Consider the following 60948-nt stretch of genomic DNA (forward strand, 5'->3'; position numbering starts at 1 on the left):
TATTATGGTCCATTGGTTAATGAATATGAATGTTAATGTTCTGTTCTATTGACTGGGAGGTTATTTTCCCGCAGATTCTTAGGAATTTCCATCAGTTCATCTTTGAGTCCGACTGGTCAAACTGGGAAGAAATTCCTCAACAGCAGACTTGAGATACAAAGTGAAGATCTGCAGCTGCACAAAGATCTGTTCACCTGTTTATTCAAAGTTTAGTCATATTCAAAGTTTAACATCAAGACACAGAATTCTTCTTTGTTGTGTGGAGGGATCGAGACGTGTGCGACTCACTTGAGGTGTCGTTGTAGACCGACTGTGCGATGGCGTCCTGCAGGTCGGACAACCTGATCTCCTCTCGGTCCCGACCAGCCTCTCGGTTCTCCACACTCACTTTGTTTATCACCTCCTCTCCTGTGGTGCTGCAGGGGAAACACACAGATTATTATATCAAACTCATATATATATAAGATCTATTTTCTCACAGTGAAGACTCCAGTGATACATGTATAGACTGTGTGTGTGTGTGTGTGTGTGTGTGTGTGTGTGTGTGTGTGTGTGTGTGTGTGTGTATATCGGCTTTGTACCTGATGAAGATGTAGATGGCCTTGCGGTAATTGGTGCGGAACACGACGTGAGAAGGACCGAGGAACGGCTCCAGGACGTCGATGAGGCCTGGAGGCATCTTCTCCATCTCGTCGAAAAGGAAGATGGAGCGCCCGCACTCCGTCAGGTTCCCCTGGACCCAGAGCTTCAACTCCTCCTACAAACCAGAGTGGGGGGACATGTCGTTCAGACCACATCTCCAAACCATGCTAATACCTGGAGAATCTGTCTATCCAGCAAACTGTACTTTCTCCATGTTAGCATATCTTTGGCATATGAGTGAATCCTCGTTTTTAACAGATCTCAACACGTTTCCTGCTGAAGCTTTCACACTAGGGCTGAACGATTAATTGCATTTGCGATAAAATGGCGATATGATAAAACGCGATTTCCTAATCGCAACGTGCGCGATCATAACAGTGCGAACGAGAGTAGGGCACCGGGCTGCTGTCAACAAAACTCTGCTGATCCACAGGATAGCGGCCTGTGGCCTGTGCATTTCTCCGTTTTTGATTTATAACTTTATTTACTTTGATTTTACAAAATATTTTTAAGTATTTTTAAGTTTTTAAGTATAGTAGAGGCAAATTCTATGTTTCAGTTGTGTGAAATGTTACTGACTTGGGAGCAGTAAGACACCTATAATTTTAAAGAATATTTGACACTAAATGTATCTAATATTGTGTTGGTCATATTTAAATCATTCATTATGTTTTGTTGGGGAAAAAAAAGAGGATGAAATAAAAAAATCGTATATTAAATCGCGATCGCAATATTGGGGGGAAAAATCGCAATTAGATTATTTCCCCAAATCGTTCAGCCCTATTTCACACTTCGTCTGGCTCAGACCTTCAGACTCAGACCTTCAGACTCAGACCTTCAGACTCAGACCTTCAGACTCAGACCTTCAGGCTCAGACCTTCAGACTCAGACCTTCAGGCTCAGACCTTCAGGCTCAGACCTTCAGACTCAGACCTTCAGACTCAGACCTTCAGGCTCAGACCTTCAGGCTCAGACCTTCAGACTCAGACCTTCAGGCTCAGACCTTCAGGCTCAGACCTTCAGGCTCAGACCTTCAGGCTCAGACCTTCAGGCTCAGACCTTCAGACTCAGACCTTCAGGCTCAGACCTTCAGGCTCAGACCTTCAGACTCAGACCTTCAGGCTCAGACCTTCAGGCTCAGACCTTCAGGCTCAGACCTTCAGACTCAGACCTTCAGACTCATCCCTCACTCACCCTGTACTCATTGACCCGCTGAGGCATTGGGAAGTGCAGCGTGGGAACAAACTGGTGGACGAATGGGCTGCTCATAGCTGAGCCGTACAGATGAGTTCCCAGCATGGAGCTGACCAGAGTCTTGCCCGTCCCAGAGGAGCCGTGGAAGGACAGCACCAGGGGGCGGTCTGGGCTTTTATTCTGGAGGAAACTGGCCACCGCCTCCGAGACGATGTCCTGGGCCAGGTGCTGTCCGTAGACATTCTTGTAGAGGTCCCACTCCAAGTCTGGTCGTAGGGGAATAAAAGACACGTGTGAAGTTAATGTTAACACATAATACTCAACAGCTGAGTGGTGACAACACAATGTTAAAATCATTCAAGGAGCAAGGAACAAACACCAACTAAAAACAATGAAGAACTACTCAGATTTCACTCAGTTTCTGGGGCAACATGCGACTATAAAGAAATAAATAATCACATATCTAAATAAATGGAAAAAAAAACAAAGTTTGCTATGGAGAAAGGCTATTTATTTATTTCTAGATGAACTTATTGATTTCTTCTCTTCCTGCAAAGCTCCTGAGTAACTGACCTGATCACCACTGTAAACAAAGAGTTAAACACACCCACCTAATTAACATACAGACACAGAAATATAGAGTTTTTAAATTAATGTAGAAATACAGAAATTAATAAACGAGTAAATGTAGAATTGTGTAAATAAATGTCAAAATTAATAAATATAGATATACACAGATAAATAATGAATGTTTAAATATGTAACTGTAGAGCTACAGAAAAGAATTGTCATTGCAAACTGTATTTACTTCTACATTTACGAATTACTTCACATTCGGGAACCTTGTTTGGTAAGTTTGTTGTTCTAAATATCAGTGACCGCACTTTGGCCAATCAGATTGCAGCTAGGGCAAGTGGACCCGCCCCCGCAGCTAGCATAGCATGTTAGCTGTTGAGTAAGAATCTGTCTCTTTCTGGACTCGGTGACAAACATGTCGGTGAGTGAACTCTTCCTGCGCATGAAACAAACTAATCAGCCACGTTTGAGTTTCTGTTCACTGAACAAACGAACTTTAATCCTGTGTGAGCAGCTAGCAGGCTAACAGGAAGTCATGCAGGCTAGCTAGCAGGCTAACAGGAAGTCATTCGGGTTAGCTAACAGGCTAACAGGAAGTCATGCAGGCTAGCTAGCAGGCTAACAGGAAGTCCGGCAGGCTGCAGGCTAGCTAGCAGGCTAACAGGAAGTCATTTGGGTTAGCTAGCAGGCTAACAGAAAGTCATTCGGGTTAGCTAGCAGGCTAACAGGAAGTCATTCAGGTTAGCTAGCAGGCTAACAGGAAGTCATTCAGGTTAGCTAGCAGGCTAACCGGAAGTCATGCAAGCTAGCTAGCAGGTTAACAGGAAGTCGTTCGGGTTAGCTATCCGGCTCACAGGAAGTCATGCAGGCTAGCTAGCAGGCTAACAGGAAGTCAGTGGGGTTAGCTAGTCGTACCTCTGATTCGCGGTCTGAAGTCGCAGTCGCAGCTTTCTGAAATGGCGCAGTAGAGTTTCTGGAACACTGCGCACACCGGGTTGCAGAGGAACAGAAACAGCGCGCAGCGGACGAGCACCATGTTGGACTTGCCCCAGCGACCACCGCTCAGTTTGTAGTTCCTTCTTCTTCCCGGAAGCCGTGGAGAAACATGGAGCAGTGTGAGGAGGGGGACTACATTTCCCATGAGGCACCTGGAGTCTGGTGCACCGGTTAGGACACGTTGGAGGCTCACAGGTCAGAGTGACGCAGGTTCCGGATGTGGTCGCTCGGTGGCAGACTCGGTCGCTGATTCGTTGTTTTCACAATTAAAAACACTATAAATTGAAGTTATGAACATGAATAAAAACACACCACGAGTTAATATGATGTGTTTACATCAACATCACATTAAGACAACAATATAAATCATATGGGTAAAGAAATAAATATAGCAGTACTATTATCTATAATCATGAACAGGATGATATATTTCATTTATTCCTCCTTAAAAGCAAAGACAATGAACATATTGAATAATTTTATTTTTCAGTATACAAAGGAATCAAAGGAAAATATGGTTATTATAGGAATAATAAACAAAATTACAATGTCTACAATTTCTAGGGCTGTGAAGCAGCACTGAACGGGCCCGAGCACATGCATTTTGAAGCGCTGAACGCGTTTTCTTTGCAGATTGTGAAGCGTGTTTGTAGTGCAATCGTAGCTTGATTCTTAGAGATGATATCGTCTTTCTATGACATGATTTACTCTAGTCCCTGAGAGAGAGCTCTGATATGTTCCCTCTCCATCCTTGGCATCATCCCCCCTGCATCTGCGGACGCTTTCTGTAGCCGATCTAGTTTTTTCAATGCTCGCAAGATCTGGGCTTTCTCCTTATTGAATTCTTCCTTGAGTCTGCCGCGAGCGTCTCTGTCTTTCTGGCTCTGCCTTCGAGCGAGCTGACTCTCATGTAGAGCGTCCTCGAGGTGACCTTTCAACTCATTGTTCTCAGAGGCCAGTTGGCTATTTTCCAGGATCAGATTGTAAGATTCTGTTTCCTTCTGCTGCATGAAGATGGCAGCCTTATCAGAGGACTCTAGAGCATCCTCGAGTTCACCTTGTAGCCTCTTGTTCTCAGAAGCCAATTTGTGATTTTTCTGAGTGAGCTGGTCCAGTTTATCTTTGTCCTTCTTCTGCTTGGAGATACCAGCCTGATGAGCAAGCTCTGTCTCACGTAGAGCCTCCTCAAGTTCACCTTGTAGCGTCTTGTTCTCAGAAGTAAGTTGGTGGTTTTCCTGAGACCTCTGGTCCAGCTTATGGGTGTCATCATGCTGCTTGGAGATGAGAGCCTGATGAGCAAGGTGTTTCTCATGCAGAGCATCCTCAAGTTCACCTTGTAGCGTCTTGTTTTCAGAAGCCAGTTGGAGATTTTTCTGAGTCAGCTGGTCCAGTTTATATGTGTCGTCTTGGTGCTGGGAGATGACAGCCCGATGAGCAAGGTCTTTCCCATGTAGAGCATCCTCAACTACATCTTGTAGCTCTTTGTTCTCATAAGCCAGTTGGTGATTTTCCAGAATCAGCAGGTTCAGTTCCTCCTGCTGCTGGGAGATGGCCTCCTGATGAGCACTGCCATTCTCCCGTAGAGCATCGTAAAGTTCATCTTGTAGCATCTGGATCTCAGAAGCCAAGTGATGGTTGTCCTGAGTCAGCTGGTCCAGTTTATCTTTGTCCTTATGCTGCTGGGAGATGCCAGCCGGATGAGCAAGGTCTTTCTCACGTAGAGCATCGTCAAGTTCACCTCGTAGCTTCTGGTTTTCAAAGGCCAATTTGTGATTCTTCTGAGTCAGCTGGTCCAGTTTATCTGTGACCTGATGCTGCTTGGAGGCCGCCGGATGAGTGCGGCCTTTCTCACGTAGAGCATCCTCCAGTTCATCTTGTAGCTCCTTGTACTCAGAAGCCAGTTGGTGGTTTTCCTGAGTCAGCTGATCCAGTTCCTCCTGCTGCTTGGAGATGACAGCCTGATGAGCAAGGTCCTTCTCACATACAGCAGCCTCAAGTTCATCTTGTAGCGTCTTGCTCTCAAAAGCCAGTTGGTAATTATCTAGAGTCAGATGGTCATAGTCTGTTTCCTTTAGCTGCTGGGAGATGAGAGCCTGATGAGCAAGGTCTTTCTCATGCAGAGCATCCTCAAGTCCATCTTGTAGCTCCTTGTTCTCAGAAGCCAGTTGGTGGTTTCTCAGAGTCAGCTGGTCCAGTTTCTCTGTGCCCTTGTGCTGCAGGGAGATGACGGCCTGATGAGCAAGGTGTAGAGCCTCCTCAAGGTTATCTTGTAGATTTTTCTTCTCAGAAGCTAGTTTTTGATTTTGATCAGTCTTCTGTTTCAGGACGTTGACAGTTTCTTCACCAAACTCTAGAGCATCCTGAAGTTCACCTTTTAGCCTTTTGTTCTCAGAGGCCAGACGTTGGTTTTCCTGAGTTAAGATCAGTTCTTCTCCGTCCATCTGCTGCTGGGAGACTCCAGCCTCATCACCCCTCTGGAGCTTGCAGTTCTTCACCTGCTCCCCTTGTGTCTTCATGTGCTGAATCTCCTCTTGCAGACGGGTTGTTTGAGTTTGTTCTTGCTTCAAGTCCTCCTCCAGTGCAGCTCTGGCTTCTCTTTCTCTCCACTGGGCTTCCTTGAGACCACCTGCACTCGCCTGCTCTGAATCACTTTCCTGTGAAACATAACAATCACTACTTTGTTGTTCATTCATTTTTATTCATGATCATATAATACATTTCAACCAGAATTATTGAAATAGTCAATTATTGAAATGATAATCATACATCAAGCTCTATAATCGTCTCCATTTTCTCCTCTTTGTCTCTCCGGTCTCTTCAACTTCCTCAGTGTCGTCCTCAAATTTCTCTTTTTTCGCTCGTTCATCACTTAATTGAATTGATCCTCAATTTTATGGTTCAATAAACCTTTGATGTTTTGATTGCAACCAACATCAGTTCAAGGAGTTGGATCAAAGTCAAGCTTTGAGTCCTTTAGTTCTTTGATTCCTTTCAAGTTGACGTATTCTAGTGTGTGAGTTTGAGTGTGTGTATGTGAGTGTGTGTGTGAGTGTGTGACTGTGTGTATATGAGTGTGTGAGAGTGTGTGTCAGTTGTTCTTTCAGGGTATTTGTACTATTCAACTTTCCAGTTACACTTGCAGTTGCCTGCAGTTCTTCAGCTGATTTCAGACCTGCGCTGAACTTTGGATAATTCTCCAGACGTTGCCACCGGTCTCCCCCAACAACAGCCAGACCCAAACCACTCAGGTTTCAACATCTTTATTTGCTTGTGATTAGAAAAGGTAAACATTTAAATACCTAAACTAAGATTGTCCAGCAGCTTCCTCTGGCGTGGTGGAGGCTCAGCTTTGTCTTCACTGTCCCTCGTGGCTGCTCTCCTGGTGCCTTTAGTCCAGAGCTCTGCCAACTCCCCCTGGTTCAGCTGGAGATGCTCTCCAAACCCCCTCCTTGCCCACATAGATGTATTATATTCTATATATAGAATATATAGATTAGATGTTAACACTATGTAAGGTAGGAGAATGTTGTGTACCTGTGTGATGTAGTCATTTATTTAGTGTCAGTTTATTTTCAGCTCCTTCATCTCATTCCATTTTAAACAGTTATGATGATGTAAGATAAGAAAAAGGTTAAAAAACATAATCCGATAATGTGAAAATAGTAGAAAAATCTTTATGAACACATAACAGTAGTCAGAATGCAAAAGAATTTAATTTTATAAATGCAGATACAATGTTATTATGTTACTTGGTTTTACAATATAAGATACAGTTGGTGAACATTTGAATTCAGGGGAAGGTCCAGCCTTAAGATCAACAACATTTCTATATATTAACCAATCGACACACGGAGGCTCAGCCTCATCTCAGGAACAAAAGCACCAAACAACATGTTTACACTCATATCTGATATGATAGGTCATATATTAATATTGAGTTCACTGTGGAACAGATGAAGTCCTCTGGTAAGACTCATTAACATATTAATGATGCACCGATGGACCTGGATATGTCTAATAAAATGCAAAGTAGTATATTTCATATACAGATTAGACTTTAACGCTATGTAAGGCAGTACAAACGTTGTGTACCTTTGTGATGTACCATTGTATTCAGGGTCGGTTCATCTCCATCTCCTTCATCTCATTCCATCTTTAACAGTATTCCAGGGAAACAGAGAAATCTTTGTTCTAAAAGAATAACTGATCAGTTGTAAAGTCTTTGAATGATCTTGTTTATCTGGTCTGGTCGTCCATTTATTCAACAACTCTTGAATGCTTCTCCTGAGTCAGACCAGTCGGGCTTGGTTTCAAACACGGTACAAAAACAAAGCATTAAGAATCAGAACCACTTTGAAGCCTGTAGTCGTCCTTCTGAATGAAGTTTCATCAGGAATCTGAATCAAAGAGCGACAGGAAGGTTTGCTTCAGCTTTCAAGTGTCTGACCGACAGAGACGGTGCATTGATAAGAGTCAGAGTTACATGTCCAAAGTCAAACTGCCACTCGTGTGCATTTGTGGCAGGAACCTCCCTGTTTAAAACATCATTGTGCAAACTCTTCCAAAAGCTGCTGAGTAGGTTTCATTGAGAACAGACTCCATGAGGGGGAATGGGACCGGCCACTGGTCCAGGTCTGAGGTCAGTGTGATCTGAGAGGCGGCTCCAGCTTGTTGGACAAGGCCGTCAGCACCTGGTCGAACTTGGTGTATCGCAGAGCCTGGCTCTCCGGGGCTCCCCTGCTACCCCACAGCAACCTGAGCTGGAAGTCTGTCAGGAAGAGCTCCAGGACCTCGGCCTGCTCCTGGAAACCTGCAACATCAGTTTAAAGTGTGAATGTCTTTGCTTGTTTCAGACGGTTTCTCTATCCGGCGCCCACCATGCTGCCCCCACACGGAGCGACACCACGCCACAGCCTGGAGGTTGTCCTCCCCTGACTTTGCTCACCTTGTAGTTTGCTCTGAGCGTTGGATTGGTAAATGCCGCCCAGCTGTGCGATGGTCCTCGCCGCCCCCAGGTGGAACATGACCACGTCCATACCGACCTCCAACGTCTCCCAGGGCTCCGTCCCCTCACCCAACGCCACACTCTTCTCCAGCAGAGACAAGAGGGGGAGGACATGGGGGAAGGTGGTGTTGGACAGAGGACAACTTTCTGAGGGGAGACAGACACACACACAGAGTCAGCTTTAGGTAGAAGAAGAGAGGTGAGAGGGGGAGGGGGGGTGATGTGTAGAAGGGCCTCTACCTCTCCCATCATTGAGGCTCTTCATAAATGGCCTTAGAGTTTTCTCGTAGAGAATAGCGCCCTCTGTGTGTCGCTGCCGTAACGCCGTCCACATCTGCTCCAGACGAGACACCTGAAGGACGGAAAACATGGTTAGATGTCAGAGAGGGAACCAGTAGCTCCACCCACCACTAGCTCCACCCACCACTAGCTCCACCCATAGATTTATATATAAAGACTAGATGTCTCGTCTGCGTTGCCGGCCAACGGAGCCGGACGTCACCACATGGCGGCCATCTTGCTAGGGGGCAGCTCGCTCACCCATAACATTGTGTTGGTAAATAACCATAACTTGCTCAATTTCCAACCGATTTTGAAACGGTCTGGATCGTTATAAACGTCAGAGATGTAGTTATGACACTGCATAAATTATTAATTTTTTTAGAAAATAACATAATTATTCATAAGTATGCAGTGTCATATCTACATCTCTGACGTTTATAACAAACCAGCCAACAAGCCATTTCAAAATCGGTTGAAAATTGAGCAAGTTATGGTTATTTAACACGACCAACACAATGTTATGGGTGAGCGAGCAACCTCTGGCAAGATGGCCGCCATGTGGTGACGTCCGGCTCCGTCGAGAGAGACATCTAGTCTTTATATATATCTATGTCTCCACCCACCACTAGCTCCACCCACCAGTCTGAGTGAAGCCTGCTTACCTGCGGCAGCTCCAGAGCTCTCATGACGGCAGCAAAACCAAACATGTTTCCCATGGTGCTCTTGAGCTCGGCTGCGATTTGGATGATTTTGTAAAGCAGCCCAGCTCGCTCCTCGTTGGTCCCGGTGCAGCCCAACACATCCACCGCCAACATGATGGCCATGGTGTGGAACCTGGAGAGAGAGAGAGGTCGTCAGGAAGTTTTCATTCACTGCACTCAGGGCTTCTTTTCTTTACGTTTTCACAGAGTTCCGGTAACAAAACCACGTTCGTTAAGGGGACTGATATCAATGAGTGTGTGCAACTTGGTGCAGATCATAATATAAATCTAGATCTAGTGGATTTCCTCCTCACCTCTCCAGCAGGTCCAGTCTCAGCTGCTGGCCATGTGGCAACGTGAGCAGCTCTATCCCGGAGCTGACTCCCATCATCCTTTGCACCTCCGGGGTCACCGGCAGAATCCTGGCCACCTGAGAAACAGACGTACACTTATTGGACTGCTCCTGAATGAGGTTAATGCCCAGTAACAAACCAGCAGTGTTTGTATTCTGTTATTTTGTTTAGCAGGTAGCAGTTGTATGATCAGAAAGTTGTGTTATCACCTAACTGTTAGATGTTAGGCAGCGGTAATACGCCAGATGTTTACTTCTCATCTTTCTCGTGGATTAATATAAACTGACCTGGTTGCTAACTCTCAGAATACTTGTCTGATACACTCTCCTGATGGAGGCGTGCTGGGAAACACTTGATTTATGCTTTGGCCTTTGAGGCACTGGCTGGTGGGGGTGTAAAACCACAGGCTGGTAAGTGTAGTTTGTGTATGTAAAGCCAGGAAAGGAATGTGTTTTCTGAGGTCACAGCCACCTCGACCTTTAACCAACAAAATCTAATTAGTTCACCCTGAGTTCCACCTAAACCTGTATTGACACATTTCCAAAGAAATTATCAAGTTCACAGACGACCCCGAAAAGTTTAATAAATAAGAGTGAATAGTCGATATAGATTCGAGTAGCTTTAAACAGTACCATGCAGTCAGCCTTGGTGATGTGTTGGGCTGCCGTCCTGGGGTCGATCTCGGCTAGAAGCTCCTTCACTCTTCGCAGAATCCCAACCTCCAAAGGCTTATTCTGCTCAGGCATCAGCGAGGACGTGTACCTGCTCGGTTTGAAAGAAGAAAACGCCTCCACTACGGGTGAGAAGTACACGTTCCCGTCCTCCAGCCTCAGTGGATCCACACCCAGAGTCCCATCCTCGGCCCACAGCCTCTCCACGTAGCTCTGAGGACCGGGGTACAGCTCCGTGTAGCAGCTTCCGTCTGCATCAGAGGACGGAGGGTCCGGCTTCGGATGGTATCTATGGTTACGCTGTCTGGTGAGGGTGCTGCTCGGGGAGGGCGTGGCCTGAGTGGTGTTCAAGCTCCTGGAGAAGGATGGAGATGGAGCCATAAGGGTTGTGGGAGGGTAGCAAGGGCTTCTGGACCGTGAGGCTGGAGATGGAAGACGACACGGCAAAGAAGGATCGTTATCAACTCTACGATGTGATTTTTAAAGATCGTCTGTTTTGTGGGCTATTCAAATAAAAAAAGAGTTTGTAATGAATCACAAGGGAGCTCCTCATCTTAAGACTCTTAGGATTTACATGATCCATGTTTTTTAGTCATGGACATACAAACCAAACACGCCTTAGAGATCATGTTTACGAATTTATTCATCTGTTGACTCCAAAATGTATGAACATAATCTGGTGAAAAGCTTGACCTGAGCTAAATTATAGTTTTTAGTTGAGATCTAATGATGGATTTCATAACACTACAGGATTCTTATAACGTTTAAGATTTTATAAAATGTATAGATTACTACACTTACTTAAATCTAAAACTAACATAGGACAAGATGGAGTATATGTTTTTAATCATCAAATTAAATCAACCCATCAATCAACAGTGGAACTTGTGGTCTTTATTTCACCCCCCAGCCGACACACAAACCTTTTCACTTCCTTTCTTGTGTGTTTTGGTTTGTTTATTTATTTTACCATTATAATTAATTCGTAAAGCTTTAGGCTAGGAAGTGTTTTGTGAAACGATCTATGAATCGTGAACTGAAGACCTGGCTGAGAATAGAATAAAAGGTTCCGTTTGGAAGCAAACTCACTGTGGATGTTTGGAGAAGTGAGAGTTGATTCTCCTGAAGTGGACCGAGTCTGTCCGTCCTGTCCTCTGCTCATGTCTGCCCCCTTGTGGACGAGAGAGGAAGGACTGCACAGAGACAGACAAGGACAGAGACAGATCACAGAAGGACATTATGTCTGTGCAGCTTTTTAAATCACGTGACTAGTGAACACTGACACGTGTCCCATGTGTTCTTGTGACGTGTGGGTGAAGCCTCACCTCCTGGGACGGACCCTGTCCTCTCCACCCGTGACCCCGCCCCCCGGCCCTCTGGTGACGGTGCAGAACGCCGTCTCCAGGTAACTGAGCGGCAGCGTCCTGGTAACTGGCTGATGAATCTGAGCGCTGCTCCACGGGGTCAGAGCCGTCCTGCTGCCCATGTGGAAGTGGACCAGGGCCTGTAAGGTGTCGAAGGCGCCCCCCCCCAGGCTGAACTGGACCCGGGTGTGCGTCTCACCGGCCTGAACCAGCGTCTTCCTGATGAGGAAGTGAAGTGTCTTCTCCTCCCAGTGGCTGGTGAGGACAAAGTCTCCCTGACTGGACTGGGAGTCTCTGATGAGGAAGTCACCATGTTTACCCACGAGACTCTCCGACACCTGGGGAGGAAAGTTCATGTTATATGTGTGACATGTTGCTAATATTGGATATGAAGCAAATGTCAAAACAAATAACACCTAAAAAAAACAGGTTCCTCTTTTCAGCCTCTGTCTGAAACACTTGTTTTGAGCTCCTGTCTCTTTAAGGACCGCCCCCTCCTCCCGATAAAGCCCACTCTGTTGTGATTGGTCAACCACTTCGGACAGGTGTATAAAAACATCGGTACCTGCTCTCACGTTACCTGAGTTTGTTAGCGGGGGTTCCAGAGTTGCTCATATGGCTTCGAGTTTTTAACTTTGCAGAACTTGCACATCATGGACTATAAATAAAGACGGAAGATGCATTTCCACTTCCTCCCACTTCTCAGAAATAACGCAAAAACTTCAAAATGCTAACTGTAGTCCAATGATCAGAATTCATGCAGCAGTGATGATTGAGGAGCTTCGTTATCGAGGTCCGACCGATCCAGCTGTTCACCACAAGGGAGTTTCTACTGTCAACTGTCAATCATGATGAAACATGGACACTTCATTCACATTCACCAGTGAGACAAGAACTACCTAAAATGACACAAACCATCTTTGAGAAACATTTATTTAACGTCTACTCAGATATGTTTTAACTTTAGTCAATATCCTATCTGCTAACATGGAGGAGGTGAGGTTGTGACCTTAACTGCAGCCAGCCACCAGCAGACAGAAGTGCACAATGTGTTGTGTGTGTGTGTGTGTTGTGTGTGTGTGTGTTGTGGGGCACACCTCCCAGGGGATGTGTCCGTGGTACCAGGCGTTGCTCTTCAGGTTCGTGCCGCTCAGCTTCAGCTCCTCCTCCAGCTGCTTCCTCTGAGTCTCTGACGCCGGCTCCAACCAGAACTTCCCCTTGGAGAACTTGAAGAGCATCACAGACACACAATCAGATACAAAACACACACACACACACACACACACAACAAACACAAGAGAAGATGAACCCATCATGTTGGCATTGGGTCAAAATCCCATCTTCGTCTGGAACAACAAACTTTGGTTTGGTCCTCTGAGGGAACGAGAGTCATCCTGCTCCTCCGCTCGGTGTTGGAGTGAATGTGTCTTAACACAGGAGAGGAGAGGACGGAGAGAGGGACGGGCGAGGGACGGGCGAGAGAGGACAGCTCTGGCATTCCCACACTGGCGATACCAGGGGCCCCGAGACCCAGACCCATGCTGGGGTCTGGGTCTCGTCACCGTGGCAACGAGGGGGCATCACTCAGTGGAGCTTTGTCTATCGTGTCTTTATGCAAACAAAACAAAACCCCCAAAAATACTGTATATCAAGAGTTTGCACCAGGGATGGACTGGGAATGCTTTTGTTTGTTTTGTTTTAGGACACACACACACACACACACACAAACACACACACACACAGACACACACACAGAAACACACACACACACACATTCCCTAGCTACTTACCCTAAAAGTAACCATCCAAACTAAACGCCTGAACATAACAACAAGTCTTAACCCTCAAACAGCCCATTGACTTTGTGAGGACCAGTGTGTGTGTGTGTGTGTGTGTGTGTGTGTGTGTGTGTGTGTGTGTGTGTGTGTGTGTTAAGCCCCTCACTAATAGTGTTATCATTCATTACCAGCGTGTCCCATTGAGACAAGTGTGTTTGTGAAGTATCCAATTATAAGTCAATGGACAGGAAACCGTCTCTCTCTCCGTGTTTCTCCTCCATCTTTCACCAGAGCTGCCGGACGCCACGGTCGCCCCTGGCAACCGCTGCAGCCTCAAAGTGTTGTTGTTGTTTTTTCTAACGCAGCGGGTCACGTTCCCAGAGTCCGTTCTGTCACCGTGTGAATCAGAGCAGCACGAGAACAGAAACCACGTGAAGAAGAAACTTACCTTCACATACTCTCCACTGCCGTCGGTCACGTGACCCGGCCTGAAACACACATGACGAGCACACGTTAAAACATGGCACAGTCACGTGAGCTTTATTTCTACATCGGTGTGATAAGAACTTCCTAAAATGACAGAAACCCTCTTTAACAAATTGTTATTTAACGTCTAGTTGGATTTTTTAGTTTGGTCCATGTCCCGTCTGCTAACATGGAGGAGGCGGCTTCACTTTCAGGAGCTGTCATGTCGTCCGGCTTTATTTTAATTTAGTTTTAGATTTATTTGATTGATTTATGGCGTCCAATGCTTCAGTATTACACTGCAACTCAACTGAACAGCCAATGATACGCATGTTACAAAAGCAAAGGGATATATTGTATTTAAAGATATACACGTATTTCCTAAGGGTTACGGGTTATTAAACCGTAATAACAAAGAAATATAATTAATGGTTGATGTTTTACAGTTTAACCAAAGTCTAATTTAAGCTGATTTCTACAAACTGATAAATGGAGCTTTAGTTTGAACTCACAGGCAGGAAGCAGCGGGACAAATCTGAAATTATTTCAGATTAATCACACTTCACACACAACCTGTAACACAGCAGTAACGATGGTAGACGTGTAAGTTGTGCGTCCTGTTGCACAAACACAGCAGCGCCCGTTACTCTGACACCACCCAGCAACATCTTGCAACACTACAAACTTCTCCGTGGAGGACGGGGAACATTTCTGCAGCCGTGTGAAACCTTGTGTCTGTTAACAGTGTTTCACTGCTGAGACGTTTCACCTGACGTGAGAAACCCACCGGAGGTTCCATGCTGGTAACGATCTGAGTGTGAACCTCTTTTTATTTGTTTTCTGGTCACTCTGCTCTTCCTCAACATGCTGCATATTTCCCGTGAGTAACGTCAGGGGAGGTGACCTTTCGTTCCCAAGCACAAACCCAGAGAGCACACAGCCAACACACACAAACACACACAGATGAGAACACACAAATAAAACATATAGTCTTGACTCCCTGACAGTGTGATTGTCCCTGATTGTCCCTGAACTCATCGCTCATCATTGTGTTATGAATTATTCACGATGTGGGTCGCTCTGTGAGGCCGGACAGGAAGCACATGTATCTGATCAGGTTCTGACATAACAACAACTCAACTTCTGTGTTTCTGAGATGAAGTCGGCAAAAAGAAAACAGCTCATGAGAACCACAGAGAACCACAGAGAACCACAGTGAACCACAGGGAACCACAAATAACCCCAGTGAACCATAGAGAACCACAGGGAACCACAGAGAACCACAGTGAACCCCAGAGAACCACAGAGAACCACAGAGAACCCCAGTGAACCATAGAGATCCCCAGGGAACCACAGTGAACCCCAGTGAACCCCAGAGAACCACAGAGAACCCCAGCGAACCCCAGAGAACCACAGAGAACCACAGGGAACCACACTGAATCTCAGTGAACCCCAGTGAACCACAGAGAACCACAGAGAACCCCAGTGAACCACAGAGAACCACAGAGAACCCCAGTGAACCCCAGAGAACCACAGAGAACCCCAGTGAACCCCAGAGAACCACAGGGAACCACAGAGAACCACAGGGAACCACAGGGAACCCCAGAGAACCACAGAGAACCACAGGGAACCCCAGAGAACCCCAGGGAACCCCAGTGAACCCCAGAGAACCACAGAGAACCCCAGTGAACCCCAGAGAACCACAGGGAACCACAGAGAACCACAGGGAACCACAGAGAACCACAGGGAACCACAGGGAACCCCAGAGAACCACATAGAACCTCAGGGAACCATAGTGAACCACAGAGAACCCCAGGGAACCACATTGAACCCCAGAGAACCACAGGGAACCCCAGTGAACCCCAGTGAACCACAGAGAACCCCAGAGAACCACAGAGAACCACACGGAACCACAGAGAACCACAGGGAACCACAGAGAACCACAGGGAACCACAGGGAACCCCAGAGAACCACATAGAACCTCAGGGAACCATAGTGAACCACAGAGAACCCCAGGGAACCACATTGAACCCCAGAGAACCACAGAGAACCCCAGTGAACCACAGAGAACCACAGAGAATACCAGGGAACCCCAGAGAATCACAGAGAACCACAGGGAACCCCAGAGAACCCCAGGGAACCCCAGGGAACCCCAGAGAACCCCAGCGAACCCCAGTGAATCCAGTGAACCCCAGAGAACCCTAGAGAACCCCAGAAAACCCCAAAAAACCTCAGTGAACCACAGTGAACCTCAGTGAACCACAGAGAACCACAGAGAACCCCAGAGAACCCCAGAAAACCCCAGTGAACCACAGAGAACCCCAGAGAACCACAGAGAACCCGAGTGAATCCAGTGAAACCCAGAGAACCACAGTGAACCCCAGCTGGTGCAGCTCTGATCTGTGTTGGATGAGTCCAGAACCTCTGCAGCGTGGTCGTGTTCCTCAGAGAACCGAGCTGCTCGGTGGGAAACTCCCTTCACCTCAGGGCTGCATTCCCCACAACCAGCATCAGGTCTGACAGCACTTCCTGCTCCTGAGGCCAGCAGCTCTCTCACACACTTCCTCTTCAGGGACGACACTCATGATGTAACGCAGCTCCCTGACACGAACCTTCAACAACACAATTTGAGTTCAGAGGAGAGGAAAACACAAAGTGAGGACCATTCAAAATGCTGTAGCACCTGCAGAACGCTGGAGAATCATCGCCCTGGTTTCCCGTCTGATTCAGACCTTCTGTTAACCAGGGTTCTCTCACCCAGTTTACAGAAGGTGCAGAAATTGGTTGAGTGAGCAGAAACTTTAGAAACTTTAGAAACTTAACTTAACTGTATGAGTTTGTTCAATATGTCGCTGTTGTGTGTCCGACATCATGTTTTTATCCTGATGTCACGATTAATCGCACAAGTTTCTGTGAGTTCCCAGGTCTCTGGAATCAGAACTTAGAAAACAACACGTGTGTGTGTCTGTGTGTGTGTGTGTGTGGTCCGTCTGTTTGTTAACTATTAACATATTAAGCATCGGTTACATCGTTATGTTGGATACTGTGTTTTTTAAATCAATTAATATTTGAAATTCCTCTAGTTTGCAGCAGCCGTAACACGTACATCTCAAAGAACTCCTCACAAAGACACACACACAAACACAAACGCTCCCATAATAACCAAACATGACACCAGCTACACGTGTCCACACAGAGCTGAAGCTGTTTACTGCAGAGAGAGGACGAGACCAACCAAACTCTGTTGGAATGAAAGTCAAGGTCGACGACAGGAAGCACTTTTGCTCCGACTGGACGCTAACGCAGCGACCAGCACAAGATGGCGACGCCCAGTCCGAGGCGTCCTGGCTTCATCACTGGAGAGAAGGTGGAGAGAGAGAGAGGAATCTGAGTTCTGATCCAGGCTTCATCCACACGACTACTAAAGTTTAACTTTGAAAAGGCCTCAGACGCTCCTGCATGACGGTGACAGACAGTCAGAGGTCAGAGGTCAGCGTCAGGTGTGACTCAGGTCAGAGTGAATCAGGCGGAAGCATCTCTGACTCAACAAGTCTTATCACTATTCTGACAGGAGCCGGAGCTTATGTAACACACACGTTCACTCACACACACACAAACACACACACACACACAGACACACAGACACTTTCACACACTTACAGACACACACACACACACACACACACACACACACACAAACAGCTTGACTTTGAACTGATCGCTGTAAAACCTTGTACTGGTTTCTCTATCACCTTTCAAACTAACGTCAAGTGTCTGGAATCATCGAGCACCGATCACACGCAGCAGTGATCGATCACACCTCGATCATCGATCACTCTTCTATCGTCGGTGGGTCTCAGTCCCCCCCATGACCCGGACCTCCAGCAGACCTGAACCCGCTCCTCTCACCTCGACCCTCCGGCTCCTCTCATCCTGTCCCGCTCTCTCTCTCCCGCAGAACCTCTCTCTCTCTCTCCAGCAGCTCACTCACTTTGTGCGGACAGGCGGGGACGCGCCGCGCATGCCCGCTGGCCAATCACTTTGTTTTTTACTGTGATCGATGTTATTATGAACACGTTCATTTTTTAAATTTTTTTTTTAAATATTTCTTTTCGTAAAACAAAACTTCAGTCACGCGTCATTATCGTGTTTTAACGTGGTGGTATTAAGAAGTATTTGAGTCATTACCAGGGCCGGGTCTAGAAAGGCATGTATGAGGGGGCAGCCACAAATCTTGAGGGGGCATTGTGCTTTATTATATTATTATTATTATAAATTAGGATTTAGTTTGAGGGGGCATAACATTTATTTGAGGGGCCCTTGCCTAGACCCGGCCCTGGTAATTACTATAAATGAAAGAGTTAAATCTGATTTCATTTGAAAGTCTTTAGTTTCCCTGGATTTAGCATCAACCCTCCGACATTTATATTTGTTTATTTACACTGATTCGTCATCTTCTTTTTTGTCATCATCCCCTTATTATTATTACCATTCCTATATTTATAAATATGTAGATATGTATGTGTGTATGTACACATGTACACTTCTACAATCTTCATTCATAACAACACAACAATAGATTAATCATTTTTAAATTGTCATATGTTTGATTCGTTTTATATAGGAATTTTCAAGCTAAAACACGCCAAATATATTACACTGTTTAATCAAAGCTATATTGATATATATATATATATATATTATAATTTATTCCAGTGTGCACAGATTATTCTGTTTTGGTAATGGTAGCAGTCAGCATAATTGTTTATCATAATATATCGAAATATAATTTTAGAAATATTCTTTCATTTATTTTAGATTCTGTCAGTGCTTCATTTACAAACCAACTTATTTCAAATGTTTTCTAAAATTAAATAGTTTCACGATTTAAATTTCAAACGTTTGAAATAATCTCTCAGCTTCTAATGAAACGAGACACAGATTATTTTCTTGTTTTAAAGCCTCAGTTCTCGTGTCCTCAGGTCAAAGGTCACAGGTTAGAAACCCAGACCCGGACCGAGCCTCTAGGAACCTTCAGTGCAGTGACCCGTCCTCACCTCTGGTCCTGGGGCCCGTCCCCGGGGCTCCTGGGCTCCTGAGCCGAGTCCCTCTGCTGCTTCTCTCTCTGGGGGTCTCTCTGCTGCTTCTCTCTCTGGGGGTCTCTCTGCTGCTTCTCTCTCTGGGGGTCTCTCTGCTGCTTCTCTCTCTGGGGGTCTCTCTGCTGCTTCTCTCTCTGGGGGTCTCGAGCGGCCTCGGTGATCGGGTCCATCGGGACGTACACGTCCTGCGCTGGAGACACTTTGGGTCCGGTGGTGGCCATGTTGGATGGATATTTCACAGGTCTACTGGTTTCTAAAGCATCCTTGATCTTGTCTCGGCTCTTATCGAGTTCTCCTGGAGGACGACTGAAGCCTTCGGGGCCAGAGGTCAAAGGTGAGGCCCGGCTGGGGGTCGGAGTGGCGGGTAGCGGCCGGGTCGCTGCAGGAACAGGAACAGGAACAGGCCGGTCCAGACCAGTCAGAGTGAGGCTGGACAAGGCACTGAGCAGGAGGGAGTCTGGGACATGCTCCCCCGCCTTGCACTGGCCCTGCCCTCCACTCACCCCCCCATCCTCCTCCTCCTCTTTCCTCCTCTTCATCTTTTCCTTCAGACCCTTGAAGCTCTTCTTCTGCCGGTCGCTGCGTGGCACCGTGCCCACGTGTGTGTACATGTCACTGGAGCGGGCGTAGCCGGGGCTGTGGAGACACGCCTCCATGTCGTCCACGGACTGGTCCCCAGCTGCTGCTCGGTTCCCACAGCGGCTCCCATCAGGCTCTGCTCGGTTCCCATCAGGCTCTGCTCGGTTCCCATCAGGCTCCGGGGCCTGTATGTTGCCCGGGGAGGAGGAGCGGCGGCCCGAGAGATTGCTGAGGCTCCCGAACCACCTGAGACCTGGAGGGAGAAGGAAACCGTTCATTAATAAGTAGGGCTGGGCAAGTTAACTCATTTTAATCGAGTTAACTCAAGTGATGAGTTAACTCGATTGTTTATCCGCCAATTATTTTCTTTTTTCCTGTTCCGCAGCAGTCAGCAACAGACTTTCACAAAATAAAAGCCTGACTTTCACAATAAAACAAAAAAATAATCAAACCTGAGTTAATGCGAGATAAAATAATTAATCGAGTTAACTCATCACTTGAGTTAACTTGCCCAGCCCTATTAATAAGTTTATTAATACGCTCTCAAAGTAAGATTATCATTCACCTTCTCACGCAGACGCCCTGATAAACCTCCAGTGAAATAAAGTCCAAAAAACTAAACCCAGCTTCTTTGCATGTGGACCTCCAGCATCTTCTTTTTCTCAGGCTCATTTGTCTATATTTAGCTGAGGAAATGGAGGAGTGGGTGGATGGGTGGGTGGGGGGGGGGGGGGGCAGATAATAAAACACTGCGGAGATCTCCAGGGGCCGCAGATCAGAATAGAAACCGATGAGAGTTTAAAGGCTACGACAACAACATTCCTGGAGTGAGACACAACTTTCATTTTCTCACAGCAGAGACAGAATTCTCCTCCTCGAACATATTTAACGACCAGATGAACGAATATTTAATGTTTAATGTGTTTTCCTGTTTCGCTCCACATGTCGTGTCCAGCAGGTTCAGATCAAACTGAGTCGGGGCCTGAACCAGGAGACGTGTTAGACAGATGGAAAGATTGTACTCGAAAGATATTAAACCAATGCTCTGTGCTTTTATTGAATGCTAAAGAAAACTTTGCACAAATAACAAGAGCAAAAGTCTTGGAGAGCTTCTGGGTCAAAGGTCAGAGGAGTGAGAGGAACCCAGTTAACAGGAAACAGCCACTTCCCCCCCCCACACACACAAGAGTTAGGGTCCAATATAATTTTGGAATCAGAAGCTGTTTCTCAATTCAGAGGTTTCATGGTTTCGCCTTCTCTGCGGCAGAAACCACGAAGGCCAAATCAAAATAAGACACTCGGGTCTACAAAGGTTTTCCATGGTCTTTCAACGTGCACTGTTATCTGTCGGGTTGAGTTGAAGTGTGACACTTCTCTGTGGTCGCTCATCGCTCGCCGGCTCCGTTACCTCTTTATAAAATGCTTTGTCACTTCTCGGGGCGGTGACCTGTGACCTGTGACATCCGCTCATGAGCGTTCTTCTGTCCTGAAGCTCAGAGAGAAGCTGCAGCACAGCGACATGTTCACTGATGTGACGCTTCAGGCCGAACCCGACTGAATGAGCGGCCCTCAGATGCATTGTGGGTAAGTGTGAGCAGCGAGCGAGCGGCGAGCAGACAGTGACACTCGCTGTCTTTTCTTAGCTCTGAGCTAAGCTCCGCCCTCAGACGCACCAGTGTCCATTGATGCTGCACAAAGACTCGTTTATGCTTCGTTTACAATGGACCAAAAACACACAGTGTGAGTGGAACAGTAGACAAAGGCACACAAACACACACATTATCACACAAACACACACAGCGACACCAGACTCAATGGATCACAGTCTCTAAACTCAGCCTCTTTGTGCTGACTCATCATAAAACACTGGAGCCGTTTTTAGACATGAACTCCAGAAAATGATCCGTACAGTTGGGTGGGTCTGGACATGTTGTGTAGTTGGTGTTTGTGTAGCAGCAGCAGATTGTCGGGTCCGACTGGTTCACACCAACAGGAACGTGAGGGGAACATCCAGGTGAGGGGCGGAGCCTGTAGAGCAACAGGAGGCTGGACCAGTGTTGTTGTTTCCAGCTCCTTCACTCCGGCGTCGGCCTCATCACCAGAAGATCTGGAATCTCCTCGTGTTTCCAAGTGGACGTCTTCATCTTCTACGTGTCCGGCTCCTCTTCTTCATCCTCAGATCTTTGTGTTCTTCAGGTTTCACGTCACGTGTTAGAAACCTCGTCAACACGTCCACTCGGCGACTTTCCACCAACGCCCAGTTCTCATCTCACGTTTACATGTTGCCCCTCTGAAGGCCCCGAGCCAGAGGCTGGGGACCAGTGGATCAAATAACAACTACAACTTTTGAAATATTATGTTTCATTTGCTGCTAATATTACCCTTTAGCATTCGGTATGATTTTGAATAAGGAACTCTACTTGTAATTGAGTATTTTCAGACAGTTATTATACATAAAGAACACATCTGTAATGTTTAAATCAACATCATTGCAGTGAAGGAACAAATAAAGTCCTGTTGTGTTGTCTCATCTCTCTTATATCACGGTCATTAGAGAGTTAGACTCTGATGATTATTTTAAAAAACAACTTTACTCATCTGCATCAGAAACGTGGAACTTACTCAGTTTCCGTTTGATCATGGCTCAGACGTTTGAAGATGATGTTTCCTGAAGAACTCGGACATGAAAACGTCGTAGAGAACTGTATCTTCCTCTGGCTGCTGCAGTGTGATGATGATGAGGCACATGTCCTTCACTCCGCTCAGAGAAGCTGCTTCCTGTCTCCTCATCACAGCGGAAGCTCTGGGCGAGCGAGTGTCACTGTGGTTTTCTGCTGCCTTGATGCAATCCGATGACCCAGTAACATGCTGCACAGGAAGTGTGTGTCACTCACTCTTCGATCCTAAAGCATCAAACCTGCCGAGCAACTGTCACAACAAAATAACACAAATCTATTTGACTAGTTGAGAATTTGAATGAGTCAAAAGTAAAAAATCTCCTCCTTGAAGAGAAACAGGAAGTTGAGACATTGCACAAAGAACGAAAATGATAATTCATAACATTTCAGAGACAAAAACTCGATTTGTCTACATTTACTTCACAGCCTCAGTTATCAACAAATCAATTAATCAATCAATGAATCAATCAATCTTCGAATCTGACTTTATCTGTAGAGAACTTTTCATTTAAACAGGACAAACAAAAACCAGGACACTCACTCGAACACTCACTCACACACTCAGTCGCACACTAAGTCACACACTCAGTCACACACTCAGTCGCACACTAAGTCACACACTCAGTCGCACACTCACTCACTCACGCTCTCAGTCACACAAAAACAGATCAAATGCAGAAGACTTGTAGATTGAGTTTTTTTAAACCTCTTCTCAAAACCTTTTCGTAGACACACACAAAACAAACTGAAAATATGAACGACAAACACGACAAACAGCATCTGAAGTCATTCCACAAGTTTCCTGTTAAAAATCTCGCAACGATAAAACATCGGATAATTTTAATCATTACGAAAGAGATTTGTTTTTAGATTAAATAATCTTAAAAAAATCTATAAGAGTTATAATTTTCACACAAATTAAATTCAGATTTTCATGAGAAACAGAAGTAGGGAGGTGTTGAATTAGAATTCAGAAATCCCTCTGAGATCAGCAGAAGGAGGAGAACCCGAGTAGAGGAGAGAAAAACTTGAATCAATGAAAAAAGTGTTTCCAAAAAAATGAATATAATCTCACTTCCTGTTTCACTTCTGTAAATCACTGGGTGGAGCTAACATTCAAACTAAAAATATGAGACCAAAGTGTTGCACAATAAAAGGACACGGTGGAAAGTACAAAATTAAAATAAAAAAAAAACATAACAGGGTAAAGATGTCAAATTCATGTTTAGTTAGATTTGTAAAGCTTAGCATCTTTGAAGCTGAAATCATTTCATCAAAGAAGATTTAGATTTTCTTATTGTGTTGAGTCAGTATTGTAGTAATGTGTCTGTACTGCAGGAGTCATTCTTATCTTTCTCTCCTCTTGATAATAATTAATAAAACTCCCTCACTCTCATAACAGACGTCTCTGTGGCACAATGAGGTCAGAACGTTCGTCTGGAAACTGAAAGGTCGAAAGGTTCAAGTCCGGGGACGATTTGCTCTCCTTCCCAAAGCATTGAATTTATCACACTTCAATTTTAAAACTGTATTACTCAACATGTCAGCTCTGACTGACACTCTGGAAACTCTGGACTCTGTTTGAAGCACCTGACACACTTCCTGTAATAACGTTGAACTATATTCAGTATCTATCTGAGGAGTTGAGACGTGATGGGATGTGACGATAGACAGAGTTTCCTCTAAAGATGAGGGATGTCCTCTCTTCTCTTCTCTTCTCTTCTCTTCTCTTCTCTTTCTCCTTTGGATAAGTCTTTTCAGTCGTGGATCAGAGAAAGAAAAGAGAAAGAAACCCTCTGGAGTAAATCTATACCTACATGTAGTTGTTCTTTAATTCCAAGATTTTTTATATTTGTGGATATTCCTGTATCATTCTAAATATTATTATAATTATTGTATATATTCTAAGTGAGAATCATACCCCGAGACCAACAACACATGAGAATTGAACATTATTTCATAGTACGTCCTGTATTTGTAGTTTCTATAGAAAGTGACTCTACTTCTCACTTTATAACGTCAGTGAACATTAATTATGTCTCAATCTCCAGTTTCAAGTTGTCTTCAAACAGCTGATGTTCGTTAAGTGAATTATGATCATTTAAAGTCAAACAGACCATAAAGCACAAGTGTGATTGACAGCTTCAGTCAGGCTCCACCCCCTGCTCCTCCATATATGGTTACTTCTGGCAAAATGTCAAACTGGGTCGACTGAGTTGTTTTCTTCTACCATGTTTATAAACTGCTACTTAACTATAATGCTCCTTTTAGATGTTGTTATTGTGCTCATATTTACAGAAGCACGTGTATCCACGAGTGGGGGTGAAAACCCTGAGGTCTGTGTGGAAGACAGATTCAAACACAGAGCCGTCTCTGACTCGTCCTCATGTCCCTCAGCTCAGCTGCAGACTGCTCTTCTGTCTCAAACACACAACAGTGGATCTGTGGTCTGAACAAGGACGACTCAGTGTGACCTCAGAGGACCGTACCACCCGAGTCGTGTCACCACACAGAAACTAAAGAACCAGAGTTACTGCTCAGAGGAAACGTCCACTGAGTCAAACAGTTCCTCATCACACACGTGCAAACCGCATCTGTCAGATGTTGATGGAAAACATTCTACTTTCATTTTGGTTGAAATCTCTCGAAGGCCTAGGTCAGCGCATTCTGCTGTTATCTGAAAGGCTGATGGTTCAACTCCACCCGGGGACGAGTTGCTCTCTTTCCCAATGCACTGAATTAATCACACTCCAATTTCAAAACTTTGTTACTTAACAACATCATCTCAGCTCTGACTCGCAGAGGAAACTCTGACCGGACAAATGACGCAGAATAAATAAGAAGAAGCTGTGGAGCTTTACAAACAGACACGTTTACAATGAGCGCTGACCTGCTGCTGCTGGATGCATGACGTTCTCACCTTCTTCTAGTTTCATCTGGGTTGAAATCTCTCTATTGAACACGTCTCTGTGGAGCATTGGTTCATCACATTCTGCTGTAAACTGAACAGCTGGAGGTTCAAGTCCATCAGGGACGATTCACTCTCCTTCCCACGTTCAGCATTGTTTACACTGTTGTTTCAAACCAAGCAACACCGTATCTATGTCTGAGTGAAAACACTGTTAACTCACTTTAACTTGAACCTCTCCCTCCAATAGGTGCAACTTCTACACTGTTCCTATATGTTAAGTAACATTTTTGTATATATCTTTATTTTTTGAATATGTGGAGGGTTTTAGTTTTGAAATGCAAATGTATTATTTTGATGAGATAATCGACTGCAGGTACTTTATGCTTCCAACACATATAAGATAGAAAACAGTCAGTCACATATATGAGAGGCATGCAGGGCCGGGTCTAGACAGGCATGTATGAGGGGGCAGCCACAAATCTTGAGGGGGCATTGTGCTTTATTATATTATTATTATTATAAATTGGGATTTAGTTTGAGGGGGCACAACATTTATTTGAGGGGGCCAGGCCCCCTCTTGCCGCTGCCTAGACCCGGCCCTGGAGGCATGTAATGTGGGGATGTAGCTCAGTGGTAGAGCGCATGCTTTGCATGTATGAGGCCCCGGGCTCAATCCCCGGCATCTCCAGGTTTTTGGAGGCGGTGGACTAGTGGCAGAAACTTGGACTATGGGCAGAAAAGGTCTCTGGTTCGACTCCACGGGGAAACAACAAAAAGACGAACCTGGATTGATCTGTCCAAAAATCCAAGAGGATTCTCCCTACCCTGTCTAGTGAGCAAGGCACCTTACTCCCCCAACATCTGCTGCCCACTGCTCTGTGTGTCCTGCACCAGATGGGTTAAAAGCAGAGGTTACATTTCACTCCTTGCATGAGTGTGCTTGTGCATGTCTGTATCTTAATCTTAAAGACAGTTCATTAGAGGAACTGAGTCTTGATCAGATCAGTTCATGATCTCATGACAAAACCAAGAATAGAAAGATGTGACATTTCTTATAAGTTCAGTGTAAAGTGAAATATGATGTATTTTTATTATTGTTTGTGGATTATAGACTCTGCATAGATTTCAATCCAGGACCTCTGACTTTATGTATTTTCATATCAGAGTGAGAACACACACGTGAGGTTCAGTGTCTCACATGCAAACACCGATAATTACAGGCACTGATGATTATTGGAAGAGGACTCAAGGAGTAATTCTAAAGTAGAACAAGAGAACACAACATTAAATCCTACCTGGGATTTTCTTTGGTAAAAAGGTGCATACATTTAACATAAAGCATAAAAACACAATAAGTACTTCACATAAGAAAGAAATAACTGTTTATAAAACAAATATATATACAAGACAAAAAGTTAAATAAAGAGTAAAATGCAAAACAGAAACCAGCTGCACATCAACTCTCTGTAACCCCCTACATGTGATACTGGAGTTTAACCACAGGGTGGCGCAGTAGACTAACAACACAACATCGTCTAACAGGAACAAGGTGCTCGGCTGAACCGGGATTTGAACCCAGAACCTTCATCTGCAGAGAACCCTGACCCTGGTGTTTATGACAAAACGTGAGAACTAAATATTAATTCAATTTGTTATCATTTCATTTCATTCTATTATATTCTATTCTTTTTTAGTATATTCTATTCTATTCTATTCTATTTTATTTTGTTTTATTTTGTTTTATTTTGTACGATACCCGACTTCCGGCGGGGCGTGTTTCGTCATGCGGAAGTGGTTGGGATTGCGGAAGTGTGCCGCGGAGCTGGGTCGCTGGAGTGACACCGGAGTGACACCGGAGTGAAACCAGAGGACCGGGTCTTCACTGGGCCTGGAGCGGTTCCGGTTCGGTTCTGCTCTGCATGTCACAGCCTCGGGATCCGCGGGTCACTGCTCGGTTCGGTGAGGACCAACATCCACTTCCGGTTTGAGCCTCTTGAAACTCGGAGCTCGGTCGAGCTAAGTTAGCAGCTAACAGAGACAGAACCAGTGAAACCAGCTTCTTCTCTGAACCCACAGCAGGTTCTGAACGGGAACTGGTTTCTCACCATCTCACTGGTTTCACTGGTGAAGGGTCACGTGTTGTGGTCCAGCTTCAACTGGAACTCCGGTGCTTTTAGTTTGAAGCTTCCACATCAGAAACTTGGTTCTTTGAACCGCATCAGATCCGCTGCAGCTCAGGAACCAGCAGAGTTCTAAAGAGTTTATACTTTAATAACTTCACCTTTATTTATAGATATGAAAACACAACAAGACCAATAACTTAGTTTGGACTTGATTTACCCACAGAAGCTGCAGACTGTGTAAAACTTGGACTGAGATTTGTAAAACCTTTATTTCTAACAGTTATATAACAATAATTACTTGAATTTGTCTTTCAAGAGACCTTTTGTCATTCATGAAAACACAAAAAGGGCAATTTTATTATTCGTTTATTATTCTGGTTTGCATCCACCAGTAAAGACTCTTTTAAACATAGGTCGAGTTTTATAAAACCTTTATTTCTATCTATGAAAACACAAAAAGATGAATTTAATAGTTTTATATCAGGTGTCCAGACTGTAAAGACTCTTTTAAAAATAACTCGAGCTTTGTAGAAACCTTTATTTCTAACAGTTATATAATAATAATTACTTGAATTTGTCTTTCAAGAGACCTGGAGTTTTACTTCTGTCATTCATAAAAATTCACAAAAAGGGCAATTTTATTATTCGTTTATTATTCTGGTTTGCATCCAGCTGTAAAGACTCTTTTAAAAATAGCTCGAGCTTTGTAGAAACCTTTATTTCTATCTATGAAAATACAAAAAAATGAATTTAATAGTTTTATATCAGGTGTCCAGACTGTAAAGACTCTTTTAAACATAGCTCGAGTTTTATAAAACCTTTATTAATATCTGTGGAAACACAAAAAGATGAATTTAATAGTTTTATATCAGTGTCCAGACTGTAAAGACTCTTTTAAAAATAGCTTGAGCTTTGTAGAAACCTTTATTACTAACAGTTATATAATAATAATTACTTGAATTTGTCTTTCAAGAGACCCGAAGTTTTACTTTTGTCATTCATGAAAACACAAAAAGGGCAATTTTATTCTTCGTTTATTATTCTGGTTTGCATCCAGCTGTAAAGACTCTTTTAAACATAGCTCAAGCTTTGTAGAAACCTTTATTTCTATCTATGAAAATACAAAAAGATATATTTAATAGTTTTATATCTGGTGTCACGACTGTAAAGACTCTTTTAAACATAGCTCAAGCTTTTTAGAAACCTTTATTTCTAACAGTTATATAATAATAATTACTTGAATTTGTCTTTCAAGAGACCTTTTGTCATTCATGAAAACACAAAAAGGGCAATTTTATTATTCGTTTATTATTCTGGTTTGCATCCACCTGTTAATAGTCTTTTAAATATAGTTCGAGTTTTATAAAACCTTTATTTCTATCTATGAAAACACAAAAAGATGAATTTAATAGTTTTATATCAGGTGTCCAGACTGTAAAGACTCTTTTAAATATAGTTCGAGTTTTATAAAACCTTTATTTCTATCTATGAAAACACAAAAAGATGAATTTAATAGTTTTATATCAGGTGTCCAGACTGTAAAGTCTCTTTTAAACATAGCTCGAGCTTTATAAAACCTTTATTTCTATCTGTGGAAACACAAAAAGATGAATTTAATAGTTTTATATCACTTGAAGCTCAAACACCTTTGAATCTGTTCATGTCCAGACTTTAAAGACTCTTCTGAACATAGCTGGAGATTTGTTAAAGCTTTATCTCTCGTTGGAGAAACACTAACAGGTCGTGTATTTATTAATCTTGCGAGTGCTTTTCCACCTTTCACCTTCTATCAGAGCCGCACCTCGGCGTCCTCACTGCCAACAGCCACACGTTGTGTTCCAGTGGGCGGACGCCAGCTCGCCAGGGATCGCTGCAGAGTCAACGCAGACCATGTGACTGTTAGTCAGCGAGCTGCTCTCACATCAGACTCCAGTGGAACTCCAGAGTCATGGAGCCTCTCAGCAGAGACACTGGGTTTATTGTAAATTCACTCAGCCGGGGGTTTTCTGACTGGTTCAGAATCCATCACTTTACTCAGCTTGTCTGAGGTGAAGAAGACTTTAGAAACCTTCTGTCTGTGGTTTGAGAAATAACGTGTCCAGGTTTATCTTCCACTCGCCGACTTCGCCCTATGTTCAGTTATGATTTATCAGTAAATCTGGGACTTTCCTTCATATCTGTCTGACTCAAAATAGATTAATTACTGTCTTAAACTGTTTCCTCTCAAGATGAGGGATGTCCTCTCTTCTCTTCTCTTTCTCCTTTGGACAAGTCTTTTCAGTCGGGGATCAGAGAAAGAAAAGAGATAGAAACCTTATGGAGTAAATCTATATTTACATGTAGTTGTGCTTTAATTCCAAGACTTTCATATTTGTAGATATTCCTGTATCATTCTAAATATTATTACAATTATTGTATATATTCTAAGCGAGAATCATACCCCGAGACCAACAACGCATGAGAATTGAACATTATTTCATAGTACGTCCTGTATTTGTAGTTTCTATAGAAAGTGACTCTACTTCTCACTTTATAACGTCAGTGAACATGAAGGAGTTTCTGTCTCAGTCTCTGGTTTCAAGTCTTCAAACAGATGATGTTCATTTAGTGATTTATGATCATTTAGAGTCAAACAGACCATAAAGCACAAGTTTTAAATTCAACTTGTTCAGTTGCTGCAGGAAAAGTGATGAAATCTGCTTCTGTTACAGGAAGCACTGAAACTATAAAATGATGCTGAAGAACGTAAAGTGGCTGTTTTAGGTTATTGTCCATAATATATATTCATGAGGTCTTGAATGTGAAAACAGTCCCTTTGGTCTCGTACAGAAACTATGTCGGGAACAAACCCAGAAGTAGTGGTGGTGCGTGTGGTGGTCTCCAGCACCGACTCCACAGGAAGCTGCATTAACAACAAGTGGTGGGGGAAAAAAATTATATCGATACTGTAGCACAAAGTATCGCAATATAAAAAAAAAAAAAAGCATGGCGAGGAGAGTTTTAAGACTTTAAAAGATACCTAGTGTGTATGTGGAAAGGATGTTCTCCACTGCAGGAGATATAGTAACGTTCCAGAGGAACTTTAACATCTGAGCATGTTGACCAACTGCTTTTTCTGAACAAAAATACTAATATTCCCAAATGAATTTTACATTTTGGGTCGTGACCTTGCAACCGACTGGACTCTAGTAGAACACATTTGTTTATGTTTCTCAATTTGATTGAAGCTCTAGGTTACTCTTATTTATATGATTATTCTCAGGTTTATGTTACTCTATTATGTCTGCTTGATGTTACTGTATTGTATTTAAATAATTGTAAGTTATGTGCTGGGAGCTCAGCGTTCATGTGAGAGGTCTCCTATTCAGAAAATAATGACAAAGGTCCTGTGTCCTGAATGTTCAGTTTACAGAATTAAATGTGACATTTGAAGTGAGTTGAGCAGATTTATTTTCCTCATTTTTTGTAATGCCTTTGAATAATATGGGGGCCATGAATCGCAATATATCGCAAAATCGAATCGCAATACTTGCAGTATCGCAATATATCGCAGAATCGCAATACTATTGAATCGTCACATTTTTGCCAGTTCCCACCCCTACTAAGAACCTCTCTCTCTCTCTCCCCAGTGTTGGAGGTCGAGAGGTCATGATGGCGGACCACACGGATGTCAGTCTGCTGCCGGAGGAGCGGGTCCGAGCGCTCACCAAGAAGGGAAGCACGGTGGAGGTGAACGACCTGGTGCCGCTGCGCCGCTACTTCCGCTCGGGCATGGAGATGGTCCGCATGGCCAACGTGTACACGGACGAGGGCAACATCGAGCACGCCTTCGTCCTGTACAACCGCTACATCACGTACGTTCAAGTCTTCACTTCCCTGCAGAGGCTGGAGTCACAGGTCAATGCATCACATTTGTCAAGTTGGGAGGAAATCTATATACAGGGTTCGTACGGTCAGGGAAAACCTGGAAAAGTCATGGAATTTTAAAATGTGTTTTTCCAGGCCTGGAAAAGTCCTGGAAAAAAATAATCTTCCAAAAGTTTTGGAAAAGTCATGGAAATTTGTTATATTCATATTTTCATGTCGTTCATTTTAGGGATGGGCATAATTAATAGACGATCGATTAAGACAATTTAAATTGAATGCCCATCCCTAGTTCTTTTACGCTGAGTTTTAAATAATTCATATGCTTTTAAAGAAATACGCTCAACATATAGGCAGGCATACTTGGGTTTGTGTCATTTAAGGTTTACTGTATGCCTTGGAATTCTCATTGTTAGTTTGAATACTACATTTTGTCATTTTTTGATGTGTATACACCGAGATTTCACAAAATGTTCGGTCATGGAAATTTGGTTTAAAGTTATTGAAAAGTCATGGAAAAGTCATGGAAATCCATTGGTCAAAATGTGTATGAACCCTGTATATAAAAGAAGGAGAAGATGCTGAAGAGAGTTTCCACAGATCTTGAGATCAGGTCAGAATCCTTGCTTTAGTTTTGTGGCTTTTTAAAAAAAGAGGAAAACCGACCGATTCAAAGTCGACACTCTGTCATTACTTTGAATTCCAAAGTTTAGTCCCTGGTTTTTTTAAAAAGCTTCCTCAGCACACAGAGGTTTTTCACTCAATTACAAGAATTTCTTTTCTGTCCAACAGGCTCTTTATAGAGAAACTTCCCAAACATCGAGATTACAAGACGGCGAACGTTCCCGAGAAGAAAGACACGCTGAAGGTACGATCACCGAGTTTATAAAGACCTGGAACGTGTGTTTTGAATTGTTTTCCAGAAACCGCCTCAGCTCCACATTTAACTCGGTTTCCTTTCTTCTGCAGAAACTGAAGGATGTTGCCTTTCCTCAAGCAGAGATTCTGAAAAAAGGTCTTTTGAGGAGATTTGAACAAGAACACGCACAATATCTCGCCAAAAAGGTGAATTGTCCTGACTCACATCTGTCCAAACCACTGTGAACACAATGAAAAGTACAGTACTCAGATTTTACAGTGTATCGTCCGGGTTGTAAATCAGCTGAAACATTAACCAAGGATGTGATGAAAGAATCAGTCGTTCATTATCAGAGTCTAAACGATAACATTGACCCTGAAGAGTCTCCTTGTTTATTAGAATGAAAGAAACACATTCATTAGAGATCAACTTACGACTTTCACTAATTGTTCTGCTGCTGAATCTAAAACCTGCTCGTCTCTGGTGTTTGCGTCCCGCTCAGAAAGTGGCGGATGAGGCGCTGGCTCAGGAGCAGTCTCGGCGCCGGGCGCTGGACGCCGAGCGGGAGCGCGTGGCCGAGATGACGCGGCGGCAGCGGGAGCAGGAGCAGTTCAGTGCCTTCGAGGAGATGATCCGCCGCCAGGAGCTGGAGAAGGAACGCCAGCGCGTGCTCCTGGAGTTCGCCACGCCCAGCGCGCCCCCCCCGGAGACGCCCCTCCTTCCGGGCATCCAGGGTCCCCCGCTGGCCCCCCCCGCCGCCCCACAGAGCCTGGGGGGGGACGTGTCCAGCGGCACCGACCACGAGTACAGCCCGCCTTCAGCCGGCGGTACGCCTGCCGTAGCCCCGCCCACCTTCGACCGCGCCCTCAAGCCCGGCTCGCTGGTCAGCCCCGGGAACAACAGTGAGTTAATCTTCCTGTGGGGGGGGCCGGCCCTCAGAGGATTTACATGCTGCCCTGTTCCTGCTCTGAAGTCTTTACTCTCCTGAGCTGATTTCTCTCCCCCTGACCTACTTCCTGTTCGCACCATGCTGCTCCAGGAGAGAACCCGGGTGTTCGGCTCTGACTCTTGTGCTTTGTGCAGATACGATGTCGGACGCCGTTCGCCAGCTGGCGGTTCCTGCGGAGCTGTGCCGGAGCTTCCTGCGGCTGGCCGAGGCCAACACCAGCCGGGCTGTGGAGACCTGCGGCATCCTGTGTGGCAAACTGGTGAGACTCTGGAGCCGTTTGGTGTTGAACCGGGTTTCTGCTGCGTCTTAAAACGTCTACATGACCTATGACCTGAATATCATACACAAGCTCTGGAATACGTTTGGGTAGATTTTAATTATGTCAAAGTTCCCTTGTGTTTAAATAGTTGTTTTTCTTAAGATATAAGTTTTTGTTTAGTTTTTAATGTTCCGGTTTGTTGTAAGTCTTCCTCATCTACTCAGACATTTGGCCACGGTAATAAAAGCTACATCCATTCTACTACGTTTTCATTTGAAAATAATGTTTTCAAACTAAAACAATCTCTGTCCACTTGAGTGTTTTGGATCCGTATCAGTTTGTTGTTTTATTCCAGAAGGAGGTCATGTGATCGGAAAGAACCAATCAGCAAGTGGTTGTGTCATCGTTTCCAAACATCTCAGCTTCTGTTGTGTGGACGCCACTCGGATCTGTAGCAGAGTTAATGTGATTTCAAACTAAAACGTAGTAGAAGAAGAGGATTTAGAAAAGACTTCAACAAGACAACATGGAACTGATAACTGATCGTCTGCAAACACTCGATCAGAATCCATCACTTTACTCAGTTTGTCTGAGATGAAGACGTTTAAAAAATAACGTGTCCAGGTTTATCTTCCACTCGCCTGCTTCACTTTATCTTCAGTTATGATGTGTCAGTAAATCTGGGACTTTCCTTCATATCTGTCTGACTCAAAATAGATGTTTTTAATTCAACTTGATGAAAACTGCTTCTGTTACAGGAAGCACCAAAATAAAACAATGGTTTTGAAAGTAGGAATGTTAATCATGAGTGAAGCCACAATGTTGTGGGAGTGGACTCAGTCACTTTTGATCTCAGTGGATTTGATCCAGACAGACACTGTGGACGTCCAGTTGTCAGAAGGCCGCTTTGCATAATTCAACGCAGAGCAACAAACAGTGTGTCGCTTTGTGTGTTTGTTTCAGACCAGAAATGCGTTTACTGTGACACACGTCATCGTACCGAAGCAGAGCGGTGGACCCGACTATTGTGACACGGAAAATGAGGAGGAGCTCTTCCTCATACAGGACCAGTACGATCTCATCACGCTGGGCTGGATTCATGTGAGTGGACCAATGCATCAGAGCTATGTTATAAAACATGTATATGTTATAGAACATTTAACATAATAAAATGAGCAGCAGTTTACAGGGTGAAGGAGTGGGGAATATTAGATTAAATTAAATAATAAGAATATATGTGTAGTAAGAACCTATTAAGTGTGACCTGTGATCTTGTGACCTGGCCGGCAACATCTACTTAGTTGACGGGTTTTACAAAATAAAAAAATAACATAACATATAACATAGCAAGATGAAGCAGCAGTTTACCGGTTGATGTAGTGGGGAATATTAAATAAAAAAAAATAAAAAAGGAATATATATGTAGAAAGTACAAAGTAAGTCACAGGCTCACGAGACGTCGATAACCTTTGACCCCCTTTTTGTAATTTTCCTTTTTTTTCACAGTAAATTGAAACTAGCTGAGCAGGAACCTGAAGTCTGTTTTACAAAATAAAAATATAACATATAACATAGCAAGATGAAGCAGCAGTTTACCGGTTGATGTAGTGGGGAATATTAAATTAAAAAAAAATAAAAAAGGAATATATATGTAGTAAGTACAAAGTACAAAGATAGATAGATAGAGTACTTTATTCATCCCCGAAGGGAAATTAAGTCGTCATAGCAACCGGTATATTTGAATACAATAAAATACAATAGAATAAAATAAAAAATATTGAGGTAGAAAGAATAAAAACAGAAACACAAGATAAATATGTAGATAAGGTGCAGTGGCAAGATGATGGTAATAGTACTGATGATATGATGGTAATGTTATTGTTAGACAGTATATAAAAATAGTACAGTATATATAGCAGTATGTAGTAATAATGGCAGCAACAGTAAATATAATAGTAATAGTAATAGTAATATAATGATAATAATTATAACATGTACACATGTATAAATATGTGTATATAGACTTATGTATGAGTCAAAGGCTCACGAGAACGAGACCTCGATAACCTTTGACCCCCTTTTTATAATTTTTCCTTTTTTTGTACAGTAAATTGAAACCAGCTGAGCAGGAAACTGAAGTCTGTGCTCTTTCTTTTCAGACTCACCCGACGCAGACGGCCTTCCTGTCCAGCGTGGACCTCCACACACACTGCTCCTACCAGATGATGCTGCCGGAGGCCATCGCCATCGTCTGCTCGCCCAAGTTCAACGAGTGAGTCGGGAACCCGCTCGTGTCCTGTGGTCACGAACACGAGACCCGAGGGAGGATCGTTTCAGGGTTTGTCTGTTTGTGCCGATGTGTTTCCTCTGTGCTGACGTGTGACTGTGACTTTGTTTGACTCAGAATCGGTTACTTCAGTTTGACGGAGCGAGGAACAGGTGAGATCTCCACGTGTAAAGAGAAAGGCTTCCACCCCCACAGCAAAGAACCCCCTCTATTCACAGTGAGTAGCCCCTCCCCTACCTGAGAGCCATGCACACTTCAATGATCTTTTACTTATAAATACTGTTTTACTTCATTTTTGTTATTGTCCAGCAGGGGTGTAAAGTAACGAATTACATTTACTCACGTTACTGTAATTGAGTAGTTTTTTCGTGTACTTTGTAATTTTTTGAGTAGTTTTTGAAATGGGTAATTTTACTTTTACTTAAGTAGATTTTAACCAAAGTATTGTACTTCGCTAAATTGAAAATAACATCCATTACTGAGTAAAAAAAAAAAAGCATAGTTCAGGGCGGAAGGCAATTCTCACTTCAGTGGTAGATGCTGCAAAGAGTGGATGACGTTCCCTAACGTGCACGTTCAACTTATGAAAACTGATCGTAAAGTTCACTGTATAGGAGCAGCCCCCATCAAGTTGTTGGAAGTAACTAAGTAACTTTTACTTAAAGTACATTTTAAATGAACTACTTTTTTCTTTTCCTTGAGTGGATTTTTAGCTGGGTACTTTTACTTGTACTTAAGTAAAATTTCATCAAAGTAAAGGTACAATATTTCAGTACTTTTTACACCTCTGTTGTCCAGTATCATTTTCTTGATATTTGCCCTGACAAGGGGAAAGTAGTTGTGCTTATCTAGAGAAGTTTCCAGACATGAGCTCAGTTAGTGTTTGTGAAGCAGCAGCAAATTGTCGGATTCGACTCGTTCACAACAACAGGAACATGTGGAATCATTGATCTCCTGCTGTGTTCTAACATCGACTACTCTGGCCTGTGGGAGAAACTCTAATGTCAGGAGGTTCTGAGCTGGAGTGCAGTTGTAGTTTTCATCATCTGTCCATGTGACCAGACTCTAACCGGCCTGTCTCTTGTCTCCAGCACGCCGGACACGTCACCATCACCAACGACACTGTGTCCATGATGGATCTGCGGTGATTCAGTTCCACCAGAAGACCCACTGACTGTTTTATCAACTGAAGACTGGACAAAACACTTGTTTTATCGTCGGGACGGTTACCGAGCTAATGCCGCCCTCGAGTTTACCATTTACATGGACTTCAGTTGTTCTCCAAAGGAACAACAACGTGAACTTATGTTTTTGTTCTGTCAGAAAACCAATCTACATATAACTGCACTTTTTGAGCGAAACCAACTTCAACCCACATCGTGGACTCGTCGGCCTCTGGCTCTTCAACCTCCTTTGTCTGTGTGAACGTGTGCTTTACTTCCCATTCAGATTTTTGTTTTATAAATAAAAATGTGTTTATCAGTAACAGGTGAGCGTCTGGTCACTCAGCCTTTGTTAATGTAGAAGTTGGGTCCTTCCTGACTGATGAAGTGCCACGAAGGAGAAGGTTCACCGGTGGAGTTGTTCACTGTGCAGCACGACGTTCAGTGTAAAGTCTGAAGTTTGTAATCACATCTTTGTTCTTTTACTAGACTGTAAATAAAGATGAACGTCCCCACTTCCTCCCACTGTACAAAAATAAAGCCAAAATATCAGACTATATATGAATATACGAGTTCTGCCGTTTTGTGCTTTTCACGTCTTTGGAACCAGAGGCTTCAACTCTGCTGAAGATACGTCTGGTGCCATGTTTTAGTTTGTTGACGGTTCCTCCATCTTGTGGCTCCTTGTTCGAGGGTTTTAAATTTATTTATGCACAACTGTGTTTTATCCTGTAGTAAAGGAAAAGTAGTTTTATTAATCTAATTTATATATTTAAGTACTTAAAAGCTGCAGTCAACGCTTACATTTACAATCATTCCCTTATTCCCGCAGTCTCATATGTTCCAGACTCTTGTTTTGTGCGATCAGCTGTCAAACATTATTATGTTTTATATATATTTACATTGTGAAAACAGATTTGTTACTTACATTTTTCCTTATATTATAATTTCCTAATTTGTGATATATATTTATTAATGGGAGCCTTGATCAAAAGAACGAGTGAAGTGTCATTGATCATATATAAAAAGAGTCTTTGATATCGTTGACAGATCAAAGGTGACATTTGTAGATACTTATTCGTGTATTTATATTTATTTTTTACACACTTGAACGGACGTGAACTTGTTGATGCTGCTGAGGTGAATTGACCTTATTGTTCCGCTAGGGGGCAGCAGAGCGTCGCTGTCGCATGTAACGCTTCAACTACGACGACGAAGAAGAAGACAAACCGGAAGAGAAGCAAAGCAGCTCGTCTGTTGTTGTGTCGGTGAATTATTTGATTTTTTTCTGGAGAGAAACTCGTGGTTTTTACCCAAATACTAAAAATGGGGAAGCGGCAGCACCAGAAGGATAAGATGTGAGTGGTCACGTGTTTCCGGGTTCAAACAGCGACACCGAGACGTGCTTGTTGTGGTTAGCTTAGCATGCTAACGCTGTTTGTCAACGAGCTAACTTTACTTTTACTCTAATTTAACGTGTCTTACGGTGTTTTCATGTATTGTTGTGTGTTTCCCCCCCCCCCCTTCAGGTACATCACGTGTACAGAGTACACCAACTACTACGGAGGAAAACGGAACGGTTTGTATTTTACAACCTTTAACCCATAGACTGTGTTTATAATGTTAATAACTGAAAACAAACGTCATCAATCAACCACATTGTATCTGTATATTGTAAATATATATTTATATAAATGTTCTCAAGTCACAGTTCGTCTCATTGGAGTTAACAAGTTGCGACATCTCTGCAGTAAAACCTCAACAAGAGTAAAACGACCAAAAAACCCTTTAACAGTTATTAAAACCATGGAAACCTCAGAGTCATGTGTGAGGGATCATGGAAATGGAGCATAACAACAATATTAACATTTATTATAAAAGACAGTGACTAACATGAGCAAAGAGGTTTATTAATATTTCACGTATTTGTACATAGTCTGACAGATGAAGGGGCAGTACTGTTAGAATATGTGAGTAGAAGTATTGTGTATCTGAGCTCTAGTTGTATTAATAATCCACAATCATCTGCGATCATCAGTCACAGCTCTGAAGTTCCTGTTCGGATACTTTATGAATCTTTCCTTTCTTGTAGTTTTACTTTCCAGTAATACACATAAATATATTGATTATGCATTATTTAAGCACAGTGAGGAGGTAACTGTTAATTGTTATTAATTATCAAACTATTTTATTATCAACATTTCCACCAATCGCTGTCTTCAAAATAAAGCGTCAAGCTGCTGTTCACAGACCAGTTTTTGAAAGTGTTTAAAACCAAGTATATGTCTAGAAATTAAAGAAGTTTGAAGTATGTCTTTATGTTTTTATTTTCCAGTGATCCCTCAGGCAAACTTCAGACGCCTTCCATTCGACCACTGCAGGTAAGAAGAAGCACAACACGGTTAAATTAGAAGACAATGAAATCATGTCCTCGCTGTTCTGTTAATATATTATATAATTTGACAATAATACTGCACAGATGTTAAAAACTAGTTTAAAACTCATAGCTGAATATGTGTTTCTACCGAGTTATTTCTAAGCAGTTTTCTCTGAAACCTTTCAGCTTGTCCCTGCAGCCGTTTGAGTATCCTGTCTGCACGGAGGAGGGAGTCCTCTTTGACCTGCTGTAAGAACATGTTATTTAATAAATATATATATATATATTTTAAAGATGTCTGCTGGACTCTAAGTGAAGCTTGGTCTGTCGGTTGTTATTGGGTAATTCTTTAATAGTTTACTTCCTCTCTTCTCTTTGTTTTAGGAGCATTGTTCCGTGGATTAAGAGGTTCGGCACTAATCCGATCTCTGGAGAGGTAAGAAAAGAGTGATTCTCTTCATATCTACTGTCATTCATTACCACATTGACATGTGTTCTGCAGCTGTTTAGGGGTTGAAATATGAAAATGTATATTGAACGCTGTTTTCAGACATGAAGCACTGGTGTCCAGCTGCATGTGAAGATGCAAATATCAGAGTCAATTACACCGGACACTTGTTTGGAAACTTTAATGAGACACAGTTAAAAATCTAAAGTGAAAATCATCATTGGTTGTATCTAAACGTTTAAAATGTAAAAACGTTGTTGATTGCATGTTAACACTTGTTTGTTCGTTCCCATAGAAACTGGAAGCAAAGTCTCTGATCAAACTCAACTTCGCCAAGAACAACGATGGTAAATAAGCACGAGTTCCGTCTCATTCAACCTCCAAGGTTTCACACAGACACTAATTACAGAGCATAATAAGGTTAACACTGACATCAGGGCTTAATTTCTCAGCTCCAAATCACCAAAACCAGTGGGTAGTTGGGAAATTAAAAGGTCAGAGCCACAGTCATGTCACTGCAGTTCTGTGTGAGAGCTTTTCAAGGAGCAAATTAAAGCAAGTGGCTACGGGAGAGGAGATGGAACTCAGCAGGGGAAACATTCAGGAGGAGATTCTTGAGTTTTCAGTCTGTGACTCTGCTGCTTTGCTTTCCTGTGATGTTTTCTTTTCTTTCCACCAGGGAAGTATCACTGCCCAGTTCTGTACAACATCTTCACAAACAACTCTCACATCGTCACCAACAAGGTCACAGGCAACGTCTTCTCTAACGAGGTGAGTGACATCACCGACGTACCACTGATCCTTACACGACCACTTTGTCCTGAATGTCTCAAATTACACAAACACTAAGCTGCAGAGATGTTTAATGTTGATTTGGACGTCAGTGTGATACAGTGTACACGGTCTCAAAATAAAACGAGGATTAAACCTGTTCAGGATACATTTCCTCTGTTATTTATAATTGTTATTTAAAATATTTCTGTTTCCACTCAGGCTGTGGAGCAACTCAACATTAAGACCAAGAGTTTTAGAGATCTCCTCTCCGATGAACCCTTCACCAGAAAGGACATCATCACAATTCAGGTGGGTTGTTGCTTTGGTTCACAAAGGTTGTTATTATTATTATTATTATTATTATTATTACAAAAGAACAGTAGCCTATATTGTTTAGTTGATTTTTGTTTTGTCTTCGTAGGATCCAACAAATCTGGATAAATTCAATGTTTCCGAATTCTTCCACGTGAAGAACAACCTGAAGGTGTTGGATCCAGGTGAGTTGTAGAGATGATGTTTGCATTAAACATGAAATGATCGAGGGATTAAATTATAAGGATTCAGAAAATAATGAGCCTCTGGAAATGAAAGTCTGAATCAAGCGATGATGATCTGTTCTTCCAATATACAAAATGTAATACCGGGGAATAATATTGACAAATTGAGAACTTGGTGAGTTTCACTGGTTCAGGAACTTCAGCTGCTTCTGTGCTTCATGATGATTCACAGGATGTTTGCAGAACTGCTGCAGAACTGATCATAGTTTTGCACATTTGGTAAATTAATTTTCTTCGACAGAAGTTGCGTCGCCTGATGCTTGAACATATTTCGTATTTATTTAGTTACATCACATCCTTTTAAAGCCCAAAACAATGGAACAATAGCTTAAGACAAGTGTTTAAATGCCTTAAGTCTCAATAATCTTTGGACTATGAAAGAGCTTCATTTAAATGATTTCCTGCCTCTTTCTGTTTTTCTCAGAGGAGGAAAAGGCCAAGCTGCACCCCCAGTACCACCTGAAGACCACCAACCTGGAGACCAGGGAGACGTTAGCTGAGCTGTACAAAGACTACAAGGGCGACAAGCTGCTGGCGTCCACCATGTTGGTGCCCGTGCCCAAGAAGACGGACAAGTTAAACGCTGTAAGGAAAAACATTATGATGCTCACTTTATTTAAAACTGAAACCTGTGGAGGGAACATGAGGAATGAGCAAGAAACTCTGAGTTAAAATATCAAACATAAGCAGAAAAACAGATTCACATCTTGGTGAAGTAAGTAAATCACCTGATGGTTGTGGGTTCACATCCTGTGTCTGTGTGCGACAGACAGGAAGCCAGAGCTGACCACATGGGATTCAGTTTCACACATCTAAAGTAACAATGAATTGAATTCTGTAATTCACTTTCACTTTCAGTAAATTAGAGGTAGGTGAAAGATCTGAAGGTCTTCAAACTGGTTGTTAAAAGGTTCCCAGGTAAAACCAGCACTGGAACCTGCAGTAGAACCAGCAGTAGAACAACCAGTAGAACCAGCAGTAGAACCACCAGTAGAACCAGCAGTAGAACAACCAGTAGAACCACCAGTAGAACCACCAGTAGAACCACCAGTAGAACCAGTCCAGCACAAGGTCTCAGTTCACTTTGGTGGAAACCAGGTCCAGTTTTATCAGTTGTTGATTCATAAGAAATCATTTTTCCAGTTTCAGCTCTTAGGAGATTAAAAAAATATAAAAGTAATTTTCTCATGAATAATTTATTAAAAGCATTAAAATAGATTTATCAGTTCTACAGTAAATCCAGTGAAGAAGTGTAACTTTCACTTCGTCCACCAGGAGGAGCCAAACACACATTAATAGATGAACTGCACTGACGACAACAAGACAAAACAACAACATCGAGAAACAGAACAAAGGATGTTTCAGTGTTGTGAGGATTGTAGATAATATTTAACATGTGCATTCAATGAATTACAGAAAATGTCCGTATTCACAAAGATATTTAGAAAACAGGTTAAAATCTAAAATATTAGACATAATTAAACCTTTGAGTTTGGAATGTAATTGGTAGAAAAGGATTAACTTTGAAACACGGTCTGGATTCTTTGTGTTACCTGGTGTAAACTTCTGGCCTCAGTGGTTCCTGGTTGAATTAAAGGGAAAGCAATAATTCAGATGCTGAACAAAGAAGGTCGTCCGTGGTCACGCTGCCTCGGAGACGTATCCTTGAATAACCGGGTGGTGGTGGCGGCAGTGGAGGAGGAAGAGGAGGAGGAAGAGGAGGAGGAGGAATCCTGATTCACTTTGAGAGACAACATCTCTGCTTTTATCAGCTGCTGCTGCAAGTCTGGTTTCAGACCTGGAGAGCATCTGAGTTCATGTAGAAGATTCATGTTCATTAAAATACAAAATATGAGTAAGTAGATTTAATTACCGTGAAAATTTGTAAAGCAAACGTGAATTACTCTCATTGGAGGTTTTAAAAAATGTATACTACAACCTTTTTGGTGCGTGAGCTTCCTCGCTTTGCAAATTTACATCATTATTTATATTTGGGAAAGCAAAGAAGGAAATGAAATGACATTTTTTGGTGAGATTTTCATTTGAAGTCAAAGGGAAAAACCAAATGTCTGTGAATTCACAAAGCTTTAAGTTTGTCTTGTTTACTGGTTTTCACTTTTGGAAAATAAGGAGTGAAACATCATCATTAGTGTAAAGGTCTTTCACACCAAATCTGAATTCTTCCTCCAAAACTGTCGCACATTTAAAAATGATTTCAACCTCAAGTTGCTTCAATCACGTTTGACATGAGACACATAAGAAATTAATCCCATTTTTCAAAACAGATAGATTTAGCTGTGTTTTTCTGTCTAAGTTGTTCCACAGAGTTGTTTGATCTGGTGTCAGAGCTGGTTTGACTCAAACTGGATCACTGATGATTAAGTCATTGTAGTAAAGTAATTATTTTACATTAAACTTGAGAAGCAGCAGAGCTTCCCCTGGCTTGCTCTCAGTTCAGTGGAGGTGACGCTCAGACAGACTCTGAGGGAACCGGGGATGTAGGTCAGACGGAGCAACCAAGGTGAAGTCTGTGCTTTCATGCGTCTTCACAAGAACTAGAGCAGAAGAATTCTAAGCCAGGACTGTAGAATAGACGTGAGCTTTTAAAATCCATTTTCACTTCCCAGCTTTCATCTTCTCTCAGCTCTTATTCTCTTAGACCTAAATAACTGCTCCGGTCTCCCGGCTGGGTTTTGTGGTATTTTTAGGGTGAACATCACTATTCAGCAAATGTATTCTACTAGAATTTAAGCTCAAACAAATCTTAAAGCATCTTAAGTGCCTCGAATCATGAGATGGCAGCGATTTCTCCACGACATTATCTTGAATTTTCCCTGCAGCCCCCGAGTGAGATGTCTGTAAAACGCTGTGAGTTCATGTGAGGAAGAAGCAGAAAGATTCACAGCGAGCGAGCGAACGTGTCGATGACGTTTCTAACACGAGACACACCAGGGCTTTCAAAACTTCACCTTTAATACTTGTTATTGTTCTTTATTCACAAGTAGGTGCACGTCTGAAAGGAACATTTCTGATTTGAAAATGAAAAATGTGCACATATGACAAAGTGAACCCTAAAACAACTAAACTGTTGTAAAGAGCTTGTTTTTATTAGTCAAAAGGGAAAATATGAAGTTGTTACCTCGAACCAATTTGTATTTATCAAGGGATCAAACCCACTTCTCTCAGGTTCGGGTGTTTGTTTTTTGTTTACAAGGCCACGTGCCATAATAAATCTTTCATAAATCAAAAAATATACAAGGTCTCTGCTGTTCAGAGCCGTTTTCATTCTGTTATATTTTTAGAAAGAAGAAACTAAAAGCAACCCATTCATTGGCCTTTGAAGTTAACCAACATCATAAATGAATTCATTAACAGCAGACGTAGTGTTTTCGAAGGTGAGAAAACATTCATATTTCAAACTGTAACTTTCTCTCTCTCCTCCCTCAGGCTCATTACTCCACAGGCACAGTGTCGGCCTCCTTCACGTCCACGGCCATGACTCCGGCAACTATACACGTCGCAGGCGAGTGAACGTGTCCTCAGATTCCCAACAGAAAGAAACATTTAGTTCAACACGTTCATCTTTATTAATCCAGCGGAGTCGGGACGGTCACGCTCGTGCAGCTTTGTGCGACTGTGTTTCCTCTTCCTGTCGGACTCTGAGCTGCTTAATGGGAAAGATTCACTGTAACACAACTGTGTGTAGTAGATTCACTACACTTCAGAAGAAGATGATGGGTTTTACATTCAGTGACCTCATTCAAGGTTTTAGAAAGACAATCGTGTGGACATGCATTGTCTCTACATTGTATAGACAATGCATGTATATATAATATCCATATATTCAGTTCCAGAGTCTGGGACAGAAAACTTTGTTCCCTCCAAGTTGGAAGAATCTAGAAATTAGTACATAAAGCATTAAGTACTCAAAAGGCACTTCTGGCAAGAATGAGTGTTATAATATGGGAAATATATTTAAGTGTGTATTTACAGACGTCAGTATTCATGATTTAAAATCAACAATTACTATATATTATATCACCTCAATATTTACAGCTATGTTCCACTTCAGATTGTCCAAAAAATTTCCTTGTTCTTTCATTCTCATATTCATACAGACGACATTGGTCTTCAAATATATAACAGGCTATCTACATTTAATTGTAAAATACAATATTATAAAGTTAGAGGGGAAAGCAGCATTGAAGTACAAATAAAGCAAAATAAATTTGAAGAATAGAATTGTCCAAAATGTCTCAGTGAGCTGAAGTATTAAGATTCACTTCACTGGGACTTCAATGATTAAGAGGTGTGTCCCAATACTTACATCCATATGGTTTGTGTGTTTGTATAGTAAAGACAGGATTTATATTTTAGTTACTGATTTATTTATGTCTCTGAATCTGTATTTTTAGTTTTTACTTTTGGTAAAAAAGTGATTTGGATAAATAATGTTCATGAGAGAATAATTTCTGTGTGAATCTAAATCACCGTCACACTGACGAAGCTCTGAGTGTTTTCAAAGGTCAGAGACTTTAACCTTCAGCAACATGAGGCTCACAAACAATCAATGTCTCAGTCTCAAAAGGTTGTTCATTAATAAGTCACAAGAACTGAAATCATATTTTCCGGTTGCAGAGGCCATCGCTGACGACACGGTGCGTTACGGCTACGTGAAGAAGAAGGGCTACGTCCGCCTCCACACCAACAAGGGGGACGTGAACGTGGAGCTGCACTGTGATAAGGTAACAACACACACACACACACACACACACACACACACACACACACACACACACACACACACACACACACACACACACACAAACTCACATTCTGACTCGGCTGATATTTAATGAAGGCGTCTTGTGATGTTGCTGTGACGGAGGCGTGGCCTCAGCTCCAGCTCGACGCCTCCAAACGCTTCAATCCACTCTTTAACAGAGTCTGTCCTCCAGCCGGCCGAGTTTCACCTCCTGGCAAAGACGTGTTTGGCGAGTTCCTCCTTTTTAAGGTTGTTCGTCGGCTCCTGAGAGACGGGACGCGTTCCAGGAATGTGTTTCTGCCCCGGTAACCAGGCGTCTGGGGAGCTGGGTTCTCATTGGCTCCTGAGCCGTCCAATCAGAATAATGATCGGATGGAGGCAGCGGTTTGACGAGCTGCCCTCAGTGCTCCTACTCCTCCTTCTCCTCCTCCTCCTCCTCCTCCTCCTCCTCCTCCTCCTCCTCCTCCTCCTCCTCCTCCTCCTCCTCCTCCTCCTCCTCCTCCTCCTCCTCCTCCTCCTCCTCCTTCTCAGCACCTTCCTCCTCCTCCTCCATCTCCTCCTCAGCACCCTCCTCCTCCTCCTCCTCCTCAGCACCTTCCTCCTCTTCCTCCTCCTCCTCCCACTCCTCCTCCTCACCTTCCTCCTCCTCCTTCTCCTCCTCCTCCTCTTCCTCCTCCTCCTCCTCAGCACCTTCCTCCTCAGCACCTTCCTCCTCCTCAATACCTTCCTCCTCCTCCTCCTCCTCCTCCTCCTCAATACCTTCCTCCTTCTCCTCCTCCTCCTCCTCCTCCTCCTCCTCCTCCTCCTCCTCAGCACCTTCCTCCTCCTCCTCCTCCTCAGCACCTTCCTCCTCCTCCTCCTCAGCACCTTCCTCCTCGCACTCCTCCTCCGCCTCCTCCTGCTCCTCACCTTCCTCCTCCTCAACTTCTTCCTCCTCCTCCTCACCCTCCTCTTCCTCCTCCTCCTCCTCCTCACCTTCCTCCTCCTCCTCCTCAGCACCTTCCTCCTCCTCCTCAGCACCTTCCTCCTCCTCAATACCTTCCTCCTTCCACTCCTCCTCCTCTTCCTCCTCCTCCTCCTCTTCCTCCTCTTCCTCCTTCCACTCCTCCTCCTCCTCCTCCTCCTCCTCCTCCTCCTCCTCCTCCTCCTCCTCCTCCTCCTCCTCCTCCTCCTCCTCCTCCTCCTCCTCCTCCTCCTCAGCACCTTCCTCCTCCCACTCCTCCTCCTCCTCCTCCTCCTCCTCCTCCTCCTCAGCACCTTCCTCCTCCTCCTCAGCACCTTCCTCCTCCCACTCCTCCTCCTCACCCTCCTCCTCCTCCTCCTCCTCCTCCTCCCCAGTGGTTCTCACACAGCAGCTCTATTCCTGGCCTGCTGTTTATGAATTAATGAGCGCTGCCTCACTGTCACATGCACTCTCAGTCCGTAGCCCCACCCCCCCCCCCCACCCCCCCTCCTCCCAGGTTGTGTATTTTATTCCAACACTGTGGAAGTGGTTCAGATCTAAGTTGTTGTTTTCATTATGTTTAACAACTGAAAAGGAGGTTTTTAAAAATTTTTGGGTAATTTCTCAAGAACTAAGTCAAACGAGATCTTGAATTGGTGAAACTTGTTGCAGATCCAGATGATCCAGATGATCCAGATGCATCTGACCTCATATGTAACTTCTTGACCTTCACCGCATCCTTCTCTTTAACTTTCAGTGATGTGCATAGGTTGCTGGGGATCTAAACACATGCACACAATCTTGGCACAGAATACATTTTTTATTTTCTCAGACTAATGGAATTATTTTAATGGCTTTTATGTCCCTCATCCCCCCCGGGTGATACTTGTAGAGGAGAAGAGCTCGTAAGTTAATGTGAATTAACATTTCTTAAGCCTGAGTCAGCAAATTCTGTTTCCCTGCTGACATCACTGATTGCTGACAGCTTGAGGAAGCCAGGCTTGTTTTTATGTGGATTGCATTCGAAACATTCCCGGGATGAAAACTCTCTCAGAGAAACGGAGACACAAACACAGGAGTGGTGGACACGCTAAATTAATCACTAATACGACGCCTGCATGTCACAGATAAAGAGATAAAAGTTTCTGCATACAGATCAGAAGCATTTAGATGAAAGAAAAGAAAAGGTTTGAATTTCCTGAAATGTTATTAATGCAAACTTGTTATCTGTTCTAAGGAGACCGTTTCTCATGAGATTAGAGTTTGAGGCGTTCTGTTCCATTCCAGAAATTCTATTTAATGACTAAAATTGGTTTAAAACAAATCCCTGTTTTTAGTTTCTTCCTTCTTTTTGTGGAGGGGTTTAAAACAATAAGCCTCTTTGTACCGGAGTGCTCTGAAAAACCAGGATTTACCATGAAGGGTAAAGGAAGCAGCGAGTCGAGCCTCAGCTGCAGAATTGAGACGTAGGAGGAAATAAGACCAGCGGAGCTTAAAGGAACTCGTCACACAACGAAAGGCCGATGAATAAAAAACAGGTTTTATGAAGTTTCTTGGAAACCACCAACCACTGCTGCCGGGGGGGTAAAGTTAAGTTTCTCTCCCACACACAGACGTGTTCCTCGAGGCCATTCACAGACACAGGTCGACCCTCCAGCAAGAGGAAGAATCCAGATATGTTTCCTTTAAATACACCAACACAACATCTTTGTAACTGTGTAGAATACCTGGGTTCTATCTACAGAGCTCACCAGCGTGGTTCCCATTCACAAAATCTGAAATGGAGATTTTCATTATCAGCCATAATATTTTAACCATCCGAGGTAGACTTGCTACGAAATTGTGAAACGATGTTAGGTGCTCCTGAAGAAATGACAAGTCTGTACGATATCAACCTTGGTTAAAGGAAAACTACACTACCCACAATCCTCAGGTGTAATAGTGGCATCACTGTAAGAAGGGAAATTATATCCAGAACTGCAAAAATCATGTCAGTTTTTTTAATCGAATGATTCAGCGTTGCATTACGTTTACCACAGAGCAGCCACTCCCTATGGTTTATGGGACGTAGATAATATCTGTTCTGATATCTATGGTATAATATCTGGAGGTTGATATGTAAAGTCATGTCCCGAACCTCCGCCAAGACCAGACAGTTCCTTCAACTCAATCAAGCTGCACCAAATATCGGGACTCATGAATAATTCTCTGAGAAATATATGAAAATATTAAAAAAAGTCTCTCACAATGTTAAGAAAGCTGAATAAGAAACCCCTTGATCCGTCCCCTGAGCTGGATCTGCACTAACATGTAATGGTTACAGATAATCTCTAAACTTATAGAGCAGCTGATATTATCGACTGTGGAGAAACCTTCCACGACCCCAGTTACTGAGAAGCTGAACTATGTCAGTTGATGATACAGTTGTTTAAATGTCTGTTGATCTAATAATCGTGTCTCTCTCTGTCCTCCAGGTTCCCAAAGCTGGAGAGAACTTTGTCCGTCTGTGTAAGAAAGGATACTACGATGGCACGGTCTTCCACAGGTCCATCAGGAACTTCATGGTGAGGACTTGAACTCGACCTTAATGCTTTTCTGCTTCTCTCTCGTCGGGATGTTTGCTTTCCTCTGCACCAACAGAGGGGAGTTTGAACTGGTTATATCAACAAAAACAGGAATACTGAGAATTTCAATACAGAGAGGGAGATGTAATAAAAGCACGAGTGACAGTTTCCAGAGAAAAAAGATTTTATCAGAGCAATGCAAATGGGTTGGGATTTGTGACGTCTCATAACTGGAAATGTTGAAGAAAAATGTTGTTAAACAAATGTTGGTTAGTTAATGATCATCCAAAAGTTCACACCCACCATCACTATCTATTTTTAAATCTGTATTGTTTCTCCTCTTCCATTACTGAGATGTTTTATATGAATGTTGGAGAATAAGGTTTAGATTATTTTATAATACCCACCTACCCATGAATTACTAACCAGGGTGTCATTCACCTCGTCTGTTGTTGAGATAATTACACATGTGAGTGTGTATCACTTCAGAGACGAGTAAACACACAAACTCTTTGTTCTTGACCCGACTCTGAATGTGAAACCACAGATCTCTGATGTCAGCTCCATAATGAAAGTGGCTCAGAGTGGACATCTGCTCTCAAAAGGACTCTCTTTCCATTCTATCCCCTGGTTTTCATACGCAGCGATTTGCAAGCTTTGAATTGTGTATCCCTCATTACTGGTCGTGGCCTCGGAGGGAATATTGTCATGACAACAAACACTTGAAGTGCAGTGTGTTAATGGGATCAGGAACGTGGCTCCTGCTTCCTTCTTCAAAGCCGTTTATCTCGACCATGTAGGTGAACTGAACATCCAAGATAGATTCAAGATTCAAGATTTTTTATTATCAAATGCACAACAATAACATGAAGCAGTCACAGGCAATGAAATGCTTGAGTCACAGGCTCTCTTCTAGCAATGCTCAATAATTACAACCAAAAAAATTAAATAGAAATAGTATAAAATAGAATATAATAGAATATCAAAAATTAAAAATAGAAAATAAAATGTATATATCTTAATATATATATATATACAGCTCAAGAGAACAATAGAACAACAATAGTTAACTTGTGTGCAGTAGTGCAAATATTCAAATATGCCAGGGTGCTGGTTTGGTGGAGTTATTGCCGTTCAGAGGAGTTTAAAAGTCTTATGGCCGGGGGGATGAAACTGTCAAGAACGTAGCAATAAAGCTGAATAAAGAGCAAACAATGGGGAAAACATTAGAAACACAATCAGCTCCTGCTTCCTCTACTGTTGGCAGAAGTGATTTTGCCCGGCCCGGGGTCACAGCGTCCACACACACACACATGGCAGGAACCCACTCGCCACCAGTCGCTCCGCAGCACCTCCGGTGGTCAGAACCTGCAGCTTTTCGGAGAAGTCGCTCTTGATTAACAATGAACAATGGAGGCCAGTATCCTGCCAGGCTTTGACGTCTGTTCCTAATGATTCCAAGGAACCCGACTCCAGTTTGGCTGTTTGACAAAAGGAAATCTAACGTTACAAGTTAAACCCTCATTCGACCACTTAACAGAAATTGAACATTTTCCCTGTAATAGGTAAAAGGAACAAAGTGCGTATTCAGCTTTGGATGTGCATCACACGTAACCGAGTTTGTTTTTTGTTTCCAGATCCAAGGAGGAGACCCAACTGGAACCGGTACAGGTGAGAACCAGAACCAGCACTCACTCCACATGTTCACTTGCATAACAAGCTCCCTGTTGAATTATTAATAGTTCCCTTTTGGAAGCTTTGCGTAAAAACCCGCTGGCAACTTAACGTGTAAGTCAAGAGTGTTACTAAATATACTCTGCAGAGGCACATGGGGGTTCAGAAGAAACACACACACACAGAGAGAGAGTGATTATTTGGAGGGAAAGGGGCTGGGTGTAGGGTACAGAAAGGGGGGGGGGGTTGTTAAACAACCAAACAACCAGCGTTCGGTGTCGTTCTCCTGTTTTTTAAAGTGCGTTTCAAAGGCAGCTCCGTGTAATTGACTGCAAGGCCTCGTCCAGTTCATTTCCTGCCTTCACAGAGAGCGCTTTGTGTCGGTGGGCGTCTCTGAACGCTACACAAAATACACACACACACTGACAGATTTATGAAGGTGTAGAATATTTGGCTTGGGTGAAACTCTCGTCATCACCTGGAGCGAACAACGTGTTCACTGAAAACCATGAACAGACTTTGTGATGTGTTTTTAAAGACGACTTCTCCTCGTGCAGAACCAACACGGTGCTTTCACTTTAACTTTAATGACGACTTGCTGCAGAGGAAGTGATTCTAAGGAAACGTCTCCATGAATTGAGGCCATGCAAGAAAATCCCACCTAAAAATGTGAGCTCATTGTGAGTGAATCCTTGTGTTTCATTGTCTCCATGTAAATTGAGCAGAGACACTTCCTGGAAGCTGCTCACTGAGGCGTTCCAGCTCCAGTTCAGATAAGCCTCATTTATCTTAAACCCTCCTGAAGGAGCAGCTTCGGAGGAGGAGATGTTTTAAACATCCTCTTGTAAATGAGAACCCGGACTCACACTCAGCTCTCGTGTTGTGCAGCGGTCAGATAATGTGCTCGTTAGTCGAGATGCCTCGTGGCTCTCGGACGGAGACGTCCTCTTCTGTTTTCCTACGCTCTTTGAATCACTTGAAATAACAACAGAGCGACTGCAGCTTCACAGACTGTCGGTGGTGAGGAGTGACAAACTCCTCCCTCTTCTCTTTGTTCACGATCCAGACGTACGGAGGTAAAATGTCAACAAGTTGATGAATTATGCAGAAATGTCACCGGGGGGATGTTGATGGCTGCACAACACCTCAGACGAGCTGATTGGCTGGTGGTACACGCTTACACACCTCCAACCAATCACACACACACAGCACACACTCATAGTTCTATACACACACACACACACACACGGTTTCATGCACGTACACCAGCTGGCAGGACACAAACTGAAACACACCTCCGGGCGACAGATCCTCTTCCCCATCGTGAGCCAATAAGCTCCCGCCGTGCGTGTTCCTGTAAACTCCTCCTGATGAATCTCCATGATGAAGTCGGTCTGAATAAAGATTCTCAGCTCTCATCCTGATGAATCTCTATGATGAAGTCGGTCTGAATAAAGATTCTCAGCTGAAGCCTCTGGACGTGGATCCATGTTCAAGGGCAAACCGGCCTTTAGCTCCCCGTGAAATCACACTGGAATGCTGCATTCATTTGAATGAGCGAGTGTTGTGTGTTGTTTTCATACAAACTAAGAGGATTATGACACTGAAACACACACTTTAATCAGATCTACACACCAACGTCTCCACATTAAACTCCAGATGGTTCAGTTAAACGACAGATTAACACTGAACTAACTGTCCGTGAACTGAAGGAAAAGCACTCGATGGTTTCCTTTAATAACCTGTTGGACTTGTTGTATTCGTCCAAACAAACTTTCTTTTCCTTATCCAGGACATTTAATTCATACTTTAAGATGTCCCTGTGTAATTATTGGCAGACACAAACTTGCTTAATCATTTACATGTTCTTCCTGAGACTTTTGCAACATGAGGTTTTGACTTGTTGTATCTGGATGATAAAATAAAGATGGACGACATGGCAGCTCCTCAAAACTTATGTTTCTAATACGTTTGGTTTGAATTGGTTGAAACAGAAGCGTCATCATGATTGACAGCTGAGTTTGACTCTGATTGGTCGAGTGTGTGTTTCAGCAGGAACTTGTTACCTCCGCTCAATCAAAGTGTGAATCTGGGATTTGTTTTGGCTTCATTTCTGGAGAGTGGGAGAAAGTGGAGATGTCTCATCTGTCTTTATTCCCAGTCTGCGTATCAGCCTGAGAAATGGATTCACTTTTATACTGTCGAGTGTGCATCATCGTGAAGTGTCAGGTGGTTCAGTGACTCCTATCTCCGCTCTGTCTGCTGAAGTAATCTGTTCCACTTCAAGAGGAAACCACGGATAGAAACGCCTGAACTCCAGTGAACTGGGATTCTGACTCTGACAACACGTCTCCTGTGAGGAAGGATTCATCGTCTGAATAAATATTTGAGTTTTACCAAATGTGCCACAGTCCCTGATGGGAGGGGAGAGATGAATATGTGTTACTGCTTCTGAGGACTCTGTGGTGTCCCTGTAACTTCACTACCAGTCAGATGAAACCTTGTCTTGTCTCCTTGTCTCCTTCCTTCCTCCCTCATCCCTCTCTCCTTATCAGGTGGAGAATCCGCTTGGGGAAAACCTTTCAAGGATGAGTTCCGGCCCAACCTGTCCCACACCGGCCGCGGCATCCTCAGCATGGCCAACTCGGGTCCGGACACCAACAAGTCCCAGTTGTAAGAGACGCTCTTTAGAAAAGTGATTCTTCATAAACGTTGAACAGTCGCTGTGTCCTAGAAACTCTGTCTTTTCTTTCTATCTCGTCCTCGGTTTGATTTCTTTGTTGACGTCCCACAGCTGAGTCGGACGAGAACCGTGAGATGTTGTCGGAATGCGGGAAACTTTTTATTGTAGAATGGGATTTATCGTCCCCATATATTATTTAAAATCATCATTTCACCACAGTCAAGTCAATTTGAATAAATCTTCTCCACGAAGAAAAAGTTATGTAAGAAAAAAGGATTTTTACCAACTTAAAAACTAAAAAATTTCTTTAGAAATCTTCTCTTTGCTTTTTAATGTAAAACGGTTTTCATAGTTTAAAATCTTTGAAAGCACTACATTAATAAACAATAACAAATTACTTTATTGCCTCATATAAGTACTTTGTAATGTGTAACAGACAAGAACCTTATAAAACGGTGAACCAATAAGGAGGGTTTACGTCAAGTTGTACCTTTTTTAATAGAATATTTAAAAATATATACGCAGCTAAAGGTTTTTCAAAATGGTGGCTGAAACAAAACGCCGAACTACTCAACCAATCGAGGCTCTTCTTCTTCAGACATCATCTTTTTAAGTGCTCTAAATATATGTCGGATTTATACTAACGTTGCTTATTGTTCTGTTTCCTTTTCTCTCAGCTTCATCACATTCCGGTCGTGCAACTACCTCGACAGGAAGCACACCATATTTGGAAGGTAAACGTTTTATATTATTATTGTTGTTGTGAGTGATTTAGCAGCAGATGTTTGAATGAGATCATCCTGAGACGCTTGTTAAATCTTCTCCTCTCTCTCTCTCTCTCTCTCTCTCTCTCTCGCTCTCTCGCTCTCTCGCTCGCTCTCTCTCTCTCTCTCTCTCTCTCTCTCTCTTTACAGTGTAGATTCTACACCTTCCTATAGAGCTGCACACTGTAGAGCTATGTGTCTACAGGCTGTTATTTCAATGTGTCAGATAAACCTGCTGATTAACAAGCAATTAGGAAACACACATTAAGTGGGAGGAGCCTTGAAAGAGGCAGATGGCCAATATTACAAAATTTGATCAGGACACGACTTGTAATAAATACAAATTAAGAACTTTCTATATCGTAGCAAAGACACACGAAGTATAACTTTTGTTCTAACTAGATTTGTGCATAAATACAATTTTGCTTGGTGTGTGTGTGCAATCACAATTTGGAGGGGGGCTTTTGTCTCTCTCTCTCTCTCTCTCTCTCTCTCTCTCTCTCTCTCTCTCTCTCTCTCTCTCTCTCTCTCTCTCTCTCTCTCTCTCTCTCTCTCTCTCTCTCTCTCTCTCTCTCTCTCTCTCTCTCTCTCTCTCTCTCTCTCTCTCTCTCTCTCTCTCTCGCTCTTTCTCTCTGAGCAGGATCTTTAATGCTTTTCTTTTTGCAGATGTCTAAAAATATTCAGGCGGCTTTTAGCTGATTCTTCTCATGGTCGACGCACTTCAAGCTTCTGAGCGAGTTCAGCTTCTCGTGCATCCAGACTGTGGTTTGCTATCAGGACCAGGCGTGTGTTGTTTTCACTCCTGTCCATTGATTGGTTGGTTTGTGTGTAACCACGATTGTACAGAATCTACTGCACAGTTTACCACAAACAATCTGGTGTCGGTCCTGGCAGAACACTTTCAGTTTTGGTGCCTGTAAGGGAGAAGGGTCCCGGTAGAGTTGAGGTGTTTTCCTACATTTCCTGTTGTTCTTGTCTTGTGTTAATGCTCCATGTGTGAGTCCTCCTCAAACACAATATACTTTATTGTTTGTGTGCTGGACAAGGAGTTTGCAGTTTAAAGAGCAGAGTGAAGTGCTTGGTACCTCTGTGTTTGACCCACTATATATTTTCAGTTGTTTGTTTTCTCTGCGGTTTTTATATCTTAGATTTGTAAGCAGTGACATTGCAAAAGAACCCATATCCATATTTTTTGTTTTGGTAATTTTAAGGTAGATTTTTCCTCTGTTTCTATGTTTGTTTCTCAGCCGACATCTTTACTATTTTAGTTCACTCACAGTTTTCATCATTTCTTTTTTTCGGGGGTCGCAGCAGGAAGTGGTTTCCAGTGAAGAAGCTTTAAATACCCAGTGTGTCCTACCTGCTCAGAAACAAACCTCAGACACAGTCAGAGCAGCTGGAGACAGATGTTTACCTCAGGGGTTGGTGGAGACCTAACCCGAGTTAAAAGAGGTTGAATATTGGACTTGAGGTGATTTCAGGCAGCGGGTGGCTGCTGCTGTGGGAACCATCCATCCAGAGTGAAGTCCCCACAGGAGATATTTGTTTTCTTGTGGGAACAAAATATAAACTGGTTTGCACATGAGCCTCTGAAACTGAGAGATCTCTGCTGAGCAACTTCTGTTTTCACCTTCGAATGTCACACAATCAAATTCTTGCAGCTCTGACACATCTGCTGCACATGAAGCAATTAGTTCCCACACGGTCGTTATCCTGTGGGAACAAGTTGTTATCTTGTGCATCGGGACTTTAGGGACGAGTATAACACAACGTGAATTTGTTTTCTCAGACTTCATAATGATCTGCTTCCTGTCAGTTACTCTGAAAGTCACTGGGTTCTGTGGTTTGTATCACAGGTTGCTCAAGGGTTGTTTGTTATAGATTAATACACATTTGTTGCTTTTATGAGTTTTTCCATCTGGAGGTTGTGCGACTCAAATCAAACTGTGGTTCCTCTGGTCAGTGGAACCACTGTTTGTTTCCCTGAGTCTCTTCCTTCTCCGATCTGCAGTTTGGTGTCATGGCAGCTTGTAGAGCTTCAGTCTGAACGTCCTCGTGTTTCATCTTCTCACCTTTCACCTGCAGCAGCACACACACATCATCGCACAACTTCAAACACACAACCAGTGAGTGTGAGCAGGAAGTCAGGCTTAACCCCCCCCTCCCTCCCTCCTCCAGTGGAAGGTTGCCTGCAGTTCAGCGGCTCTGTAGTGGAGATGGATTTAGTGTCTGGCTAAAGGGCGATGTCACATCTTTATAAAGGTTATGTCATTTTGAACGGGGGGGGGGTGCATTAATTTCAGTGAGCTTCCCGTCTGTGGATCAGTTTTCTAGATTCATTAACGAGCCAATGTTAAAATGGAGCAGGTAGCGTTAGCTTCTTATTTAACGTCGACTCTGACGTTTCCGTTTTCGGGTTAAATTGTGCGTCGGTAGATTAGATCAGCTGGAGCTAATTAAAGGTGAAACTCCAGTGAAACTTCAGCCTGATGGTTCACAAGCTCCTCCCACCCGGCCGCCGCCGAGTCGCCTCAGAACCACACATCAGAGTGTGACATCAGAGTGTGACATCACCTTCTGCAGCTGGTAGTAACGATCAGCTGATGAGTCTGAGCTCGTCAGGAAGCTGGTGGGTTCAGTAATTAATCAATTAACATTAATATCAATATCACCTGTTGCTCGTTTCCAGGGTCGTGACCTCAGGTGCTGAAGTGAATCAGATTATTAACTGAAATAATCCTGAAGAATCTTGATTAACCAGCATTTAAAAACCGCTGAGTTTGTGATTTACAGAAGTTCAAGCTTCTTACTGAGATTCCATCAGGATCTGAACGGATTCAGACTGGATCAGAGTGGATTTGATTCTGGATTTGGTTTCAGTGAAATATATTCAAACCCTAAATCTGGTTCTGCCCTTGTTTGATCTGTGTGTGTGTGTGTGTGTGTGTGTGGGGAGGGGGACCTGGGTCTCTGTTGTGCTCACCTCTGTGTGTAGAACTTGACGCATGTTGTGTTGTGTGTTTGCAGGGTGGTGGGGGGGTTCGAGGCCCTCACAGCCATGGAGAACGTGGAGAGCGATCCCAAATCAGACAAACCAAAGGTAGGAGTCTGTGATGTTTACATGAGGAACGTGAACCGGAGCCGAGAGGACACGTCTCCGTCTCAGGGACGGGACTCTTCTCTTCTATTCACTCGTCCTCTCAGCTCTTCAGCTTCCACATGTCTCTCTCTCTCTCTCTCTCTGTCTTCCAGTCGGAGATCAAGCTCATCAGTGCCACGGTGTTCGTGGACCCGTACGAAGAAGCCGATGCTCAGGTTAGTGTCTCTTCACATGAACACTTCTGAATTAATGATGGAATTCATCCACATGCAGAGAAGAAGCATCATCTGCTGTGTGTGTGTGTGTGTGTGTGTGTGTGTGTATGTGTGTGTGTGTCAGTGAGTTTGAGCAGTGACAGAAATCATCCATTACATTCATGAGGATGTTGTTGTTGTTATTAGAATTTGTTTGCTAGTTAGCAGTATTGTGCAAAAACTTCTGAATTGATTTACATAAAATTATGTTGGCGGGGAGGACATGACCCAAAGAAGAACCCGTTTCATTTTGGTCCCGATCCGAATAAATGAGCAGATCCAGATTATTATTATTGTATATTGTTCACTACATTTGCAGTTTCCCACAGAATTAATCAAATCTATGTTATAACAGTGGATCACGTGCTGAAGGGAAAGTTGCTCTGATGCTCGACAGGTTCACAGACTGAAGAGCAGAAGACAAGCTCCTCAGTGAGAACTGTATTAATAACACGTGAGGGAACGTGAACTATGAGGTCTTCTTCTTTAGTGTTGCTGTGAATCGTTATCAGAGAATCAGTGAAAGAGTTTTCCTCCGTTGTCCTATGAACACCGGGGTCTTAATGTCCCACCTGGACATTGAAAGAGTGGACACGGTTTTAACAGCTGCTCAGAGTGAAGTCGCGTGTCCTCTGACATGCCTCTGACATGCGTGTCCTCTGACATGCGTGTCCTCTGTCATGCGTGTCCTCTGACATGCGTGTCCTCTGTCATGCGTGTCCTCTGTCATGCGTGTCCTCTGTCATGCGTGTCCTCTGACGTCTGTGTCCTCTGACATGCGTGTCCTCTGACGTCTGTGTCCTCTGTCATGCGTGTCCTCTGTCATGCGTGTCCTCTGTCATGTGTGTCCTCTGTCATGCGTGTCCTCTGACGTCTGTGTCCTCTGTCATGCGTGTCCTCTGTCATGCGTGTCCTCTGACTCCTCTGTGTCCTTCAGATCGCAGCAGAACGAGAGCAGGAGGTGCAGAGGCAGGAGGACGAGAAGGAGCAGGCCAGCGTCTCCCTGAAGAGGAGACAGGAGCGTCTGGGGCCTAAGACCTTCAAAGAGGGTGTGGGGAAATACATCAACCCTTCCAAAGTGTAAGAACGCACACACACACGCACACAGACACACACACACACGCTCTAACTCATTTACTATTCAAAGAACCTGTCCTCTGCTGCAGTAGAGACTCCTGTTAATGTTGCTGTGACGTCCACGTGTTTGTATAAAAGCTTCTGGAAGTTTAAAGATCATCGACTTGAAGTCAGAAGTTTCTTTGCTCCTCACCTGAACAAAGTGTTTTCTCTCAGTGAGACGTTGGATAAACGTGAAGGAAACAGATGATTAAACATTATACTGATGCAGAAGCAGCCCAGGCCTGATGTTCTGAATTTTCAATTATAGAGAAGATTACCTTTTATCCTCATGGGGATAATTCAGGGACATTTTTATGTGTTTTGGGTTTTTATAGGAGAGTTCATGTTTGTGTGGAACCATAAAGACATCGCTGCAACTTTAACATCAGACACAATAAAGAGATAAACACTTCACATCTCTGTTCTGTGGCTTTGCAGGGTTTTTATGGTGGTTTATGGATTTATGGTAGAAATAGTTTGTGTCGGAGAAGGTTTTATCTTCAGAATGAAATCCTCTGGTCCTGTTGCTGCTGTCACATCGTCTTTGTATTGAGAACTTTGAAGAGCTCGTCAGTATTAATGCTTTTGGCTCATTGAGACATTTCAGTTCTTAACAATGATCTCATAAGTTTTCAGGATGACAGAAATGACCTTTTAGCCTAAACACAAGGAAGTAGTTTTGTGTCTGAGCAGCAGTCGGTGGAGAAGCAGGAGTTAGTGACTGAAACCAGACGTATGAAGATTCCTCCTCTGGGAAACGTTCTACTTCGTCTTTGACCATCGCTTGTTGTAGCTTGTTCGTATCTGGGAGAGTTTTGGGCTCATTTCTGGATGTTGGGAGGAAATGGAAACATGTTGTTATCGTTATTTACAGTCTGTGTGTGGAAATATTGAATAAAACTTAATCATTCAGTCAATCCATCACCTCATAGTGACCGAATTTGGTCAAACTTGTATTTTACATAAGAAGCTGAGATTCTGGTGAACAACATATTTATCAAAGAACAGTTTAAATGTGAACATGAAGGTTATTGTTTTAAACGTGTGTTTGTAATGTTGTGTTCTCTTATTATATTATATGATATTATATAGTAAGCGTGTGTATATGTTGTGTTTCTCTCGTCCTGTGTCGATACTTCATATTTATTCCTCGTCCTCAGTGTGTTGATCTTCTGGTTCGGCTCTTTCAGAGTAAAACGTCCGGCAGCTGAAGATGAGAGCGGACCCTCCACCAGCGGAGCGTCCACCAGCAGAGCGACCATCAGGGGACCCTTACCCAGCAGAGTGTCCACCAGCGGGGGGGCCACCAGCGGACCCTCCACCAGCGGATCCTCCACCAGCGGACCCTCCACAGCCAAGAAGTCCAAAGGGAAGTCCAGTCTGGGAGACTTCAGCTCCTGGTAGCAGCGACACGTTCAGCTGCTCTGTATTTTTACTGGTTGAAGCTAAATATCGGCAGAATTAATCTCATTCACATCTACATTTGTATTATTGTTCATCATTTCTCAGTTTTGGTGTCTTGTGAAAGTTTCGATTAAAGTCACGTTTTTCAAAGATGGTGCGTTAACTTGTATTTTGTCACTTCCTGTGTGTTGTTTTAACTCTGTGTGTTTGTGCAGAAAGATTTCAACAGTTTTTAAGAGCAGACACGTCTCAGTAAGAATAAATTCATCTTATCACGATTCACCATCTGATCAATATTTGGGCTGAGACCATGTGATGGATCTGTGGTTGTGGGCAGATTAATCAACGTGGTGCAGGACGATCTGATTCCTTGATAAACACCAGAGGAGAGAGAGAGAGACTCGGGAGGTTTTACTCTCGGGTGAAGAACGACGCCGGCGCTCAGATCTGTTAAAGGATGAGAGTTCTTCAGCCGCTGCCTCTCAGAAAGCTGCAGGTAGAGAGTGAAGTCAAGGTGGCCGACGCATTAAAGATTCATCTGCAGCTCGGTCTCTTCATGTCCACAGAGGACGTCTGGTTCCTTCAGGACATTCAGATTCTCCTCATCCGGCAAAAACCCTGAAAAGTGTCTTCGCTGCTGGAAAGAGTGAAAAGAAAAGTTCAGAGTAGCTCTTCAAGTATTGGGTACATATTAAATATGAATGTGAGCCTTTAGGAATAAAGT

General features: G+C 43.3%; 4 protein-coding genes and 1 non-coding gene across 5 annotated transcripts in view; 3 read left to right on the forward strand and 2 right to left on the reverse strand.

Moving 5' to 3' along the window:
• Positions 1-3466, reverse strand: part of tor2a (torsin family 2, member A) — a 3807-nt gene extending 341 nt beyond the window's left edge. The window contains exons 1-4 of the mRNA XM_061071563.1: positions 3328-3466; positions 1837-2102; positions 582-757; positions 289-416 (exon numbers count right to left, since the gene is read on the reverse strand). Of these exons, the coding sequence (XP_060927546.1) occupies positions 289-416; positions 582-757; positions 1837-2102; positions 3328-3448 (691 nt within the window). The 5' untranslated portion in view covers positions 3449-3466. The remainder of the gene's footprint in view (positions 1-288; positions 417-581; positions 758-1836; positions 2103-3327) is intronic.
• Positions 3467-7139: 3673 nt separating this feature from the next.
• Positions 7140-22412, reverse strand: sh2d3cb (SH2 domain containing 3Cb). The gene is made up of 12 exons (XM_061071665.1): positions 22328-22412; positions 19199-19958; positions 14011-14050; positions 12882-13010; positions 11746-12122; positions 11510-11613; positions 10382-10842; positions 9711-9826; positions 9358-9529; positions 8654-8765; positions 8354-8560; positions 7140-8218 (listed from the first exon to the last, which is right to left on the reverse strand). The coding sequence occupies exons 1-12, from the start codon at positions 22344-22346 to the stop codon at positions 8049-8051; spliced, it is 2667 nt and encodes an 888-aa protein (XP_060927648.1). The 5' UTR covers positions 22347-22412; the 3' UTR covers positions 7140-8048.
• Positions 22413-25910: 3498 nt separating this feature from the next.
• Positions 25911-25982, forward strand: trnaa-ugc (transfer RNA alanine (anticodon UGC)). Its single transcript has one exon. It is a non-coding gene; the product is annotated as a tRNA-Ala (tRNA).
• A 1119-nt stretch (positions 25983-27101) lies between these two features.
• Positions 27102-37363, forward strand: LOC133001667 (STAM-binding protein-like A). The gene is made up of 10 exons (XM_061071295.1): positions 27102-27253; positions 31047-31271; positions 32074-32149; positions 32251-32346; positions 32643-33042; positions 33224-33348; positions 34312-34449; positions 35508-35620; positions 35753-35852; positions 36727-37363. The coding sequence occupies exons 2-10, from the start codon at positions 31066-31068 to the stop codon at positions 36781-36783; spliced, it is 1311 nt and encodes a 436-aa protein (XP_060927278.1). The 5' UTR covers positions 27102-27253; positions 31047-31065; the 3' UTR covers positions 36784-37363.
• A 658-nt stretch (positions 37364-38021) lies between these two features.
• On the forward strand, positions 38022-60376 carry ppil2 (peptidylprolyl isomerase (cyclophilin)-like 2). The gene is made up of 20 exons (XM_061071286.1): positions 38022-38156; positions 38328-38377; positions 39134-39179; positions 39362-39424; positions 39560-39611; positions 39919-39970; positions 40303-40394; positions 40617-40706; positions 40819-40894; positions 41379-41539; positions 44402-44477; positions 45593-45699; positions 49137-49226; positions 50864-50897; positions 53456-53573; positions 54261-54317; positions 57375-57447; positions 57600-57662; positions 58639-58781; positions 60011-60376. Exons 1-20 carry the CDS (start codon positions 38125-38127, stop codon positions 60222-60224), a joined length of 1689 nt encoding a protein of 562 aa, XP_060927269.1. The 5' UTR covers positions 38022-38124; the 3' UTR covers positions 60225-60376.
• The last annotated feature ends 572 nt before the right edge of the window (positions 60377-60948 follow it).

The sequence above is a fragment of the Limanda limanda genome, chromosome 5, assembly GCF_963576545.1.
Source record: "Limanda limanda chromosome 5, fLimLim1.1, whole genome shotgun sequence".
Lineage (NCBI taxonomy): Eukaryota > Metazoa > Chordata > Actinopteri > Pleuronectiformes > Pleuronectidae > Limanda > Limanda limanda.

What these genes read in the sequence shown, in the direction of transcription:
- ppil2 (XM_061071286.1), top strand. Translation starts at nt 38,125, where the DNA reads ATGGGGAAGCGGCAGCACCAGAAGGATAAGAT. An exon ending in CTAATCCGATCTCTGGAGAG is followed by an intron (nt 39,612 to 39,918) that starts GTAAGAAAAGAG and finishes TCGTTCCCATAG; the next exon opens with AAACTGGAAGCAAAGTCTCT. An exon ending in AGACGGACAAGTTAAACGCT is followed by an intron (nt 41,540 to 44,401) that starts GTAAGGAAAAAC and finishes CTCCTCCCTCAG; the next exon opens with GCTCATTACTCCACAGGCAC.
- LOC133001667 (XM_061071295.1), top strand. Translation starts at nt 31,066, where the DNA reads ATGATGGCGGACCACACGGATGTCAGTCTGCTGCCGGAGGAGCGGGTC. An exon ending in AGAAGAAAGACACGCTGAAG is followed by an intron (nt 32,150 to 32,250) that starts GTACGATCACCG and finishes TTTCTTCTGCAG; the next exon opens with AAACTGAAGGATGTTGCCTT. An exon ending in TCACGCTGGGCTGGATTCAT is followed by an intron (nt 34,450 to 35,507) that starts GTGAGTGGACCA and finishes CTTTCTTTTCAG; the next exon opens with ACTCACCCGACGCAGACGGC.
- sh2d3cb (XM_061071665.1), bottom strand. An exon ending in GCAGTGGAGAGTATGTGAAG is followed by an intron (nt 13,011 to 14,010) that starts GTAAGTTTCTTC and finishes ATGCTCTTCAAG; the next exon opens with TTCTCCAAGGGGAAGTTCTG. An exon ending in CGCTCAGAGCAAACTACAAG is followed by an intron (nt 8,219 to 8,353) that starts GTGAGCAAAGTC and finishes CTGATGTTGCAG; the next exon opens with GTTTCCAGGAGCAGGCCGAG.